Source organism: Amblyomma americanum, chromosome 3 (genome assembly GCF_052857255.1).
Source record: "Amblyomma americanum isolate KBUSLIRL-KWMA chromosome 3, ASM5285725v1, whole genome shotgun sequence".
Taxonomy (NCBI): domain Eukaryota; kingdom Metazoa; phylum Arthropoda; class Arachnida; order Ixodida; family Ixodidae; genus Amblyomma; species Amblyomma americanum.
In genome coordinates this window covers 201676582-201748670 of record NC_135499.1, presented here as the reverse complement: position 1 = coordinate 201748670, position 72089 = coordinate 201676582, and the positions used below count along the sequence as shown (strand labels likewise).

General features: G+C 47.5%; 1 protein-coding gene across 1 annotated transcript; it reads right to left on the bottom strand.

Annotated features, from left to right (window-relative positions):
* Window positions 1-43380: 43380 nt before the first annotated feature.
* On the bottom strand, window positions 43381-65633 carry LOC144124342 (putative glutamate receptor). The gene is made up of 7 exons (XM_077656976.1): window positions 65592-65633; window positions 57885-57985; window positions 56497-56587; window positions 55331-55644; window positions 50979-51228; window positions 46853-47034; window positions 43381-43603 (listed from the first exon to the last, which is right to left on the bottom strand). The coding sequence occupies exons 1-7, from the start codon at window positions 65631-65633 to the stop codon at window positions 43381-43383; spliced, it is 1203 nt and encodes a 400-aa protein (XP_077513102.1).
* Between the last annotated feature and the right edge of the window lie 6456 nt (window positions 65634-72089).

The window sequence follows — 72089 nt, the reverse complement described above, 5'->3', positions numbered from 1 at the left end:
TGCGACAGACGCCAATTGCCAAGCATCGCATTATAACGGATCAACACGTCCGACCTCTCCGTCAAAGCCCCTACCGTGTGTCTCCGCGAGAACGACAAGCCATCCGAGACCAAGTCGAAGAAATGCTTCGCGACGACGTCATCCAGCCTTCAAACAGCCCATGGGCGGCACCGGTTGTTCTAGTGAGAAAGAAAGACGGCGCACTTCGATTCTGCGTGGATTACCGCCGCTTGAACAACATAACAAAGAAGGACGTCTACCCCCTCCCCCGCATCGACGACACACTGGACCGCCTCTGCAACGCCAAATATTTCTCATCGATGGACCTCAAGAGCGGCTACTGGCAAATTGAGGTCGACGAAAGAGATCGCGAGAAGACAGCATTCATAACTCCGGATGGGCTGTTTGAGTTCAAGGTGATGCCATTTGGTCTCTGTTCCGCACCAGCGACGTTTCAGCGAGTAATGGATACAGTGCTGGCAGGCCTGAAGTGGCAGATTTGTCTGGTATATTTAGATGACGTCGTTGTCTTCGCCTCGAACTTTGAAGAGCACCTCAAAAGACTTCGAACAGTACTAGACGCAATCAAGTCGTCTGGCCTAACCTTGAAAGCAGAGAAATGCCACTTTGCCTACGAAGAGCTGCTGTTTCTAGGCCACATCGTTAGCAAGGAAGGAGTACGCCCAGACCCGCAGAAAACAGCCGCTATTGAACAGTTTCAACCGCCGGCCGATAAGAAAGCAGTGCGCAGATTTCTCGGATTATGCGCATATTACCGACGATTTGTGAAAAACTTTTCGCGCATCGCCGAGCCCCTGACCCAACTGACGAAGGCAGACGTGCCGTTTAAATGGGAAGCGCCGCAAGCAGAAGCCTTCAAGGAACTTCAGCGTCGTTTACAGTCCCCACCGATCCTTGCGCATTTTGATGAAAACGCCGATACTGAAGTTCATACCGACGCAAGCAGCGTGGGACTAGGCGCCGTTCTCGTTCAAAAAAGTGACGGGCTGGAGAAGGTCATCGCATACGCTAGCCGTTCCCTTTCCAAGGCCGAGGCTAACTATTCGACCACTGAGAAGGAGTGCCTTGCCATCATCTGGGCTACGTCGAAATTCCGCCCCTACCTCTACGGACGGCCGTTCAAGGTGGTCAGCGACCACCACGCGCTCTGCTGGCTTGCCAATTTGAAGGATCCCTCTGGCCGACTCGCTCGATGGAGTCTGCGTCTCCAGGAGTTTGACGTCACCGTCGTTTACAAGTCCGGACGCAAGCACACTGACGCCGATTGCCTCTCACGAGCCCCTGTAGATGCACCGCCGCTGGACGACGATGAGGACGCCTTCCTGGGACCCATCAGCGCAAGCTCTTTTGCTCAGCAGCAACGCTCGGACCCCAACCTAAAAGGCCTCATCGAGTACCTGGAAGGCAAGGTTTCTTCACCCCCCGCTTCATTCAAGCGAGGACTGTCTTCTTTCTGTGTGCAGAATGAAGTCCTTGTGAAGAAGAACTTTACAGCGAACAAAACAGCCTACCTCCTTGTTGTACCTACTTGTCTCCGCGAAGAAGTTCTACAGGCTTCACACGACGAGCCGACAGCTGGACATCTCGGGTTTACTCGCACCCTCCGCCGCATTCAAGACAAGTATTACTGGCCCCGACTGTCTGCCGATGTCGCACACTATGTGAAAACATGCCGAGATTGTCAGCGACGAAAGACTCCTCCCACACGACCAGCAGGATTTCTGAACCCCATTGAACCTCCCTCAAGACCCTTTCAGCAGATTGGCATGGACTTGCTTGGCCCTTTTCCAACGTCAACATCTGGAAATAAGTGGATCATCATAGCGACCGACTACCTGACCCGCTACGCCGAAGCGAAAGCCCTACCGAACGGAACAGCAGCAGAAGTGGCCAAATTTTTCGTGGAGTGCATTCTTCTTCGACACGGCGCCCCCGATGTGCTCATCACGGACAGAGGAACAGCATTTACGGCGGAACTCACGCAAGCCATCCTGCGCTACAGCCAAACCAGCCACCGGAGGACAACTGCATACCATCCGCAGACCAACGGACTGACCGAGCGCCTGAACAAAACCATCGCCGATATGCTCGCTATGTATGTCGATGCCGAACATAAAACCTGGGATGTCATCCTGCCTTACGTCGTCTTCGCCTACAACACCGCAGTGCAGGAGACCACCCAGATGACGCCTTTTAGGCTCGTCCATGGCAGGGAGGCCACGACCACGCTAGACGCCATGCTGCCCAACGTTACAGAAGAGAACGTCGACGTTGCCGCCTACCTTCAACGCGCAGAAGAAGCTCGAAGGCTTGCCCGATTACGGATCAAAGATCAGCAGCGGTCCGACGCCAGACGCTACAACCTACGAAGACGCAACGCGGAATACAAGCCAGGAGACCAAGTCTGGGTGTGGACGCGCATTCGCCGCCGTGGATTGAGTGAAAAGCTTTTGCGCCGCTATTTCGGCCCGTACAAGGTTCTTCGTCGGCTGGGTGAACTGGATTATGAAGTCATCCCTGACGCAATGACTGCATCCCAGCGACGCCGCGTACGACCAGAAGTTGTCCATGTAGTCCGTCTGAAGCCGTATTATGCGCGCTAAAGGCCGCTGCATTTCCATGCTCTATTTTCGCAAGATCTGTTTTTTTTCCTTACTAGTCGCATTATTTGTTTTAATGCATCGGGTCGATGCTTCTTTGAGAGGGGAGTAATGCCGCGAATATTTGCAGTGTTTATTCGTTTTTCAAATCTGCCGCGACACCACCTTATCACTTTGTTTGCGACGCAAGACGCGACTAGATTTATCTCGATTGATCGCAGCTAGGCAAAGCTGATTCTACGTTGTTCCGGAATGTTCTAGTAACTTTGCGCCCTTTATCTCGAATGTTCGCTATCAGCTTTAAATTGAGCACGGCCGACAGCGGCGGGCATTCTGTTCGACGACCACCGAGCACGCTTGTCGCTTCGCCGCCGCCGAGTGATTCAGTCCAATTTGGGTGCAAGTCAGCCCAATAAACAGTTCTTTTAGAAGACCCTTTCGTCCGTCCTCATCGCTGCTTCGACTGCCGTCACCACTACGTGACAATATCGGCATTAGTTTTGGCGCCATCCGCTCTCAGCGTTACACATCTGCATAAAAACTTACATCTTCAATTTGTGGAGCCAGGGTAAGTGGCCTTTTTTATCACCCGTTTTAATTGCCTTATTTGCTAGCTGTCCGAGTTGCTTAAGATGCGCTCGCGTAGTGAGTGGTGCAGACTTGCCGCAATTTGCTAGGATTTGCAAATTAATGTCGAAGTAAGGTGTGTAAGAAGCGCGCTTTGCGAGCAACGAATTACATTTTTGTAACGAAAAACTGCTAAATTGCCAAGAACTGTGCAGTATATACCCCTCTAATTATAACCCATTATTAGTATCACCTTGATTGTCACCGATAAAAAGGGAGTTTTAGTGTTTGCTTAACTTAGAAAGGAAGTTTTGGTTGTTGCTTAACTTAGTTTTGCTTAAGAAGCGAACAGCGGAAGAACCGACTTCGATGCCTTTTTATACCTAAAAAGAAAATATACCAAAGCTGTGCAGTTCATGGCGATGCATGGAGCAAGCTTATCCTCTTGCGGCGAAGGAAATCTATCTGCCTTCTATAAAGCTTCTGGGGCGTCAAAGCGCCAGGCGCTAAGCGTATTTTTCTCCACGCGGGCACATAAAGAACACGTGCCGCATACAGCTACACCAACCCGAAAGCCAGTCTGGCAAACGCCGTGCAGAATATTCGACTGAAGCAGCTGCGCTCGATTAAAATATATGACCATATTGCGATTAAAAGGAGGAAGAACTCATTTGTTCTCTTTCTGCTCGAGAAAGCATTGGGGAAACACTTTTCAGGTTTTCGCTTAACACTGGAGATGTATTGTATTCTATTTCAAAGGACGAATTGCTTCGTGGTTTATAATCCATCGGTCAGTGCGGCGGTTCGGAATAACCCTAGTTTAAATATTGACAATTTCCTGGGCGGGCTGATGCGTTATGTTTCTTCAAATATTGCTTCTTGAGCGTGGATGTCATCACACAGAAACTGGGCGTATATATCTGTTTTCGGATCGCAGACCTCTTAGTGACATATTTTTATGCCGTGCGTGACAAACGATTAATTCGTGCCCTGAAACAGTAGTTTCGCTCAATACCTTTGGATGTAAATATTATTTTGTTCTTCATAAAAAGAAGGTTCACATTCAAAAAAAGCTCGTGGCTGTGAAACATGTCGTTGATGTTTTTCAAGTGTTGCCTTTTAGTTCGTACTTTATACGTGAAATTTCAGAAGAAGCGTCTTGACGGTTCCTTGGACGCTAGGAGCATTAAGAGCCGTTGTCTGTCTTGTAGGAGGCAGAACTCCCGGAACACAGTTGCTGCAGTGAGAACACACGCGAAAAACGTCAAATACCACGTGAATTTATTTTGTGAAAAACTCCTTGTAAGCAGAGAAATAACTAACACAATAAGAACTATCAAACAAACAGAAAGTGAAGGCAGGGAGGATAACATACAGCACTAAATCAGTACCGGGAAAAAGTGCAAAGCACCGTGATGAAAACTTCGGCTGAGACCCCTTCAAGAAAAGAAAACTCTTTTTTAACTTCAATGTCACGTACTGGACAACTATATCAAAAGGAAGTTAAGTTTGCAGAACATAAGTTTTTAGATGTTTGTAGAAACTGGGGCTTATCATCAAACGAAAGTTTAAAAAAGAACTAACACAATAAGAATTACAGACTAAGAACTATTCACTATAGTTATTAAATCACTATAATAAGAACTACCAAACAAACAAAGTGAAGGCCGGGAGGATAACATACAACCTTAAATCTCTACCGAGAAAAAGTGCACAGCAACGCAATGAGAACTTCGGCTAAGACCCCTCGAAGAAAATTATACTTGTATTAAACTTTTATATCATGTACTGGTCCACTATATCAAACTAAGTTAAGTTCGCAGAACTTAAGTTTGTTGAAATTGTAACTTATCTTTGTATTAAAATTTAAGGAACCAAAGTCTACTGAGCTTCGACAAAGTAAAAGAAACTGGCTAGCTGACTGTCGTCACGGCCGTAAAACGCTTTAACTTCTCGAGAAAGTTCACATTAAGGAAAGAGCGCTTTAGAGACGTCACGGTGCAGACACCGCTCCTGTTTCGTTTGAGTGCCACGCCGCGTAGGCGCCGCAGTTTCTGTGAAGATCAGCACAGCAAAACTCAAACCACGGTCTAGGAGCCCTGCTTCGTGGAACTCTCCACAACGGGGAGAAATAATGGTCTGCTGGCAATGGCAGCCGCAGAAATGCAGGAGGAAAGACCAACGTTTGCGCATATAAATGAACCGAGCTGACTACCAGACACGTATATAAACAGTAAAGAGAGAAATATGCCAAGTGGGAAGAGGATAGAAAAAGATAAACGCCTTTTTTGCTTTTGCTGACTGTCTTAATACCTCGCGCACTTGCTGGTTTCACGAAGCCAGCAAAGTTGGCGAAGTCTGCCGCTCTCCGCACACTAACGATACAACGCCTGCATACACCGTCTCACAAGAATTCTTCCGTATGCCACGCTGGCAGAGCATGCACATCGCAACTCAGCAGAAAGTAAAATATTTCTTATACTATTTTTAGTTGCGGCGAAATCCTTTTCGCGTAGGAATGTTTTTGCGTTGCTTCACTTCTCAACTGGAGGATGCATTATAATGCATTTGCGTTCGTCTCCCAAAAATCAGACGCGCGTATGTGACGGCGACAAAAATAATGGAATGCACAAAAACTGTTATACGTGGCACCTGTAATTACAAATTCTATACATACAGCACGACTCAGCTCGAACATTTTGTATTAGCGTATATGGCACCCAAAGACTTGCAGGAAATTAACAGACTTGCGATGTTATACGTACTAAGAGATGAATCTTTGCAGAAAACGCTGTTTACATAGAGATATGAGAGCACCTTGCACAATCGTGCTGAAAACAACGAAGCGCTTACATTTTACAATGTCGCAACAACAGCTTCGCCTTGTCTTCTTTCTTAGAATCTCTAAATGCGCTTACGCGCTCACCTAAAGGTACAAGGCATCCTAAGAACAGCTCTTGGAGGCATTTATTCTTTTCTCATGGAACGCAAGTAAAATAGCGAAAATATGCAATAAATGGCAAATGAGAGCTAACAAGCAGCTCTAGGAGACTAACTATTGGATCCTAGACTGACGTCGCTATTTTCTTGCCCCAGGCCGCTGAGGTGTGAAACTGGAAGGCGCGGCGCAAAGACGCCGTGATTACAGGAGCTTCCCTTGTGGTCACACTCTGCAGTGCACGCGAAAAGTCTCTTAACATACAAGGAAGCAACCGACATGTTGACACGCCTCTCATCAAAGCTTTCTATCTATGAACCTTCAGATCCTCTCAAGTTTGTTTAGGTTACACTTTTGAGGGAAGACCGAAAGTTCGATTCGCTTCAAGAAGGACTGAAGCATAGCATTGTTTGGTGCGGTACATCGGCAAGCTGAGCGCACGTAGTGAGAGGTCAGTAACGGCGAGGCTGCAACGAAGACTGGCACAAGCTCAAATTTATGCTACATTGCAAGGCGCGGTTACCATTTCGCGCAAAGGACCAAGTCATATGTGAATATGCCATGGAGGCGAAAACCGGAATGTTGTAGAGATCTTCGTATTCCCACTGTTTCGTTTTCGTTTTTGTTAATGTTTGTCTTCTGTTGTGGTATTGCGATTATTTTTTTTGTTACCCTGGTTGCCACAGATGTGCCGCAAAGGGGCAGTTTTACCGCACAAGGCGGACTTGGAGCTTCGACGTATCAACAATCTGTCGAAGGGAGGTTGCCAAAGACCCTTTTTCCCAAGCGTTTCACCTATGAAAAGCCGAGCACCAAGACGGGAGAAAAGCTTCTAACCATTGAAAAACCTACGGGTACCCGTCGGCACCGGGGACAGAACCCGGCAGCTCTCGCATGTGAGGTTGACGTTCAGACCACTAGCGTGACTCTACGACTACGGCGGTCTTACAACTTTAAGAAGTACCTCAGGGTGGCCTCGTTTCTCCCATTACTTTAGTAGCATACATGGGCGAGCTGTGCCTCTTCTTTCCGCCTAACGCAATCAGCTCATTCTGAGTTGGTAACCCCCAGGTCCCTTTTTTTTTTTCTGATGCGTTTATCTCTTCTGCGCCATGTTACTTCGCAAGAAAGAACGCTCTGAGCGGAACAGCAGCGGCATTGGGGTCTATTCGGAAACAGCCAGGAACAATCAAGCGTTTGCGGACGGGCGATGTTACCTAATGTCGGCAGATTGTGTTCGCAATACTCATTTTTATTCTGCCTCCGTTGTTGCCACCTATCTGTGTTCTCAGCGCACTTACTCGGCGCACTTAATGCTAATTGATGAACAGAACTTAGGGTGAAGATAATTTTTTTATTTTTGTTTTCTTTTTCGTCATTGCAATTTGAGCTTCGTGCTCTTTTGAGAGCTACCCAAAGGTGCTACAGCAAGCAGTCCTGAAAATGTATTTTGTTATAGGAATAACCTTATAAGAATTATGCGAGCCGGGTTCGCATCCCACTAAATGAAAATGAAAATTGAATTCATTTTTGTTGCATATCCTGAAGTAAGAGACAAGACGCAAGGAGCCAAATTTGTTGTCATTCTTAACATTTTATTGGTGGAAAGAAGACGTAAAGGATTTTTGCAGCAATGTACCGGGTGTATCAAGTTATTCAATACAGATTTTCCTTTGAAAAGCCATAAGAGATACGCCGCTGCTGTTTGTGCGGGTGGATTCTATTGCATGGTAGACATTATTTACCTGGTAGAACAATGTAATTGAATGATTAATCAATTAAATTTACCTAATCCACTTTTTTATTTCACATTTTAGGGGGCAACGCTTTAATGCCAAACAGAAGGTCCTCAACATCGAAGGTAAACGTAGTTTTTTAAGTTTACTTAGTCGGCAATGTGATTCGAAATGTCGAACGTCAAAAATATGCTTTTGAAAGTATCGATGAGCCGGCTCTCCCGCGTTGCAAATTTATAAAGCTGCGTCGCTCGCATGTTTAATGCAGCAACTGCAGATGCCGTTAGCGTATTTCATGACGTAGAAGCAGTTAGTGATTTCCGCGGTATTACTACGCGCAGCAACGCCATTTTATAAATGTCAGATGAGGAAAAGCCAACTCAACTAGCTTGTGAACTGCGTGTTTTTGAGATTCGCTGCATCGACCCGCATTGCCGATTAAGAAATTTTATAAACTGGGCTTGCCTGCGATGTTACCTGCCTTGAATTTCGCAATATAATCTTGCCCCTTAAGTCAGAAATAAAAAGTAATTAGTTAAATTTAATTAAATAATCTTTTAATTGTAGACTTCTATCAGGTAAATCATGTCCGCCACTCTGTAGCGCACCTACGCGAACCGCAGTGACGAATCTTTCATCGTTTTTCAAAGAAAATTATGTATTTATTAATCTGAATCAGCCGGTACATTCTGTTATGCATTTTCTTCAAAGTATCATTCCTCTGTTAGTGAGGACCATGATAATTTCATAGGGTAAAAAATGGAAATTACTTTAAGCGTAACAAATTATACGCATGAAGGTACCCCAGCGCCTGCTTATACATAATCAGGAAGGTTAGCGAAGGGGCGATGCTCCGGAAACGAAGAACAACGTATGCAGAAAGTAGCAGAGGCAGCAGCAATTTAAAAAAAAAAAAAAATAACTAGCTACGTTGTGTCACTCAGGTAAGCTGTTTTTTATTTATTTATTTTACATACACCCTAAAAGCAGTGCACTTAAGTGGGATGCAAGTATCGTGCAAAAACAAAACTAAGCATATCGACTGAATACAAAATAGATCAGTACGCTAGTGTTCAAATGCACTCTAAAAAAGGAAATGCAAACGACGGCACTTTGGTGCTTTACTCAGTTAGACTACGCACAGTTGATTAGAGTTTTGAAAAGGTTAGTGATGGGTATAGAGGAGAGAAGTTGGCTCCGATGTCCGAAGTTTCCCAGGGAATTGGCTCCGAGAAGCTTGAAACTTCTATTATTCCTCTTTTATTACAACAGCGTTGCGCACGTTGTCACACAGAGTAGCTTATTGCAAAACAAGTTGTTAAAAAGTATTTAACAAAGGTGCGGAATTTTGCTCGAAGCGTGACATTAAGTAGGTAGTCACACAGTAGCTTATTGCAAAGCGAGTCTTAAAAAATATTTATAAAAGATGCTCCATTTTGCTCCGCTGCACAGGTGGTGGTAAAACTAGAATACAGTACTGTACGATGTCAGTGCACGTTAAAGCACCCCAGGTGGTCGAAATTTCCGGTGCGCTTCACTATGGTTTTTCTCATAGCCTGAGTCGCTTTGGGACGTTAAACCCCATAAACCAAACCAAAACTAGGACATAGCTTTCACGATTTTTGAGCTGGCAGTTGTATCGTATAGCCAGCGCAGATGAGACGCTCAGAATTATTCTGATCCTTTCCTAGTTAGCTAGCGCTTCGAATCCAATTTCTAATATATAAGAAGCGCATTCTACTTGAGATGTAACAAATGTTTTGAAAAAAAAAAAGTAGTTCAGCCGAAGGGGAGGTACAGTAGTTCCATCGCAAGTAACCAAGTATGTGATTAACAATTATTGTTCTTAGTAGGTGAATATCGACGAATTGAGGGGACGAAATGTCGGTTGGAAAAAAAGGCCCGGCGAAAACAAGTGATGTCGACGAGGTTAGAATACCCTATAGGTGCAATAGGCACGTATACCATTGGCGCGACGCCAGTTGTGCCTGGCTGAATGTGTCTCTAGCTTCAACGCTGCAACCGCCACCAAAAAAGAGGCGTGTTGAAACCAAACATGAAAACAGTGGCTCCTGTCGGCCCTCTGTAGCAAACGAACGATCATCGCAAATGTGCTGTGCTAGCACTTTTACTCTGCGTACTTTCCTGGCGCATGCACAAGGAAAGCAAGGGAAAGGTGATCGGCATCGGCATCGGCCATCTGCGTCTCGCAAACGCCCCATGAGGAACGAAGTTAACTAATATGAAAGACTGTGTGCGTATTGCTGCTGTCGTCACTCGACGAATAAAATATTTCGCGAGAGATCGTTAGCGCACAGCGCGCTGTTGAATTTGGAACGCAGCATCCCGCATAACTTTGCAACGAGGCGTGAGAATATGGAGGCAAAGCAGAAATTCAATCGGGGCGGTAATCACGTTTTCCTAGGTTAACTCGCAACGATGTTGTTTCTAGCAATATATAAAGCCGGCTGCTCTGCTTGACTTCTTTTAGAAAGAAGTCGAAATACTTGACTCACTAAGATGCACTAACTATAGCAGGCTGGTTAACTAATATTAAATACTTAAATTTTTAACTATTACGGTTAGGCTGCTTATATATTTAGAAGCGTGTAGCCCACCGTAAATAATATCCATATCAGTTTTTAGAATTTCGAAAACGCGGTCACTCTCGGTGCTCTGGCCCAACAAATTCTGGCTACTTCCACGAGTTACGCGAGCTGAAGAGGTTGCTTTGCCTGCAAGCTTCTGGAAAGCGGAAGTACTTTGGCGCGATGTAGCCAGAATTTGTTGGGCCACAGCGCCGAAGGTAACCGCGTATTTCGAAATTTTAAAAACTGATATGGATATTAATTGCGATGGACTACACGCCTCTTATAATTAAGTAGCCTAACAGTAATAGTTAAAGAGTTAACTATTCAGTATTAGTTAACCATCCTGCTAGTTAGCACATCTTAGCTGTATTCTGATGTACTACCCCGCAGATAATGCTATGCCGAAAAAAAGCGCTCTTCTAACTCAAAATTTTATTTTTAAACATTGTGTAAAGTCTTAGGTGGAACATCCTGTATACATCCCCGTCTGGCAGGCGTCAAAGTCGGGCCAATTTGTCCCGACATTCGTCAAAAATTTGTGGGTCCACCGTTTGCAATGTTCTGGGTGGTGTCATACCATTCAGCGTTTCGTGCAGCATAAACTAACCCAGTTAAGTTAGAGTCTAGCTCGCGGCAGGGATGCGAACCGGCGACATTTGTTAGGTGTGTTAACGCTCGATGTTCAATCGCTGCCTCAGCATCGGCTTATTTCTTTATTTTTTTAATGAGAGGAGAGCCGGACAGCGCATGTTTAAGAATTTTATGTAAACAAAATGACTTAAAGTACCGCACATTTTGAGAAGAAGTAAATAGGGGGATAATGCAGGATTTTATTCACAGTTTTTTCAGCCGTTCAGTCATAATTTGGCGCAGCACAATTGCTGGCAGGGTTCATAAGTAACTGCATCCGTCGTTCTTTCCATTTAATGTCGTTTTAACTGCTGTCTCTTCAAATTGATAAGACTGCCTCTTTATTTTTTTTTTCCGAATTAACTTGGTCGCGGTTTTTGTGATGTCGCTGCTCACGTTTCTACATTACCCTGTTTTCTCAGCGAGTGTCCTGAAAACTGATCAAAGGCATAAATGCGCATTAACAAAACCCCAAGTAACAGCTTTATACGCAACCGCTCTCGTCTCTGTCACACTCTGCTGACTCTATAAACGCCTAGCTTAGTCAGCAGACATAGCTGTTGGAGCGCTGGTGCTTCGCCAAAGAAAAAAAAAAGAAAAGGGATCCGTACAGCGACATCAAGCTTCGCCAAACATGCGTGCCAGTCACCAAGTGCACAACAACAACAGCAACGACATGCGTGAGAAACGCCAGTGAAGGCAATAAAGGCTACACTTTAATTACAATCCACTAAGAAAACAGTAACGGACGCCAGGTGCCATCCGAATTTTGATGAGCACTGCCCACGTTCCTTGCATTCTCAAAGTGCTGGCCGCAGCTGCGGCCATCGGAAACGCTTTCTAATATGAAACTACTTTCTTATGCGAGCTAAAGAAGAAAAGGGGAAAGGAGGAGTGATAGGAAACCAAAAAAGTAAAAATGAAGTAGCTATTCTAGCACCCCTAGCTCGTTCGCGCTTCAGTCATGCGTAAACACCTTCATTTTCTTTCTGCTTGTCGTATGCGGTGCTCAAAAGCAAAATGCGCACTCCTCGAGTGCGGGTGCGGAGGAATGCCCTTCAGTGATAGGCACTGGAGCACGCTTGCGTCTTCGTAGCAGGCTGTTTTCAGCGCTGATCAGTTTCAACGAAGAACTACCGCTTGTCGTCGCAGAAACATGCGTCTTATAGAGTTATTTTCTTATCAGCGAGAGCCACAAAGAATTCAGACCAATCCTGGGCAAGACCGTACATAAGATGCGCTGCATATCTGCTTGGATTTGTGTGAAGTCGAATTCCGTGAAGCGTAGCTCTCATAGAGGACCTCTGAAGAACAATGCTCATGAGGAATCTTTATCTCTAATTCACTTCTACTTTGCTTTAAAAAAAACACATAGCTAAAGCCGAAATGCTCTCTTGAGACGCACATTGCACAGGCATGTAACCTGCATTCAACGTGAACTCTGTGGTGGTTGCGGTAGAGCCAAAACATTTATTTTTCGAAAGGATGACCCTGAGACCAGTCGTCGTGGGCGGATTCCTGTCCAGGACTCCAATAGCTTCGGCTATCCTGCGGTACCGAGTGATCAGCTGTTGCTGATTGCTCAGACTAGAGCTGGACAGAGTAGCTTCCTATGAGCCGGTAATACCTAGGGACTATTAGAAACATAATGAAACATGCGTCCTAATTATTGGCAAGAAGTTCCAGCAAATAAAAGTATGCGCAGATATTTAAATCCGAATTTACTACGTTGTAGCTGTCTAGCAAAAGCAGATATCGGAACGTTGTTCATTGCAACTGATAGCGCTTAAAGAACAACGTATACGACGCACATATTTGCTAAAAATCAAATGTTTTTTTGCTGTGATATTTCACACAGCAACCGAAAATCCTACTATTGTCCCCAAAAATCTCTATTTGTGCGCTATTCCTGGATAGGAGGCCGTGGATTATCAGTTGTTTATTTTTGAGAAGAAAGAATGGATGTATTTCGGCTTTTATTTTTATTTGAAAATCCAATCCGATGTTTCTTGGAGTTTTGCATAATGGAAACACTCAAAGCGGGTATTGTCGGTGAAAAAAAAATATATAAAGCCTACAAAAGATTTTATAGCAGGAAAGAGCGACAATTTTCTTCACCGTATTGGTTTTATAGAGGGTTTAACGTCCCGAAGCGACTCAAGCTATGAGGGATACACCGTAGTGTAGAGAGCCGCCGCGGTGGCTGAGTGGTTACGGCGCTCGGCTGCCGGCCTGAAAGACGCGGGTTCGATCCCGGCCGCGGCGGTCGAATTTCGATGGAGGCGAAATTCTAGAGGCCCGTGTACTGTGCGATGTCAGTGCACGTTAAAGAACCCCAGGTGGTCGAAATTTCCGGAGCCCTTCACTCCGGCGTCTCTCATAGCCTGAGTCGCTTTGGGACGTTAAACCCCCATAAACCTAAACCAAACCGTAGTGTAGTGCTTCGAATAATATCGACTGCCTGGGGTTCTTTAACCTGCACTGACATCGCACAATACGGGGGTCTCTAGCATTTCGCCTCACACGAAATGCCACTGCCGTCGCCGGGATCGAACCAGCGTCTTTCGGCTCAGCAGCCGAGCACTCTGAGCCACCACGACGGCTATTCACCTCATTTATGCGCACGCTAATTAATGGTAAAGACGCAGTTTGTTCCAGTAAATACTCCCATCAGCGATGACTTGCCACTTCATTGCGTTGGAAACCCACAACCTTGAAAATTTTCTCGGCAAACAGTAGTACGTGAGTCGGGAACGCTGAATTGTCCAGCCATGCGAGGGATAGCAATGGCTAGTCGCATGTGTGTATAGCTTTTAAAACAATTTTTTTTAGTTTTTAAACTAACTTTTAGAGTGAAACTACTTTAGACTGCATTACTCCTTTGTGGGTATGTTCAAGACGAATGAACAAAGTTTAACTATCTGGATGCAGATCCAGGAGCCTTCGAAAAGTCGCACGTTGTCGTGGGCGTCTCGCTAGATCATAAACAACTTATCTGAGCCCCTTGTGCTATACGCTGAAAAAGATGCGACGCGCCTCATCCTTAGGCGAGGGCCCAGTTGCTTTTTACGCTTTCTTGCTTGTCCCCCGGGTCAAGGCTGAGTTCGACTCATTTAGCAAAGCGCCATATCTGGTAGAACTTTTTCCTAGTCTAGTTCGTCCATTCTGACATAAGTTAAGTAGTGCGAATGACGGTGCCCGAAGACAAGACGAAGAAGGGACCGGAAAGAGCGCTGAACTGCTCCATGGAGACGACACATGTCGATTCTTTTCAGACTCAAGCCTTTTCACAGTCTTGGACAGCGGGCTAGATGACTCGTGCACAAGCGCTACTTTCACAAGTCTTTCTGAAGACTCGGGAAGTGGGACAAGCGCTTCGAGCTTTTTGCTGTTCTTTTTGGCGGCGTCACTGCTGCGAAGAAGTGAACAATGATATGGATCCTGTGTCCGGACAATCCGGATTGCTATATTGCCTGGACACAGGGTCCATATCATCGTTCACTTGATTGCATGAAATCAGCCAACTTTTTTTTATTTATTTAAGCATCTTACTCATCTCTCACTTCATAGTTTTTATGCCCAGAGCCAATAAACATCGCTTCAAAAAAAAAAAAACTGATTGCCGCTATTTCACTAACATTGGCGATAGCCGCATCGACGATAGCTTCTATAAAAAAAAGTACCGCAGCGATGGACAAGTGGTTCAGCATCCACCTCTCAAGAGGAAGATGCGGGGTTCGATTCCCAGTGCCGCCGGAATCCCACCGGTGATACGAAAGGTAGAAGCTTTCCCCTGGCCTGGTGCTCGGTTTATCTAGGGTGAAGTGCTTAGAAAAATGGGTCTTTGATCCCACCTTAAGTAGTCGAAAACACCTTATGCCATGGCGCTCATTGACCATAGATGCCCTTGCACCATAAAAATCCATAATCATGATCATCATCATAAAAAGGAAACCGCAACGAGAGGCTCACTGTGGATAGTAATTTTCTTTCTTCGTAATCAAACAATAACAAGAAATGTTGATTTTAGACCCGACTCATTGGCAGCTTGTAGTGACAGCTGTGGTTCACCACTCCGCATCGATGCGGCTAATCCTTCTGGCCGTGAGCTCGGCCGAATTCGAGATTTTAGGCGAAGCAAGGCAGGGCTCTTTGCGACGCAGCTAGTTGCTCCTAAACGACACTCCTAACTTTTCTGAGTGCATCTTCTGCATTTATTCTTTTTGCAAGGAAGGTGGGAGGGAAATTTTCTGGCTATCCTGAACATGCCCAAAAGCCCTCATTTTTTGGGTTTAACTGAGTCCATACATTGTTTACCCGCGGATGTTTATCTGTGTTTTCAGGTTGAAACCGTGAAGTACTCCGCTTGATTAAATTGTAGCGTTTCTGCATTAATCCTTGCTTCTCGTTTGAATGAATGAAAGCCACATTGCAGCAGCTGCCAAGTACTACCTGTTACGCGCGCTTGTGCTTTATTTTTCCGCATTTGACTGTGTATTTCAAGCAGAAATGAGTCGTGAGACACGCTGGCTGGAATAACCAGCTAAGGCTACGTGTTAACATAACAGTTTCTGCGAACGCAGCTCCATGCTTTATTCTTTCGGGAAAGCAAAATAAACAAGCACGTAAGTGAATAGCATCAACTCGTGTCCCGTACATGGGTTTTACAACCCAGGCTAGTGTCAGCTCAACATGATTGCCATGTTTACTTCAAAATTGGTCCAGCCGCCACGGTGGCTCAGTGGTTATGGCGCTCTGCTGCTGACCCGAAAGACGTGGGTTCGATCCCGGCCGCGGCGGTTGAGTTTCGATGGAGGCGAAATTCTAGAGGCCCGTGTGCTGTGCGATGTCAGTGCACGTTAAAGAACCCCAGGTGGTCGAAATTTCCAGAGCCCTTCACTACGGCCTCCCTCATAGCCTGAGTCGCTTTGGGACGTTACACCCACATAAACCAAACCGATCAAAATTGCTCCATCTGTCGTATAGGTCGACACCCTAACTTCACACACTGGAAAGGGATAAAACAGAGGTCATAATGTCGTATAGATCGCCTAAAGAAAGCTCTGAGCCGCTAACATGCGATTAAAGCTAAGTGGCACAGTGTATCGCATGTTGCTGATGCAGCGGTGCCGGGCGTAACCCGTTGCCGATGACAGGGTTGCGTTTCCACCCAGAGCTAAATACAAGTACTAGGACGCGCGGGCAAGGCACGAGGAGTAATCGCCTTCAACATAAACGCATGCAGCGTTATCAATGTCATATATTAGCGGCTGCAGTTTATCGAGTCAGTTTGTAATGTATTTAGCCTAGAAATTCCCCGCCTTAGCATTCTTCAAACACGCGTGAAGGTTCTGTTTAAGCCCTATTTTAGACCGCAAATGTCCCAAAAAAAGAAAAAATTTCCTGAAGGAGCGTAATTGGCTTTTTTTCTAATTTATCCGGGAGACCTTCACAAACGGTGTCCCTCATAACCTATGTGTTGCTTCGAAAGTGCTAAATGTTACCGCTTCACCATTGTGGCAACGCAATACTGTTTATCAAGTATCACGACTCCTTTCTTTTCTTTTACGTACTACTGCTGAAGCCGCATGGCAGCATCTACCTCTTCACCCACGTGTTAGTTAACGGATGAATAATGCTGCTTTTTTTTCTACATGGTTTTAGACGGTCACGACTGCGGTGAGGGTGAGGCATCTACGCGTTGAGCACTGTATTATAAGCGCTGTATCCACTTATAATGCTTACCTGTTCTTTTAATGCAGCGCGGAGTGATTTACTTTAAATGTGCTTGTCTGCAACTGTATACCGCAGCTATACTTTCTTTTTGCTGGTGGCTGCCACGATCTTACAGCTCATGCATATCAGAGTGCGTGTATGTTGTCTTGCCAGGCTATTACCGAAATGAATCCTACCTAGCTTAGCAGATTGCCTGCCCTCATTACGCGGCGTTTTCTCTCCTGGACTTGCGACTTCCTGGAAACATGGAAAGGCTCTTCGCTGTATTATCTGTTTCGGGCACAGGCGTCCTAGTTACTTGGGTCTGTTCTCCATCAGCGCAGTGGCAAGTCACACCACGCGCGTGAACACTTTGTCTCGGGACGACCCCGTGCGAAAGCTGTATGCGCGATAACTGCGAGGAATTCGCGTAGAATTAAACAATATCAGTGATTTAAAATAGGCTGGTTGGTCGTTCATTATTATATGGGAGCACATAACTTGAGAACAGACAAAACGGACGATACAACACGAGACACCAAGCGCACCCGACTGTGGCGTTGACCAAAAAATAAAAAAAAATTGGCAGTGGTTTAGCACTGGTTAAACCTGGAGTGACGCGATAGCTACGGCTGGCCGAATGGAACTTGCTCAGTGGAAATGCAAAGTCAGTCTTTCGCCGCTCCGTTTCACTGGGCGTTCCTCCTCCATCTTCGTCCCACTTGACACGGCGCATGCGCACAGCTGTGGCAGCTCGATTTCGCCGGCGCAACTGCTCCGCACCATGTGGCTGGTCACGTGACCAACCCCGTGACGAAACACGTGATGGGTGGTGGTGCAGCTACAACGTGGCGGCGCTGCCACGCTGAAGGATCGAAATGCTACCGTAATGTAGCTATCGCTACAAAACTGTTTTTGGCAGCTTAAGATGGTTAAGCATGACTTGTGCGAAAAGGCCGAGCCACTTACGGGCGGTATCATGCTTGCTTGGTTTTTTGGGGCTTTTTGCTGTTTTTTTGCTTTCTGTCTGTGTTTTTTGCAATGTTTAGGTGTGTATAAATATGAGCCTCTTCGAAAAAAAAACGCAGTTGATAGTCTGCGCTCGATGCCTCGTGTTGTATCGTTCATTCTGAAGTTAAGCGCTGTCGTATGATAATTAAACAACCGTGCTATATTTTCAAGTTTCTTCCAAAGCTACCACTTTTATTTTGCTCGATCCGGTGGCTCCAGAGAACTGACAAAATAGTGGACTCGTTCATGTGGCTACGAATCATAAGGGATGACATATCATTTCACATGACGTCACTGGTTCAGAGCGGCCGGTGCGATCCTACAGTCCAAGCTGGTCTCTGCTGTTCAATTCGAAGCGGCAGACGAACGCCGATTTGAGAATAAAAAGCGATCACACTCGCCACTCACTGCTGAATGAAAGGTTCGAGAGGTGAAGCGTGTGCGGTGGCTGATATGTGTTCCGGATCCTTCTCCGCTTCAGCCTTTTTTCGACTAGCGTATAGTTCGCCATCCTTGCTTCTAGTGAGATAAGGCCAGCCGCATTTCCTGACTAAAAAGATTAGCATCTCCAGTAGTCGGATGTAGAACCAGGCATGAAATCACTGGGAAGTACTGCAGTGGCCGTAATTCGTTGCGTTCTTACTGCAGAGTCCCTGCATTCTCATTCGCTGCGAGAACCGAGAGTTGTCTTCTCTGCAAGCGCGAAACTGTGGGCCACAAATTCTAACTTTGACGCTGGTGGCTTCATTGCTCCCAGCTCCACGCTTTCAGCCAAGCGGCGCTTTAAACACAAACTTGAGCCCTTCAACTCCCAGACCCAAGCTGCACTCGTCGTGGGATGTTGTACCAATATCGCCAATGAGGAGTCGCATTTGACAAGCCGGATGCTGCTTTGCTTTCAATGCCCAAGAAAACATAGGCTCGTCCATCGGGTTCGGTCTCAATTCTGACACTAAAAGGCAGACGTCCCTGGAAAAAGCGCGTTTTGTCCTTTGGTGCACGTAAGCTTGGCAACGGTGATCTTAAAAGGGAAACACGTGTAAATAATGCCGGTGGCTGTCATGTTTCTCGGAAACGGGGTGTTCTTTGTAGCAGTTCTACACTGATGGTTATGAAGCATTGAATTTGTGAACCCGACGTAGTTTTTCAGTCCTAGACGGACTTCAACGACGATGACGTTCTTGGCAGAGCTCGTGCATTATGTAGGAAAAAATTTTGCAGCATAAATTAAACGCAAACACAAGAGCAGAAGCGGACGGTTTTTCTTCCTGCTCTTGTGTGTGCGTTTAATTTTAGCTGCAAATTTTTTCTACACCATGGGTAGATGATGAAGATGAATTTTTATGGCGCAAGGGCAGCTTTGGCCAAAGAGCGCCATGGCACAACGTAGTTTTTTATTTCACAAGGTGGGGTCATAGATCACGCCATCACTGCATCACTGGTGGCATCACGTGCACTGACATCGCACAGCACATGGGCGCCTTATTTCCCAAGCATTTCACTCTAAAGAAGCCGAGCACCAGGCAGGGGAAAGCTTGTACCCATTGTATCACTGGTGTGTACCCCGCGGCACTGGGAGTCGAACCACGCACCTCCCGCATGCAAGGCGGATGCTCAAACCACTAGGTCACCGCTGCGGTACTACACCGTGGATAGCGACCAACAGGCCCGAACCACTGTGCTACTGCTTTTTGAAACCTTGTTTGCGCTGGTACGGCACAATAACTAGACCCCCGATGTTTTTTTTTCGTTGCGTCCTTTAAAATAAAAACTGACAATTCAGAACCTTTGATCACCTAACTTTTGCATGCATTCCGGGAAAGCTTCATTAATTTTTTTTTTTCGGAGCGAAAAGCTCCACTTCTCGCGTGCAAAGCTGAAGGTCAAATGACGCTTGGATTTGACCTCTAACTGGAGGCTCGCCGCAGGTGTGGCTATGACGTCCATACCGCGTGACTTGTCGCAGCTGTTACTGCTCGTCCCGCCACTGCGCCGACCGCCACTCCGACCGCTCGCTCTCACCAATTGTGTCACGTGACTAATCACGTAATTAGCTCTTGCTCAATAAAGGGCAGCGCTCGCCGCCTATGCGGTACCGCCACTGCTACAAAGCTAAACCGTGTCTAAGCTTTCGCTGCGTATAACCTGGAAGTCAATTTTTGGTTTAAAATTTTTGTCTTGATAACAATCAGGAACCAATAAACCAGTATACCTAGCGAAAATTGTAATAGCAGGAGTAATAGCCGATATGCTTATCGACAATTAATAGGCAGGTAGCCTAATCAGAAGTTAATCCAATAAAAAGTCTGACTGGCTATTAGGATCTTAGAAGCTGGGCAGTAGCATTTGGAAGGTCAACACCGCGACAGAGGTCTCCCTTTGGAGCACGCGTACACTAACGTCCTTAGGGAACTCGCGACATCATAAGGCTTGCAGAACATACAATCATCTACACTTGCAGTGTTTAAATAGCAGCCTTCATTCAACCTCTGAACATTATAGCCATTTTATTGGTGTTGTTTTCTTCGTGCTCGCAGCAGTCTGAATAAATATTACGATCAAAAATTCGTTATGCGCTGTGCAAAACTGAGCAGGTTTTGCCTGCGACGTTCTGCGGTATCAAAAAACTTGGCGCCATTTTTATTCAAAATTGCGCCTGTTGCGTTCTCTTAGACTAAATAAAACCCATATCAGAATAATGTTGACCTATACAGGAATGTATTACACCAAAACATGCTTGAATTGAAATTTTCGCTAAAACTAGTCAGAACGGCATGAGAAAAATAGTTAGAAATCTGAGAATTCTTTACGTTTCCTTATAGAATAAGAGTGGGGTTAAAGGGTTAAACGCTTATTTCCGAAATGTCTGTCGGCACTGTGCACGCAAATCGCGTACCCAGCACAAACAGAATAAAGAATGTACCTCGTAGAAAATGTGTGTGAGGAATGACCTGAGTAAACGCAAGTAGCCTCTCTCTGACAGCCATGAGAAATAATCTCCTCTCAACAACAGCCCTACGCTTCTGGTCTTGCCACTCCACATAATCACGTAACCTTTTTGCATAGCTCCAGAGCATGCGGTTTCCCGTGGCTGCACTTCAACCTCTTCGCGCTCAGCGCGAGGACTCTGATGGACAGACCTCAGGACGTTGGTTTTGCCGATAGAGCGGAGGTGCAGCAACGCATCTTCCAGCACTACAATGCGTCAAATCGAATGAGGATCACTGAGGCAATCTTGCACTGCATTATGTCTCTTAACTTCATTCCGAAATTAATGTTCTTTCTTTGATATCTTATTCCGTGCACGTATTCCTCTTCCCCAGTGCAGGGTAGCCAACCAGAACCCCTTTCTGGTTAACATCCCTGCCTTTCCCTCCTCCTCATTATCTATCTATCTATTTAGTTTTCCAGTGGTTTATTGAGTCGGTGTCGACGCCCGCACTCTTCCACACATTTGCGAAACTCTTGTTTCTTGCAACGTCAGCAGCTGTAAAACTTTTACTCCGCTCACGAATGCGCTTCTTTCTTTATGCGCTGCATTTCAGGTGCTGCATTCTCAACGGAGATGACGAAAATTTGTTTGGTTGACGAAAATTTGTTTGGTTTGCGGCTGACAAATATGCAGACGTGACACCCATGTGTACTCCGTCTTTGAAAAACGCCTCCGAGAACACCGTTGCCCAATCCGTGCGCTCCATCTTAGTGCAGAGGCATGCTTATATGTTTTTCCTAATGTTAGGGAAACGATGGACTGCTTTCAAGATTTGCCTTCTCAGCTAACATGTTCGTATGGGGTGCATCGTTTCATACAACAGTAAAAAAATGCCACACAGATACACACATAGGCACGCGCGCTCGCACGCACGCACGGACGAGCGCCCTGACGCCCGAACGGACACACGCCTAGATGGGTATGGACACTTCTTAATACCGAGACAGCTTTGCCTTTGGATTTTTTTTCTGTGGTAAGCGCAACGACGTCGGCATCCCCGTCCTACTTCGCAATCAGAGAGCATTACGGTGCTGTCCTGTGGGAATCTTGTCCTTGTGCTATCCCCGTACACTAATCCCGGACGACATTGCGCTATTGCTAGACCGTGTCGACGAAATGCCGAAGTGAATGATGAGGAATTTTCATGGCACAAGGGCAACTGTGGCCAAAAAGCGCCATGGCACAAGGTTCTTTTCCTCTACTGAAGGTGGGGTAAAAATCCATTTCTCAAGCATTTCACCCTAAATAAGCCGAGCACCATTCCAGGGGAAACCTTGTCCCCATTGTATCCCTGGTGGGTACCCGGCGGCACTGGGGATCGAACACCGCACCTCCTCCTTGCGAGGCAGGTGCACAAACCTCTAGGCCACCGCTGCGGTAAAACGCTAAATTAAATTCTACTCTCCTCCAGCATGCGTTCTATTCTTGCTATATCAGCCACTAGCAACACCAGCGGCAATGACCATCCGTATCGTAAAACTATTTGTGTGTTCACCTCCTTTGTACTATTTAGCTTATATCCCAGTTAATATGCTCATTAATAGGTCCTTGTGTAGCGCTCTCAGTAGGTATGTTACGTTGACATTTAGGCCCTCCATCGTTAGAAAGTCCCATAGCAATTCCCTGTTTATACTTCATGCGTATACCTTTTCTGTCAAGAAATGCCAATCATAGGCGTCTATCTTGCATCATAGCTATCACAATACATTGGGTTATTACAAGCAGATTGGCTTGCAAACATCTTCCCTGTCTAAAACCATTCTTTAGGTGTCCCGGAACTGTATTTTTCTCTATACGCTTGTAGTTACAAAACTGAAGATTGATGGGCCAGTTGTTCCGGCGCTGTGTCGGTCACTTCCTGTTCGTCTGTCCCGTTTTTCGCGCCGTTTCCTTGCTATAAGCTTGTTGCTCTTTTTGGGTAGCCTACATTTCAATCCTATATATAACCGACGTTATCGCGGTCAGTCTGTTGAATACCCTTGTTGCACGGACAGCATTAACAGCGCTTAATGTGACCACATGCAATTACGCGAAACCGCGGTTAATGTAACCATGATTACGGGAAACCGCGGTTCCCCCAAGCCGGACCAACTCGCGGTCACGCCGATAACCACAACTATCGCGAATCGAGCTTTGCGAGCTCTGTTTGCGTCGCTAACTGAAAAAAGAAATGGCAGTGGCCTAACTTGGCGAACCCTGGAATTCAGCGAGAAGCAAGGACGCTTGCTAAGCGTCTGAGGCTCGTCCATGGCAGCTCCGCTACTCGCTCGCGACAGCCCTTCTATAACCACATGACGACGTGGCTATGACGTGGTATCACATGGTCTTACGACACCCCCATCGGATGTAATCACGCGGCTTCACATCACCCCATCGGATGTTTTTAAGGTCAAAGATCAACCCAAAAGTCACCCAGTGTCAAAGGTCAAGTAAAGGTCATGGGTCAAGATCAGGGGTCAAGGGGTCGACTCCATAACAATACCACATATGGCCATACACAGCTAACTGGGTTGTCTGAAGGTCATTCAAGGTCATTCTGTGGCTTACGCGACGACTACTTTACATAGCGTAGTGAAGCTTTTCGCTTCAAAAGGATGGCGTCTGTGGACGGAGGCTGCCCTTCACAGTTCGAGTGCGACAAGCATTGTAGCTGTCCCACTTCAAGAGCGTACGTTTTTCACAAGAAATCATCTTTCAATATCAACACATTAAGACAAGCAATGCCTAGAGTGCCGTCTGACGACGCTTTTGTAGAGCCTTCGAGTACTGTGCAACGGCGCAGCAAAAGCGTACTGCAGCACCGTCCCCTACACGGTGCTCAAACTACGCATTCTAGTGCCGTAATGTCAAGAAAGGTGCGTTCAGTGCCACATCATGAAAGTGGGCGACAAGTTCGCAACGCTCGTAGCACAGGATGCCACGCTTACCGCAGTAGTGCCCCCTGTAAGCCTAGCAATGCGCTACTCCCTGGTCGTCGCTAAGCTTAGGTGAATCTGCATCGAAGCCCCAAGGGAAAGCTCTTTGAAACTGGCCAGCGCTTTAGCACAATGTCTACTCGTGTCACTGCCTTACTGCCAACCGCATTGTCTCATAATAAAATAAAGGTATGATGGATATCCGCGACGTCTTAAGGGACTGCCACTCTATTATGACACAATACCGATGCCAGCCCGACTGCTACACCGACGATCGGCCAGTGGTCAGCAGACCGCATGTGTGGCACATAAAGCTGCCGCACTAGGCTTATGCCGACAGTGACACCAACACGACCGACGACCAGAAGCTTTGCAGACTGGGGTGGTACGAGGCTGGCGACGCAGGCGACGCCAGGGTGCCGACCGTCGGCGACCGGGTCTTCGCGAGATCGGCCGCGCAGCTATAAACTTCACCAGGCATGAAATCGATTCTAAATTATTTCTTTATAGCAAGGGTGCGAAATAAAAAGAAAACTCGATTCTGTATAACTTGGAAACGGAGGATTCATTTCAGCACTGATAAAAAGAAAAGTTTCATAGTGGCAAGATACCGCATAATCTGCTGCCTACACGTGATCGCGAACCACAAATATCAGCAGAAAACAACTCGGGGCCGTCCCATGAATGCGAAATGTCTGCGGTAGAATTTTCCACTCAAACGAGTGGTACTGGATATATGAAAACCTGGTATGCGAACCATGAAATAGCCATCGGCGAGATCTGAAGAAAAGTTTCATTCGGAAAGATGTGCGAAGAATACTGGAAGGCCGAAAGTTTTGACAAGTAGTGTTTGTAGCGTGCTCCGAAGCAGCGATTATAACGCGTTACTTTGGCGCATATCCGAAGTGCAAATAACAGTGCAAACAGAAGCGTTAAAGAAGTGACGAAGAAGCGCCAGTGCATGAAATTACAGAAAAAAAGGAAAGCAGCGCCTGCGTCGCACTGTATCGCTCCGTGATCGAGCCAGCCTAGAGCTCTCGGCTGGTCACGTCAGCGCAGTGTGACATAGACGCGGCGTTGGCAGGCCAAATCGGCGCTGTGTCGGGCTAGTGTGACAGCCCCTTAAGCAGCAAAGCTAGCGCTCGAGCAGACCGCATGAGCCGCTTCGCACCGGCGGCAGCTGCTATAGCAGAAACTTGCTTGTGTCACAGTTTTCATTTCTGCCTGCAACACGGTACGAGTCTGCTGTCCTCCATAAGGATTCATTTTTGACAGTCATTTACCTCAGGGCTTATTGTTTACGATCACAACAAATCTTAGCACGTTTTTCTGGCTCTGGCATCCACCGTCGAGAACGCGCTGGCTTGGCGCGGACGGCTTGCGGGAGGCGTGGCGGTGGAAGCAGTGCTGTCACCGGACTAAGATATTTGCAGATCCAGCTTCTCTCACCCGATCACCGCGTCACTTCGTTTGTTGCACTCAAGGCGAAGTTGGCCGCCGTAGCCGGGAGCTGTGGAGAGCTTTATCGCGGCCTGCTGCTCCGCTTCTTTGGGTTTAAACGCTTGCGAAATTGGTATCTCACCCCACCGTGAAAATTGGTATTTCACCCACCGCTATTTCACCCCACCTACGTCAAATGAAACGCAAGCACTAGCGTATGAAGAGGAAATACGGGCGTTGCCTGTATTAACACTTCCAAAGAGCGCTCTTTATGCCTCCGGTGAGAAAATCAACCGCTCTAGTATACTGTGTCCCTAATGCAATATGGTCCAGTTTTACAGCCCGCGTTTCAATTCTCTTGTTCGCGATTCATTCGACGCTGATAATAGGCACCGGATTTGAGTCAGGTGCTTTAACATTCCAAGGCCTCGCGCACCACCCCGAAGTTACGCAAAGCCACGGTTTGCTATTACTTGCACTCTGAAGGGACAAAGCCTGCGATCACAAAACATGTTATTCCTTTGTGACGTCCTGGTGAAATGCGTAATGCGAAGCGCTGCATACAGGGCGTGTCCAATGCAGGTCGCTCCGGCTTGCATATGCGCACATCCTCTCGCGCGCGGCTTCTCCGCAGCTTGACCATTGTCGATCGAAAGCGAGGGAATTCGATGCTCCACCATTGTATAGCGTGAGCTAACAGGACGAACACGGGAAACTTGGAGAAGATGAAAGAAGCGCAAGTTTCCCCAAATTTCCTGGGTTCGTCCTGTTAGCGCACGCTATTCAATTGAAATGTATCAACTAGCCCGCCAGAAAGTGATACTCCACCATTTTTTGCCACCGAGTTCAGGTTTGCGAAGTTATACCAGTGGTTATTAATTTAAAAAAATAGATTACTAGTCATCGATTACTGAAAAAAAAAATAATTGGATTACCGAGATCATTGCACGTACAAAAAGTAATCAGTGTATTGAAAAATACGAAGAGGATGTATTTATTACAAGTAATCGATTACTTGTAACGCGTTACGTATACAAGTCTAGTTCGCGTCCGCACCGGGCAGGTTCGGGCGTGTTGTCGACGCTCGTTGCGCTCGCTGGGTGTCGGGACGACATTGCGCTGCGCCGGTTAGTGAGGCACCTGGCTTCCAGCTGCAGCAACTCTCCTTGCAATACCGCCTGGCGCAATTCCCCTCTTTTAACGCGAGAGCGTTAGAGCCCCCATGTCGGAGAAAATTGTCCGGCGTCGGCGGCGTCGACCGTCTGGAGCCTCGCAGCATGAGCGTCAACCTAGGTGGACCACATAGGTCACGTGACCTTGTGGCGTCATTCCAACCTACTCTCCCTGACCGGTGGCAGCACCTGCCACCACACACAGGGCGATGACGCGTCGTTTAGCCGCAGCACCCCTGAGCCAGGAGTGGTATAAAGACTTTCAGCGAGTGGATAAGGATTTTGAGCGTTAATGTAAAGTAGTTTAAGAGGACCACTTCCGCATATATGGGCATTAACACATTAACGCTATCACGTCATACCCTTAAAGCAGAGCTTAAGTGTCAGCTTCCATTATTTTTTGTTATCAAAACGTACAATATTTATTAATATTTTACCCCGCATAATATCCCTTGCCCCCATCCCCCTTAAATTTACTTAGACTCCTGTGGAAAAAAAAGTGAATTCAAATTGCGCGTAAACACGGTACGAAATGCTACAAGTGCAGGTTTGTAACTGCAGTGAGGCAGAGTTAGACTGTGTGGCGGGCCTTCGTCGACGCATAATTACGTGTCACTGGAAGTCGGGAGGCTCCAGACGTTCGGACATAATGAGCAGGTTTAGCCGCAGCGTTAGATATGAGCTCCAGCGTACTACATGGAGGAGTAGGTATATCCCTGAGTGATGGATTGCCACACATGCGCAAACAAATATTGTATCAGGTCACTGAAATAACAGCCGCGCGGGTAGTATACCGGGGTGATTTTTTTTCAACGTTCGCAGATTTTTATTTTAAGAACTGAGAGATACGTTGGTGCGGTCTGTGCAGGTAGACTGTGCAGCAAGGCCGACGGTGTGCACTTGGTATAAGTCAATGTTTAGACGACTAATTTATTCAAATTAACTAATAAACTTTGCCTTTTAAATCTTATGGGGCGTGATTATATTGCGAAATTGAAGGCCCGTTAACATCGAAGGTGGGCCCCGTTTTTATATTCTCTTAATCGCCAATGTGGTTCGAGATATCGAACGTCAGAAATCCGCTTGAAAGCTCGTTAGGTTGGCTTTCCCGCATTGAATATTAACAAAATGGTGTCTCTGCGCATGCGATCTTGTTACCTAGTTGAAGTCAACTTGAATTCAGCGCTAAAAATGGAGGCTGAAGGAAACTGCAACTGTTTTGCAGTAAAAATCAATTTTGTGGCTCTTTCTGGCTACGTTGATGTGTGTCCGGCGCCAGAGGATTTATTCATTGCCTAGAAAAATGGATTTAAAAATTTCCCGCCATTCGATTCAAACTCATCGCATCCATGCCAGAAAATAATCTGCGAGCAACGTTTGCAAGTAATTGGTGGTGTTACCTTGCGTCAGGGATCCCACGCAAAGATCTACTTTGAAAATCTACCTTGTAAGCATATTGTGCTTACGAGAACGGCAGCGGGTGGCGGCACCTGGATTTCATTTTGTAGCGCCAGCTACACTGGCCGAGGTTGAGCAGTTTCGCGTGGCTCCTGGAGAGCCGTTCTGCGCATGCGCGAAGAGCAGTGACGTCACAGGGCACACAGCTGGCGCGCCGCCGCCACCGCGCGCGCCTCGCCGGTCTGCGCATTCTCTGGAAACCGCACCACGTGACCAACCGCGTGACGAACCACGCGACCAGCCGCGGCGCCGCACCGCCGGCAGCTGCTCCGCACCTCGTGACCGACCACGTGGCCAACCACGTGGGTCAACCCCCGCACACTCACTGAAAAATAAAAACCCTGTGTCGAGGCTGGGAATCGAACCAAGGCCTTTGGCGTTTGCGGCGGAGACGCTCAAGGTTTAACCGAGAATAAAAAGGCGCATGTAGTGAATGCGCGCCTTTAATATATTAACCCTTCCGAACCAGATGTCGCCGCGCTTACGCTACGTATATCCTGGCCTAACAGGGCTAGGCATCATCAATGTTCTTTTACGTTTTCTAGCTTACGAAAACAGTCTTTTCAGTGAAATAATCGTCTTTATCATCGAAGCGTGGTGATCTGTTCATACAGAACAATATAAATTTGTCCTTAGTGTATCCTTAATTCCTTGGCACCAAGGTCAGTGATAAGAATTCCGGAGTTACTCTAGTACGCTTATCCGAGGCTTACTGATATTCACGGAAGTAAAGAGTCATTTTACCCGCGAGGCAGGGTGGTATCTAGCACGTGTTAGGTACACTGGCTTGGTGAGGGTGGTTAGGTGTGTAAATATTCCAAGCGAAGCCGTGATCAGCATACCTAATGCTGCATCTTAGTGAATGAATTTTGCGCTATGAAATAGCGACGTTGTCATTTGTCGCTCAGTCACACTGTAACCATATCATCATCTCAGCCCTAAGCATAACATTGCGAGTACTTGCTCGGCAAAGGTGGTGCCTGAAAAAACTTCCAGCGTCGAACTTCACATAGGTGACAACAATTCCGAAATAAAAATGCAGCAGGTTCGTACGAAAATCAAAACAAATGCGGTAGTTCGCGCCCAGAAACGTTATCGCACGTTATGCGCCCTGAGGCACAGGCCATTTGCTTCAGTCTCCTGGAGTATGATGGGAGGAAAGAACTGTAGAGCTGGCTAAGAAAGTCATGATTGTACAAAACAGAATGCTGGAACCAGTCTCAAAAGCCGATAGAGAAATCGTCACAGAGCTCCGCCTGGACGTCGCCATGTTGCTCGCTGGACTGCTTTGCGCAACTTCCACAGGCAGAGAAGAAGTGCATGGTAGCGTAAGGTGTGCAAAACAAATCAAATTAATAATAATAATTGGCTTTTTGGGGAAAGGAAATGGCGCAGTATCTGTCTCATATATCGTTGGACACCTGAACCGCGCCGTAAGGGAAGGAATAAACGAGGGAGTGAAAGAAGAAAGGAAGAGAGGTGCCGTAGTGGAGGGCTCCGGAATAATTTCGACCACCTGGAGATCTTTAACGTGCACTGACATCGCACAGCACACGGGCGCCTTAGCGTTCTGCCTCCATAAAAACGCAGCCGCCGCGGTCGGGTTCGAACCCGGGAACTCCGGTTCAGTAGCCGAGCGCCGTAACCACTTAGCCGCCGCGGCGGGTCACAAATCAAATTCAAATTCAAATTGTTTTTTAGGAAAGGAAATGACGCAATAACTGTCTCACTTATCTCGGTGGACACCCGAACCACGCCTTAAGGGAAGAGATAAAGGAAGGACTAATAGAAGAAAGGAAGAAAGAGGTGACGTAGTGGTGGAGGTCTCAGGATAATTTCGACCAACTGGAGATCTGTAACGTGCACTGAAATCTAACGTGCATGTCTAACGTGCACTGACGCCTTTAGTGCCTCGCTTCCATCAAAATGCGGCCGTCGGGGAGCAGTATGGCGGTACCGATGTTGGAACGACCTGGCCTTCACATATTTTAGAACAACACTTACGGCCAGCAATGGCTGGCAGTGACGGGATATTCAATAGTTCAGCCCAAGTGGAGAGTAACAGGCGCATTGTACATGTTTTAACGAACCCAGATTCCATGGGCCCTTCTGACCATGAGTCAGTGATGTTGCAATATGCTAGTGACAACATCACCTCCTACGTACACGGCAACAGTTGAACCGCAGTGCGAATCTGACTTTTCTGTGTGACGAGCAGCATGATTGCATACTGCTCCATTCAGGTTAAGAATTCTATCTGTAGTAAAAACACCTTGCTGCTGCATCTTAGCTATCAAAATGTTGCTCTCGCACCTTCTTTAAGTGCGAAAGCAAGACTTCACGGTGTCAAACCCAACCAAGAATCTTGTGGCTTCGCTGACCTTGAGGGTGCAGAAATAAAATAAATATTGCCTTGACTGGGTATCGAACCCGCTGCGGTGCGAACAGATCAGCTTCGTTGGGCATTGCGCGAAAGCACTGTGGTATCGCCTCAGCAGATCACACCTAAGAGCAACACACTCTCACGCTGTGCACTGCACATTGTTGTCTTCATCCACTTCCATCTTCGGCGCGAACAGATCAGATAAGGTTAACCTCGATCAGAACTTAATCTGATAGCTTAGCAGCGTCGCCAGGCGCGCCGACGACCCAGCAAAGGAAAACCATGCGCCAACCAGGCTAAACACGTGCTTCCGCATATCTACTCGGTTGAACTGTGTTAAAACCCTACCACTTTTTCACAGTCGGCACACTGTTAGGTCCTGCAGTGCCTTCAAACAAGCGCACTAACTAATCAACGCGTGAAGCGGGGTGGACTAAGAGTTAGTGTACGAGCTTAGGAGCTTAGCAGTACGCGGAATTCGTTGAGAGCATCCATTCTATCTAAAGTTCTTGGCTTAGTTTCGGGGTCTGAAGCGTTCTTTCACAGACTCGCTCGAACAGAATCGATTTAGTCCAAAACGAGTTTGTGAAATGGAAGGCTTCAAGTTTCAGGTCGCGCAGCTATTATTTACATGTTTACAATATACTTCCTCTATTCCAGTAAGTACTGCGTATGAGAATTTAATGAACTGGCGAGTGAGCAAGCCGAAGGTAGACGCATTTTCGAGCATGTAGGGCGTTCGTTTAAACCGCCATGGCAACAGGCACCGAGTTACGACTCAGTTCAAGGCAGTATAGCAGCATTCAGGGAAGTATAAATATTAATCTGAAAAGCGGATGTTTATTTACAATCGGTAAACACATCTTTCTTTCTGTGTTCGCATGAAAATAAATTAATGCAAAAGATGCTGCCATAGTTTGGGAACTACCATTGTGTGAATGAAAAAACGGCTTTAACTAAAGTGTACTGACTCACATTATACTCATTCGTCTTAAAGTGCCGCCTTGCTCATTTTGCTTAAAGGTACTGCGAACGTGTTTTCTCGTCCCCTGGCCCACTACGTCAGTGGCGGTTCCTGGGCGAGAAATACATGTCTGCCGCCCTTATGGGCGTATTCTTTTATGTCCTTTTTTGTGGGAGCAGAGTGGGGAGATGCGGCGTGTGAAGCCTCGCCTTTTATTTGTAAATTGCTTTGGCATGCTTGATACATATTAATGTGTTTTTGTAGCGATAGCTACAATACGGTAGCATTTCGAGCCTTCAGTGTGGCGGCGGCGTGGCGGTGCCGTGGCGGCGTCGCCACGCTGTCACGTGGTGCAGAGCAGCTGCCGGCGGCGCGGCTGATCACGTGGTTCGTCACATGGCTTATCATGTGACCAAGTTCCCCTCGGCCAGCTGTAGCTATCGCGTCGCTCCAGATTTAACCAGAGCTAAACCACCGACAATTTTTTTTACGTGTGCTTATACCACCCCGGCAACAGCTCTGGTTACACAACTTATTTGTTTTTGGCTTTATTTTTGTTTGCTTTTGAACCATGGTGTTTTCAGGCTTCGGCACGTAGTTTTTTCCGAGAGCTGTCGGCATTGCCATAACTTTCAGACAAGGACCGCTGCAATTTCAGTTCTAATGAAAACGCGATTTTAAATATTAGAAGTCTAGATGAAAAGCAAAGCCAACAGAAACGTTCTGTGTTGGGAGACGCCGGCTGCACCCTGCACCGTGGGGCAAGGTCAAGGCAGGACGCTGTGGTTCTGCTTTCTGTTTAATTCTTTTGTCCATCAACTAATTTTTGTTGTTGTTTGCTGGCCAGAAAGCTTAACTACAACTCAGTTCCACACACCACTGCATACATATAAATCGCCTGCTTCAGCGAGGTTCTTAGACAGTCCGCAAACAGGGGGGGGGGCGGGTTTAGAAGACGAGACAGAAGAGCACTTCAGCTGCTTTCGGGCGAGACGACGCCGATGCTGCCAGAACAACAACTGGCGTCGGCTGCAGACACAGGAGGGCGCGAGTGCATTCTGCCCGGCTTGAAGGGAGGGGGGGGGGGGGGGAACACAGGGTGCGGGAAACTGACAGGGAGAAAGGGATGCCGTCGCGTGCGGTCGCCAGCGCGAGGACGGCACGGCAGTAAACCGCTGAGATGGAGGTCATAAATTGTGTTGCCGTGACGAGGCGCTGGCAACGGAGGCTAGAGGCCGATCGACCTCAGCCTACGTGGCTGCATGCGACCTCGGACCACTAGGTATGCAACCGGGCTAGCACTTGCCTTCAACGCCAAATGAAGCAGGAGATCATGGGAAGAAGTTTGGAACCACTCACTAAGAGCATTTCTAGCGTTCTGTTTACGCAGACTGCAGGCTTCAGGACAATTTATTAGAAGAGCCGCCGTGAGGCTGCGTCGCAATCCTGGCAAGGAATCTTGTATACACTCCCGGGGTATCTAGTGCTTTCAAGCTTGTCTTTCACTCGCACAAGTTGCTGTCAGAGCTTTTTTGTAGGCACGTGGCAGATTTTAACGTCATAGTCACTGAAGATTCTTGCTAGTGTTTCGTTCACACCAACCGCGTAAGGAATGGCGGCTCGCTTCCGGTCTGTTTTCTTCGGTGCTGTGGGTGGATTTGAAGATCGGCGCGCTGCTGCAAGTTAAGAATTTGCCTTGGGTAGTCATTTCTAGAGAGCTCTTCTTTTATCCTTTTTTCTTCTTTCTTTCGCGCCTGTGGGAGCCTACATCGACGAAACTGGGGACGACAGGAGACGGCTCAGGGAGTATAAAAATGACGTTGCCAAGGGGCGCACCGAGGAAAACGCCTTGGCAGATCACCAGAAGTGCACCAGTCCCATCATCGCCTGGTACGCAGCCAGTATCATTTCCACCGAGAAATCATTATCTTCCGGCCTACTCCTAGAGTCATTCCATATCCAATCAACTCCGCACACACTTAATAGGACACGTGGACCTATCTATGCCTGCAGCATACGCATGCTCGTTACTGCGACCTTCACTCGTATAAACACGGCCGTTCCGTTTTTCGTTTTCATATGTGAACAAGGGACCCGTAATGGTCCCCAAACGTCATTTGTTTTTACCTTCTTGTTCTTCCTTTTCTTGGCGAGTGCTAGGTTATTCATAATGGTAAATAAATTACATCTTCTTCAAAATTTGTAATGCATTGATTACATCTATGAACGCATGGGCTGACGAATTCTCAGTAATTCAAGTAATTTTTTAATAATCGATTACAAGAACTCATTTGTTTTTGATTTCAAGAGCAAGCAATAACCACAAGTATAACTTCGAGAATCTGAATTCGGTGGAAAACACTAGCGCAGCGCGGGGTATTTCTTCGCGATCGAGGGAAAATGGTCAGGCTAGAGAAAAAACGCGCGCTCGAGGATGTCGGAAATACAAGCCCCATAGAAGAAGAAGTAGGAAACAGCGCAGCGACGGCGGACAAGAACGAAGAAAGAAGAAGGACAAGCGCTGACTAACAACTGAGGTTTATTGAAGAAAAAAAAAACACAGGTATTAATACTCTCCAAAAAACAACCAGGACGCATGCTTCTCCGCAAACACTTCTAATCATGGGAATCAAGATACTATAGATGCCCTATAGGCATGCCTGCCTTTGACTAGCCCCGCGTACCGCTGTTCGCATCTCTTCACGATGGCACAACAGAACCACCCGCCGCGGTCGCTCTATGGTTAGGGCGCTCGACTACTGATCCGGAGTTACCGGGTTCGAACCCGACCGCGGCGGCTGCGTTTTTATGGAGGAAAAACGCTAAGGCGCCCGTGTGCTGTGCGATGTCAGTGCACGTTAAAGATCCCCAGGTGGTCGAACTAATTCCGGAGCCCTCCACTACGGCACCTCTCTCTTCCTTTCTTCTTTCACTCCCTCCTTTATCCCTTCCCTTACGGCGCGGTTCAGGTGTCCAACGATATATGAGACAGATACTGCGCCATTTCCTCCCCCCCCCCCCAAAAAAAAAACAATTATAATAGCCCGTTCAGCGAGCGTGAGCTTTGCCCCCAGAGAGCGAGAAAAAAGAAGCGGGGCGCTTTCAGCATTCTTGGCCGATCCCCCAGTGTGGGTATGTGCCATCTTTTGATAGGCTAACAACAACAACAACTGTACGAGCTATAAGATCTTCGTACGTCGTTATAACTCCGTCCTTCTCTCCAGCGCGCACCGAGAGTGTCTTCAGTGTCGTTGCTCGTGTTTGCACAAGGAAACGTGAGAAAAAATGCCGAAGAAGATTGAAGAAAACAACTGCTGTCATTGAGCACTGACTTCTATTTTCATAAAATATGATGTCGTGATAAGAGAAAGCATCGCGCTTTCCACGACTCTGAAAGGTTGGTCCAGCCTACGTGTGTAATTCAAATGTCACTGTGTCTCAATACAAAATATGTCGACGTATTACGCAAGGTTCCAGGTCGCTTAGACATTCCCATCACGTTCCGGAAGTGAGACCATCGGATCTGTATAAAATACGGTGACGTAATTGAGTTGGCTTTCTTCCATTTTTTCTGATGCCGTCGTATTCGTACCTTCGCTTCGAGCAACCGGAACCTCATATTTAAAATACGGAAGGCCTGGCTTTGGCTCGTACTGAGGTCACAATAGTAGAGTGCATTCGATGCTTTCGAAGTATGAATAATTCACTCATTCTAAAATCTCTTAACCCGAAGTCCTAGAGAAAAAGAAGGCGGCTTGCTTCTTCCACAAGTTCACGCAGCTCTTCTGCCATTTCGGATTCCAGTTTTAAGTTTTTGTTTCTAAATCTTTGTGCTGACGTGTGTATGGCGTGCCGGTTGAACTGTAATTTATATTTGGGGCGACGCCTGCCGTCTACGTTTGTCGGTGCCATTCACCGGAGAAAACTGTGCTGCCGACTTGGCCGCAATCGCACTCGCGGGACGGACGTGCGTCGCGATGCTGCGCGACGTCCAATTACTTTCCATTCCGCGTCCTAGTTTCTCCGCAGACACGTTGTTAAAGTGTACGGTGTGACGAGTGAATTTGCTTTCACTGCACGCTGGACGGATAGGTTATTTAAAAGGTGAAATACAGAAGGCGTGCGTCCCAAATCATGCTTCATAGCTTGTGATGCGAATCATGTCCAACATCTTGGGGGAAAAATTAATGTTAAAAAACTCTAAGGTACCGCTATATAAATATTGGAGGCAATGGTCCAGTCTTCTGATATGTAGCAAAATTTAAGACTGCCACAGAAAACCAATGGGGAACGCTTTTGACGATAGCAAAAACTTTAATATAAAAGAAATGCGATCCTGCCGACGGGAGACCCGCGGTTATATTGATTGATGTAGTGAAATCTTACAATATATGAAAAAATTACGCTCATAAACTATTTACCATACAAAACTTGTTTTGCACAGGATTGTTGGGTGTGTTATATTAATAATTTCAACGCTTTCTTACCCGGCCTAATATGGCGCTGACGTTTGAGAGTCATTATATTTAACAATAAAAAATGTAACTATTAATCAGACTAACGGAGTGTATTCCAAGAGGATCCAAGCCTAGCAGGGGGCAGCAGAAAGTTAAGTGGGCGGATGAGATTAATAAGTTTGCGGGGATAGGCTGTCCCCAGCTGGCACAGAACAGGGCTAACTGAAAAGATATGGGAGAGGGCTTATCCCTGCAGTGGGCTTAGTCAGGCTGATGATGATAATGATGACGATATGCGAGACTTAAGTACTGGAAAAACTTTTGTTAAATGTGCATTCAGCCTCTGAAGTTGAGTATAAATGTTTATTGCATTTCATTGTGAGGTACTGGGCGCAATAAAATAAATATTAAGGGTATGAAGCGGTGAAACTATCCTGCCTTCTCAGTGTGACCACTTTTATGCTTGTCTCGCAGAAAGTGTTTAATTGTGCCTCGCTGCACGTTTAGACATCACTGAATATTTTAACTGGGAAGAGTCAATAATTTTTTCAAATTAGCTATAATATGACTCGTGATGCCGTGCTATAAAATTACAAGTCCCCTCATTGCTAAAATATGTCGCTGCTGAAGAATTTAAAAATGCTACTGAAAACACCCACGCCTGTTTTCGGAGTACGTGCTGATTCACTGGTGGCTGTTTGGTAGCCGACAGATTAACAAGCGTTGCTTTTGCGAGCCAGTTTCTGCGATCATATCGTCATGCTTCGAACTATTCTGGATCCTTTGAATGCACACCTATAGAATGACTACTTAAACATTAATGAAAAATTCTGAAACGAGGTTAAAAGTAGCGCAGGCCGCGATGGATATAGGTTGCAGATTGTATTAGACAACAGACACGGTGAAAATATATACAAGCTCAAATTAAGATGATTTCACATTAGTATCCAGTTGGGCACTTTGTGTGAACGCAGGTGTTTTCTGAAATAGGCTACACATGAGAACTTTGTCGCTTAGCAACCGAACCGAAAGAGCAGAAAACACCTCTCTATATGCGAATAGTCCCATGCGGGCGACCAACAAGTCAGTTATCGATCACACTCGAGTTAGCTTTCTGCTACATACAGCGGCATTCTCTGCCCACGTTGAATACAAAGCTTCGGTCACTTCACTAATCAACTCGAGTACAGACTTATTCGGATGAGCTTTTCAAAGGTTGTCAGTTATCCTGACACCTTCTCGTGCTATTTCTCTGTTTCATTCGTGGGTTTCTTCACTGCGCATACATTTTTTTTTTACTAAAAGATTACTTTAGTTCCCGGGATCGAACCCGACCGCGGCGGCTTCGTTTTTATGGAGGAAAAACGTTAAGGCTCCCGTGTGCTGTGCAATGTCAGTGCACGTTAAAGATCCCCAGGTGGTCGAAATTATTCCGGAGCCCTCCACTACGGCACCTCTTTCTTTCCTTCTTCTTTCACCCCCTCCTTTATCCCTTCCCTTACAGCGCGGTTCAGGTGTCCAACGATATATGAGACAGATACTGCGCCATTTCCTTTCCCCAAAAACCAATTATTTTTAGGCTGTGCCTGCGAGCACTGATTTCATGATTCTAACTGACCTATTGTGGGGACTGTGTTGGTTGTATTCTTGCGGCTGGCGTTCAAGGGGACAAGCATGACTTCTTTTTTTTTATTGCGCAAATATGCCCTTCGGCATAAGAGAGTTATACGTACTATCCGGGACAAAAGTGGTATGCGCCACGCAGCGGGAGCCGGAGCAACGAAAAACTGCATCGCAACGCCATCTACGAACGGCATCTGGGATCGAGACAGCCAGTGGGAGCCCCCTATTATCTGCAGGCATGTCGCTTGACTCGTTTCAGTGTTTCGTACTTCAGCTCGCCAAAATGCCGACCAGCGCCGCCACATTAGCAATCTGGTGGCCCTTTTCTCATTTTGTGTCTTCTTTTTTTCCACGCGCGTTGGAGATATGGCTTGAGAGCTGGCGCGCACGGCGCCGCTCGGCATTTCGGAGAGCTCAGCGCACGAAACATTGAAACGAGTCAAGCGACATGCCTGCAGATAATAAAGGGCTCCCATTGGCTGTCTCGATCCCAGATGCCGCCAGTAGATGGCGTTACGAAGATGGACTTTAGTTTTTCGTTTCTCCGGCTCCCGCTGCGTGGAGAACACCACTTTTGCCCCGATAGCACATGTGGGGAGCATGACTTCCCATTCCAGTTTGGGTACACTGCGATTTGTGGAATTTGTTGCGTCTTTGCTAGAGTAGCCTCACTTCTCTCTGTCATTTTAGAGAGCGTTGTTTATAAATAAACGCTTGCAAGCCATGACATCTTTAGCACATGGAGGGCGCTGGTGTTGATTCATATTCAACGGATAACGACGTCTCTGCTGCGCCTGGGAAAAAGTTCGCAGCGCCAGTTAAGGCAAGCTACGATCCCGAAGAACCAAAGAGCAGGCGACGAGGCGGGCCACGTGATATACTCCCGACGCTCTGTGATCCGCTTGCACCGGCGCGCTTCTTACGGCGCGCTCACACTTCGGCATTTGGCGGCGAGAGCAAGCAGAATCCACCGGCGCGAGAGAGATTCCGCTTAAATACACAGCGGACAGCTAGATCAGTCTGGGATCGTTTTCTGCTGCGGCGAGGATTAAGTAGCATTCCCGCGGGGACAAACGTGGCGGCGCGCTTCGCAGAAGAATCCCTTCGCATGGAGGAAAGAAAGATTCCCGGCCTTCGCTTCGGACTCAATTCGTCGCTGTTACTGCTCTTTATATTGCGTTCACTAGCCATAAATGGGACACGCATGTTTCTCTCAGTCTCACCTCGTCTATAAGAAAACGCATGAGAGATAAATTTGCTTTACTTTTTATTTATAGTGACGATTCTGTCGCTTCTAGGCTTAAGAAGGGCGTAGGTTTGTTGAAAATAATGGTTCTTGTCCTAACAGCCAGATGGCATAACAGGCTGAGCTTATCGTTGCGTTTGCACACGCTGAAATAAAAGTGGGAAATGTGAGAAATGGTGCAACATCCCGCAAAATACCTGCGTTTAGCATGCAAACAAAAAGTGGGAATGTGGGAAATGGTGTAACGTCCCACAAAATACCTGCGTCGGGCGTACATTAGCGTGCATATGCTTATGATACGTAGACAGCATAGTGGTGGTTCAACAGCGCAAACACAAGCAGGCCAAATAAGATACGAGGCGCAATCCAGCGTTGGATTGCGTGTCTCGTCTCTCATTTGGTCTGTGTGTGTTTGCGCTGTTGAACCACCACTATGCATCTACACCAACTAGCCCAATCTGCAGTTCTACGTATACAGCGTCAATCTATGTTCTTTTTCTAACTATATCTACGAGCGCCGCGAGCGGCGACGTTTGCGGCCAGAAAGTGCGAACGAGGCAGCATTCCGGCGGTGGCGGCGGCGGCGGATTGCCCTCGATTTGACCGCAGAATGCGCAAGTGGTGAACGAGCTATAAGGCTCGACTAAAGCTGAAAAGTAAAACGTAGCGTCGTCCGACCACGTGAACACATTGGCAGTGGACTCAATACTAGTTTCGCTGGTGTCGCAGAATGATGACAGTGGTGATTCGACTGCCGGAAAAGACCAGTGTTAGTTGCCAGACTTCATATGTGTGAACAGGCTATAAAGTCCGGGGTCCGCCGCCAGAAAAAAAAAATGATTGTGGATTAGCCCAGCTAATCCAGGATATGCAAATCGAAAGCTGTCGGCGTTCATTGGCGTTGGCGTTGACAACGTTCTAGACGCCGATGATTTTAAGGAAAGGGAGGGCGCATCACTGGCTCCCTGGGCCAATGGACGCTTCAGGCGCTCTTTGATGTACGTTGGTGAGAGATATGTGATGTGGGCTGCATGCGTTAGCGCTGACAACGTTGTGGCAGACACGCGGCACTGCAGCAATGGGCCGCAGCGTTCTTTGGGTGAGCAACCTCTTGCGATCAACCATTAATATAACTGCCACCTGCCAGGGTGTCAGGATGGGCGCGCTGCCTATGCAGTGTCGGGAACGCGCTCAACGTTACAGACGCCAAGCCGTGTCTGCTCGGCTAGACCACGTGGTCAGGCAGCGGAGCGCCTGTGGAGCCCCGCAACAGCGACGGCGAAGACTCGGCTCAATGGCGCGGCGAAGTCATGTGATGCGTTGCTATGGCAGCGGCGCAGCAAGGACGTTGAAGGTCAAACTGCAGCCCACAGCGAAATCGGCGCCGCTAGGCCAGTAAAGCTTTCGCTTTAAAATGTCCTCGCATTTCTCGCGTGATTCGGTCCGCGGACCAAGCGCGGACATCGTAGGCCGGAGCTACACCCCACATGACCACTATTCCGCGGGCCAAAATAGGTCCGTGGTCCGTCGTCTGGATACACCACCTCTTTCCATTCTCTTGTCTGCGGAATAGTTTATTGAGGGCCTCGATTCTGGCAGTCTTGATGCCAAAGGTAGCATAAGAGGGTTCTCGCACAGCTTCCGCCCTCACCGTTCGACCACGTTCCTAAGTAGCACTCGCGATAATACTACGTCCGCCTCTATGGACGAGGACGGCACTATTGAACACTCTCAAGGTTCGGTTACACTACACATAAATACCCCCTAAAGCAGAAGATTGGACAGCCGTCACCGTAGCTCTGTTGGTAGAGTTCCGAACGCGAAATTCGGAGGTCGTGGGTTCAGATACAACCGGCGACATGTGGTTGATTTTTTTCTGCGTTTATTAATCTGCTATTGATGAAAACTACAAATTAAAAAGGCACCCCCTACGCTCCTTGGTTTCGATGGCTGTTGGCTTCGGTCATGTATGTCATAACGAGCACCTGTTTCCATTTCCTGATATTACGTGTGTTATTCTGTCTCAGCTACTGACCAGTGACGGATGTGCTAGAGGCCACGAGGTTAACCTTTCCGGAAAACGACGGGATGAAAAGCTTGAGTGTTGGTACCACGCCTTGTACAACGCGTACTCCACCTCTAGCGATGAACATCCTTTAGGTGTTTCTGCATGAAAAATAAGTGGCAGCAGTTATGAGTCGTAGGACGCAAATATTAATGCGCGGGAACGCGCGTTATGACATTCAGGCTCCTGGAAAGGGGAGAAAAGTGGTCAGGAACAGATGAAAGCTCACTGCAAGGAAAAAAAAGTTCATTTCAGATTTTTTTTTTCTTTTGAGATGAGGGAACTGCTTACTTCTGTAGCGTTTGAAACTGCTCTTCCGGGGTAATAAAAGGTAGCTGTTTGCTTAGTTTTGCTTGTTCTTCGTGTTTTTGTTTATTGTGATATTTAAAGAAAATAAAAATAATTGAAATGCTTACCGCGCTACCGCAGAGCGAAAATTGACGCGTGCAAGTGGCGACATCTTTTATTTGCCATACTGACTTTGTCACGACAAAAATCGATACCGTTTCCACCCGTTCCCGGCAGATGGAAGCTTGTGTGCGCCATCTGGCTAACATCGGTGCCGTGTAAGATTGAGCCCTGTGCATACGCAGGGTGTTTCACCTAAGACTTTATACGATATTTAAAAATATGCATTTTGAGTTAGAAGAGCGCTTTTTCCGCATAGCAGTGTCAGAGGTGTAGTACATCAAATACAGCTACGGCGCGTTAACTAGCAGGTTGGTTAACTAATATTCAGTAGTTAGCTTTTAACGGTTACTGTCAGGCTGCTTAATTATTGAGAGGCGTGTAGCCCACTGTAAGTAATATACATATCAGTTTTTTTTTTAATTTTTAAAGCGCGGCAACCTTCAGCGCTGTGGCCCAACAGATTTTGGCTGTTTCGTCCAGTTACGCGAACTGGAGACGTTGCTTTACCTGCATGCTTCTCAAAACGAAATTTATTTTGGCGCGATTTAGGCAAAGAAGTTCCCACTTTTGTAGGGGGCATGATAAGCTTGCGGCCTTTACACAGTCCTCACTAATGTCTATCGCTTGCTGTAGGGTAAGTTTGATGTCTGCGTCGCCACTGAATGTGCTCGAGAGAGTGATGTCAACTCCATAGAATGTGTGGTGTAGGTTGGGGATGCAATTCGGTTTCTGTGGTAATGATAGCAGTGCCGAACTGAAAACTAAGGCTTAGAACGCAGAGCTCTGCGGCATTCTAGCGTTCCCCAGAGGTGTGGGAGGAGAAGTGACAGTATCAATTTAATTAGCTTAGCGGTGCGATCGGTCAGAAAGTCTTTAATGTAGTTGTACGTGCATTCTCCAGGATTGCTAGGTGCGTGATGTTAACAAATGGCATAGTCAGATCGAGACCGAGCATTGCCCTCACTTTTGTTTCAGGCTGTGCAGGCAAACTTGATGAGACAGTTGAAGCATGACGTCCTGTGCCGAGAGGTAAGATGAAAATACTAGCATGGTGTGCGGGAATATTTGATGATCGTTCATTAATGTGTTCAATATGTTGAGAATTGCAACAAAGTTTTGTAGCGATAGCTACATTACGGTAGCATTTAGAGCCTTCAACGTGGCGGCGCCGCCCACCCTGTGACTGCACCACCACGCTGTCACGTGGTTGGTCATGTGGTGTGGAGCAGCTGCCGGCGGCGCGGCGCCGTGCGTGATGCGGAGCAGCTGCTGCTGCCGGCGGCGCGGCGCGCCAGCGAAACCGAGCTGCCACAGCTGTGCGCATGCGCCGTGTCAAGTCGGACGAAGATGAAGAAGGAACGCCCAGCGAAACGAAGCGACGAAAGACTGACTTTGCAATTCAACTGAGCAAGTTCCACTCGGCCAGCTGTAGCTATCGCGTCACTCCAGGTTTAACCGGAGCTAAACCACCGCCAATCTTTTTTCTTTATGCGATAGCATTACGAGTACTGTGAAAGCGAAAGCTGCCCGTCGTCGTCAGCGGCGGCGGGGGCGGCATCTGTGTGAAGCATCCGCTGCCAAGCGTGGGTGGTGGCAGGTAGCGTTTAGGGGGTTGCCCTCTCCACTTCCCACTTGCCAGCTGCCTTCTCTGTGCTCCCCCTCCACTTGGGGGAGAGAGAAGGAGACGCTGGACTAGAATGACCCGGCAAAAATGAAAAAGAAAAATCCCCGCAATAATTAATAAGAAGCGATTACAAATAGAAATAAATAAGAATATAATCAGAATTAGAATAGATTGGTGAGTTTAAGACAATAGAATCTGAATTGGATTAGATGAAAGAAAATGAAAGAAAACTGCTGTTGCATTTCCTTCGCACCGACCAAATTGATAGCCCCTATTTTTTGTACTTATATTTATTTCCTTCAGTGAAATACATAATGTCGCTTGCCAGCAGGGCATGTTTTGTTTATGGAGCACGTAATGCCCTCAAGAATTTTGTCGCATTTATCATATTGTCAGTTCACAATATCAAGCAGTTTAGGGTGTCATCTATTATGAGTACAATTCTCTCAAAATACACGACGACTTTCTGTCATGTATAAACGGAGGCAGTGTGCCGTAAATAATTGTTGCCACTAAATAGTAACGTCAGATTCCAACAGTGGACACCGCTCCCGTCTTGCAAGAGCCGCGAATTTAAACAATCTCCACCTATTATACGTGGAATAAGCACAAGCGATTTTTTAGTACACTGGTTGTCCCTACAGGAACTCCACTGTGGTGGCATTCTCGCTGTGCAAGCTATAGAGGTTCGGTGCAGCTCCAAAGAGAAGCTCCTACGATCGTGTCCGAGGCTTTCCGGTGTTTCGTGAGTAACTGACTACGAGTCTTTGCGCTATTCGGTGTCACGAGAGTGCCGTAGTCGCACACTACTGCGGATCTCTCTATTGCCCGGTGCGATGCCAGCGGCATTCTGCCAGCAGAGCGGCCGCCGACAGCAGCAGGCCGGCGAGCCACGCCAGGAAGAAGCCTTGCAGCGACTCGAGCTGCGATGCTTCGACGGCTCCGCGCTGTCTCTGCGCCGCCTGGCGCCGACACGGCGGCACCTCGAGGCGGCTGTCCCGGTAGAACTTGGCGATGAATCCTCGCTCCATCAGCACCTCAATCCTGCGCATGCGCGGATCAGTGTCCAGGGATTATTTGTCGCGGCAGCTGCCGCAGAGCACGCAGAAGCGACCGCCGCTAGCTCGGAGGCACGCACGCGGAGGATCCCACATAGCTACACGTTTGTTTGCTTTGTCATCTTGTTTGATTGCGCTGTTTATATTCCTGGTTTCCTGTGAATAAACCTTCAGTTGTGAGTTAGCGCTGGTCCTGTTGTTTTCTTCACAATTGTCCCCGTCTTTTGCGCTATTTTCCCTTAAGTATGTGTCACCAACTCGCCCGTCTTGCCATTGCGTTGAACGCACAGGGAGAACTAGACTGCCCGACTACCCGAGACTGCCCGAGAACTAGACTGCCGTTCACTTAAATAGTTGAGAGAAAACTGACGCCGACCAATATTTTATTTTTTACCAACTTTTCGGGACCAACTCGGTCCCTTCTTCAGGGGTGACTAATTCCCCTGCCACTCGGCAAATTTAATGTAATTCCCGTCGAATGACATTAGCACCTAATGCCATTAATAGGCTGCTACACGGGAATATTTAATGTCATTAGGTGATAATGACATTCGCCATCGAATGAGTTTGGGGAACTCATTCGCATTCGATCTCGAACCGAATGTGTACTCTGGACACCAGATGCGCAGCAGAAACAGGCGACGCAAAAAAATAGCATGCGCACTGCCAAAGTTAGAAATTGTATTTATTTAGTTCTGCTAAAGAAATATTGATTTTGGTGCGAACCTCTTGACACTAGAAGCTGTCGTGGATAGCTGTTACTCTCGGTCCCAGCAGCAGCCAACGGCAGCGGCCGACCGTGAAGCAGGGCTTTTCCCGCCACCGCCGATCATTTCGGGTTGCGTGTTGCTTGTTCGTTGGCGTTCCATGTTCGTCTAGCTCGCAAGTACTTAAAGTTGAACTGAGCACTTCACCTTTCGGAAGTCATTTCCACGCTCCACGCGCGGAGCGCGCCTCTGCGCGCCGCCGCGTCAGCCATTGTGTTTACGTTTATCGGATTCGTGGTTGACTTTGTACTTGGCTTGGCTTTTTATGGCTAAAGTGCTGTAAAATTACCGGAAATAGTATTTTAAGCTTATATTATTGTGGAGAAATGTTCTCACCAGCTTTTGAAATACGACATAACAATTTCAAACATCTTTTATGCGCGCTGATGTCTTTCAATTGTACTATTTTTTTTTCACTGATCGTTACTGCCATCATTTTCGAATGACATTATTTTTTGCCGTGTAGCACCGAAAGAGACAGAATGGCATTCGATGCATCGAATGACATTTGGTTGGAATGGCATTAAATTTGCCGTGTGGCAGGGGTATAAGGTGCGTACCAGCAGCGGCGGGGAGCTGTCTTCGCTCTCCCTTTGTTAGCACGTGGCGCAGTCCACTAACGTACGCGGAGGGGAGCGTTCCTGGAGTCCCATTCATCGCCGCCTTTGTGAGCCGGTCGTGCCATGACTCCACATGTCGCCTCTTGAACAGGTTTGGCTGCACGGCCAAGACGCTCACCTCCTCGAAGGCTATCCGGTGGTCGGCGCGTTTGCAGTGTTCGGCGAGGGGGTTGGCTTCTGAAATAATTAGCCGGACGCCATTCTTATGATGCCCTCTTCGTTGGTGGAGGTTCTTAGTTTCGCAGATGCATGAAGCTGGGCATTTGGGGCATGGGATTTTGTAAACGAAGCCCGGTTCTTTTTCTCTGGGGACGCGATCTTTCGGCCGTGGTAAGAAATGGCTTATTGTCGAAACGGGTTTGTGAGAATAATAATAATTGGTTTTGTGGGAAAGGAAATGGCACAGTATCTGTCTCATATATCGTTGGACACCTGAACCGCGCCGTAAGGGAAGGGATAAAGGAGGGAGTGCAGATTCCGTGTTTTCCGAAAATGTGTGCGAGTGCTTCGCTGGTTCCCCTGACGTATGGAAGCACAACACGAGCGCGGTTTGTTGTTACACTGCTGGCTGGTCCCCTTTTCCTCCGAGCCTGACGGCGACCACCACGTTGAATAAGGCCACGTGTGTAGCCATTCCTGCGTTTCCTTTCTAGTTATTATGGCTAAGTGTCATTTCTTCTGTGCGTGCCAGGCAATTATGTATAAGCAGACAGCCTTGTCAGCCCTCTTTCTTGATGGTACTTAACAGCAAATCAAATAAGGGCGACCGAACGAGAACGCATAACAACAGGTACTAATAAATGTATACACAACATATCGTGGCTTTCAGTGCAACGTTTTTGAGTCTCACATTTCCAAACACGCCTTTACTCGGGAAGGACGCGGCAAAAACAGGATGCTTCAAGGAGAACACAACATGCGCGCATTCAGCGTCCTGTTTTACCGCTCTCTTCCTGTGAAAACTACGGACCAACTAGCCCAAGTAGGCATTCTTCTAAAATTCCTTTGCTGTCCAAATCGCTTGTTGAAGGCGCCTATTAGTGGCTTTTCAATCACGCAAAGCGACAAAACACATGCCGATATTCCTACCGAGAGATGTGTGCTTAATGTAGGAAGCCGAAAATTATAACGGCAAGGCAGCAAGACAAGTTGGCGGCGCTGAAAATTAAAATCAAGTGCGCGATTATTTAATACTCGCGCTATCTCATGTATTGGGCTGAATGCAATGCCAAAAGGTGCACAACTGCCCATTGCCTCGTACATGGCACAAAATCTGTCCGAGATTTGATCCTCATTTAGACAAGCCAAGTTGGCAACACACGTGTAATAATAGCCGCAATGTTCAGTGAACATATGGTGGGTGAGATTCCCTTTCTCGCAAGGTGCGCTGCGAATGTAAGCCATCAAATTCAGAGTAACGAGAAATAAACTCTAAGCTTTAATTGAGCGCCCTCTGTCCCCTTGTCCTAATGGTCGGTGGAGAGTGAAAAACACATTTCGTTCCCGCTCTTCCTTTCCTTTTTCTTCCCTGTGTTCCCCTCCCCACGTGCATAGGTAGTCTACGGGGCATTACCTGGTTAACTTCCCTGCCTTTCCGTTCTTCTGTTACTCTCTCTCTTGTTTCTCAGCGATTGGATTTGAGTTAGTTCGTATTATGCGCCTCTCATCTATGTTCATTGTTTTACCAAAACTGTCCATGTTTTACTTGGTGCAACGGCCGCCAGCTGCATGGGGCAACTCGAGGCATATGAGTTACACGTTCGTGATAAGTTTGCTGCCGACTGCACTAGCGGCAGGTTTGTCCGGTAAGCCGCTTGCATTCACTCGACTACAGCCAACATCGCTCACATCTCTCCGACAGCCTTCTGCAGAGCTGGGTCCAGTTCCTTCCTCATGAACATCGACAAGGGCAGCTGGGTGATCGGTCTTGGGGCGTAGTAGAACTCCGCGTCCAGTGGCGCCAGCTGCTCGCACCGGCCGCTCATCATGGCCGCCACGGGGCTCTCGGCGAAGATCATGGCGGCTTCTCCCTGCAGTCATGGCAGCACCGTGTGTGTTTCAGCGTTTGCCGAGAGAGAGTCCCGAGGACGAAAGACATGGAACGCTGAACAGAGTGGGCGTGGAATTTAGTGCTGGTGATTTGGATGCATCTTCCTGCCCCATTTTGGTGTCCACGCGAAAAACCACTCGCTCTTAGTAAACACGCTCAGCTGTGCCGTTTTCATTGAATTACTTCATCGAAGATGAGAGGAGAGGGGGGGGGGGGGGGTAGGGCGCTGCTTATGCATTCTTTTTCCTTTTCTTACACAGCCATCGGCAGTGGCTCTGGCCCCCTACCTCCGAACTTCAGTTGAGGTGCCTTTGACACTCGGCTACCAACTGTTTGATTCTACATAGATTCGTGGGAACCATTTATGTGAGTGCTCCATTTGGGAGCTTTCAGAAAGGTATTGGGGGAAGGGGGAGAGATGTTGTTCATTTATCTGCAGGCGACCTATGCCGTCTAGCCGGGGTAGGATCTAATAACCACTCGCGCTATAAAGTAACCGCGACAGTGAAACGCGCAGACGGCAGCCGTGCTAGCTTACCGCAGCTTATGTCGCGACTGCGTGTTTCGGAAGACAGGTTAAGTACTAACGTGGATAAAAAAACAAAAAAAACAAAAAGCACGGGACATTCGAACACGGACCATGCCGACCCGGCTGCCTGCTACCGGGACATCGGTTGTGCATGCTAAGGAGGAGGTTCGTCTTGCAATGCCCGCATAACATCCGCTGTTATGCTGATTGCATGTGTTGTTTACATGGAAGTTTAAATAGTTGCTGAAATAGCGAGATACGCGAACTTTTTCACTAATTCATAACAGCCCGTAATCTTGGAGTTGTCGCGTCAAAAACACGTAACAGAAACAAGTGGCTAAGGCAGCCTGGCGGCCTACGGAACCTTTGGAAACGCCGCTCATACCCAGCAATTCCGGATAAAAGCTTTTTGAGCAGGAAACCGTTTACGAAAACAATTTTATTCATATAATGTAAGGTTTCACTATAAAGATCAATATATCCGCAGATCACCCGACGGCAGTCTTGTATCCTTTTTTTCTATTCACGTTTTTGCTATCGTCAAAAGCGTTCCCCATTGGTTTTCTATGGCAGTCTTAACTGTTCGATGCGATCGCTGGAAACAGTTTAAAAGAAAGATTTTGCTACATATCAGAATAGTGAACCATTACCTTCAATATTTCTATAACAATATCTTACAACTTTCCAATTTTCAAAATATTTGCCTGAGAATGCTGGACATGATATGCAGCGTCATTACAGGGACAGTGACGATGGCTATGAGTGCAATTCGGCGCTTGGGAAAGGTCCTGCGTGTTAGACTTCACATTAAAATCTGTCTAATTCCGTGCTTGATTACGGACGATGTGATGCATGTAGCCAAGATAGATAGATAGATAGATAAAGAGGAGGAGGGAAAGGCAGGGATGTTAACCAGAAAGGGGTTCCGGTTGGCTACCCTGCACTGGGGGAAGAGGGATTAGGGGACTAATCCCACACACACACGCACCCCACCTTGAGTAGTCGAAAACACCTTGTGCCATGGCGCTCTTTAGCCATAGATGCCCTTGCTCCGTAAAAATCCATAATCATCATCATCAGCATTGGTCCTGGCCAGACTCGTACGGAACGCTCAATTTATTCAGAAATCAGATTCTCTGGACCGAAGGTGTCACATTTCTTCTACCTGGAGGAGGTGGCCGAAGCAAGCTAGTAGCGCCCCCATACGCGACATCGCGGAGGCGATAAGAACAGCGCTCACTGACGGCCCCTTATTCCGGCTGAGAAATCTCAGAGGACAAAAATAAAGCTGAGAGAAGAGTACTGTGACCACGTGGTTCCCGACAAGGTAAATGTCGTCAGCTATCGTAATACATTTCTAGTTCTATCCCATGGTTACCGCCTTAAGCTGAGATTTGCACTTAAGGCCGATGGCTTTAAGAATAAGTAATTTATGTCGGTATGCACTTGAAATACTCTGCTTAAGACGCTGCATTTCAATCCATTCATTGATACGAAAAAGCAGCAAAGGTTCACGGTTTTGCTAGGCATTCATAGACACAAGCATAGCAGCTGAGAAGGACCTAAGTTATATGAAACGAGAGATTTCACCTTCAAAATGCGTCGAAGTGTCGCCAGGCTGAACATGCGCTCTTTGTCCATATCTCCGTGATGACGCCTTATCCTTTCGAAGATAATCTTCAACACATCTGTCGGTGTGTCCTGCGCACAATCCACGTGATAGCATGCAGAGGTAGTAGCCAGCATGGTATGCGGAAATTTTCTGGAATATTCAGCATGCGGAGTTATTGAATATTATGGAAGCAATATGTACCATTTGCAGTACAAATGACAAGTTTGGACAATTTGGTAAAGATCTGGAATTAAAGTTGTTTATTACTGCGTGCATGATAACGATGTGTATCATTTCTTAAGCAGAACATGTATCGACGACGCAGTTTGGTTTATTTATTATTCCCAGAAAGTGATGAAGTTCAGTGGCTGCCTTCGCGAATAAACGAAATGTCGGTTTAAGTCTCTAAAAGCTAATAAAAGAAAAAAGGAATCTAAAAGCACGCTCTCATGTGTCAGCGAAATGAACGAGGTAGGTGCTTAAGCATGTCTAGACGAAACACTGAATAGAACTAAAAAGCATGGTATAAAATGTCACACATTACGGCACAAATTAACGGTTGGGGCAGAATGTTTTCAGTTTGAAAGAAAAGAGACGAATGACTGCCCAAAGCCGTGTGGAATCCTAGAAACGTTCACTAACGTCCGGCTGTAACCACGCGGGCAAGTAAAAAATTATCTACACCCTTCGTTCTAGTTTTTATTTGCGCAAAGGTAGGTTTACAAGTTGTAGTAGATCATTATCTACATAGTCTCCACCCTTTTCGGTGCACTTGGTTCATCGGGCCACACGCTTTCGTATGCCTTCCAAGAAGAAGGTTTTTCGTTGGTCGTGAAGCCATTTGTGCACCGACTCCCGTAGGTCTAAGATAGCGGAAGAGCGACGACCTCGCAAAACATCTTTCAGTGGCCTAAACAGACGAAAGCCGGGAAGAGCGAGACCTAGACTCTAGGGAAGGTGTTTCAATGCCGAAAAAGTCACTGATGAATCTCAGCCCATTTCAGACCTTCCAAGCAGGTAAATCCAATCCCGGTTCGTTTTTTCTCCTATAGGTACAGACTGCTAGTGGAATAGACCTGTTTACGCGGTAATAGCTGGAAGGCAAATGAAACAATATAGATAAAATTACGCACCCTTGACCACAGTCGTACCAACTCGACCCATGCATGCGTCGACAAGACAAGTACTAGACAGAATTACAGTCTGGTACGTTTTTCTATGTCATTCAGACAAGTGAGCTTGTCCTCTTTATGAATCCCGCTTGGTCCAAGGGGAACTGCGCTTATACAGGTTTTTTCATCTAATACTTCACGCAAGTTTTTAAAATCCGTTCTTTGTGTTAGAAGAGTGCTTTTTTTCGGCATAGTGTTTTCAGCGGTGTAGTGCATTAAAATACAGCTAAGAGGAGCTAACTAGTTGGGCTGTTTATCTGATATTGAATAGTTAACTTTTAACTATTATTGTTAGGCTCCTCGATTACTCAAAGGCGTGTAGCACACCGCAAGTAATATCCATATCAGTTTTTTTAGAATTTCGAATCGCAGTTACCCTCGGCGCTGTAGCACAAGAAATTCTGTCTATTTCGACGAGTTACGGGCACTGGAGAGGTTCCTTCGCCTGCAAGCTTCTCGAAAGCACATGTATTTTGGCACGATGTCGCCAAAATCTCCTTTGAAAGTTTCAATTATTTTGTCTTTTCCGTTACCGAATGACAAGCAGAAAGTTTCGAACATACAGTACACAATACTGGTTGAAAAAAAAGAACAGTACTACGTCGTAGTACCTGAAAAAAGGAGATGAACGAAGACTTTCTGAGAACGATGGGTGTGACACGTTCGTTTCTGGCAAGGTCCTCAATGCTGCGTATGCCGGTGAACTCGGTCCTCACCACCAGAGCCGCCTTCATTTCTCCGAGGTAGAAGATCCGCAGCACGATGGTCGCCAGGAGCCAGGCGGCAATCAGGCACAGCGCGGGTGTAGAGGCAGGGAAGGGCTCGAAAGCTGCACACAGCCAGAGCTCGTTGACCGCGGCCCTGACAGTGGGACGGGAGAGTCTGGGCGGGGCTGAATGTGCTTTGGGAAATGGCGCCAGGGGAAAGGAAACCGCTTATAAAACGGTGCATGGCGTGCACTGCTGACAACAGGTCGTCTAGCGGGAAAAAAAAAAGAAATGAAGGTCCATTTGCGTAATTAGGCCAAATGCGAATTAGATGCGCTAGTAGTTCGGTTTACACTTCTGTTTCGGTGTTCAGATCCAGTATTCACGGATGGCAGGTGTTCGGACAACGATGATGGGTCAATGTTCATATATGCGTAATTGGTCACTCTTTCCATTCGTAGATTCTGGGAGTCTTCCTACCACTCCTGGCGCTGTGGCGCACCGGTCAAGCGATGCGCCACTGCACTTCTGTGGCAGATGCTACCATCGGTGGGACTTGGGTTACGACCCAGGTTGCTCCTCCCGAGCAGCCTCTCACGATTGAGCTGCTGCCTGTCACAGTGGGCAGGCTGCTCAGCTGCACACCTGGTTATGTTGCCCACCACTCGGAAGCCTGCCACAATACAGGCTTGTGTCACACACACACACACACACACACACACGCACACACACACACACACACACACACACACACACACACACACACACACACACACACACACACACACACACACACACACACACACACACACACACACACACACACACACACACACACACACACACACACACACACACACACACACACACACACACACACACACACACACACACACACACACACACACACACACACACACACACACACACACACACACACACACACACACACACACACACACACACACACACACACACACACACACACACACACACACACACACACACACACACACACACACACACACACACACACACACACACACACACACACACACACACACACACACACACACACACACACACACACACACACACACACACACACACACACACACACACACACACACACACACACACACACACACACACACACACACACACACACACACACACACACACACACACACACACACACACACACACACACGCGCGCGCGCTCGCGCGCAACGGCTAAATGCGGGGAATGGCTACTGTGAATGCTAGCGCACTAAAAAAGCTAGACAGTATGAAAACACTAGTCGTTGAAATACACAGGAGGGCCGCGATTGGCGTTGCGCTCCAGTTGTCTTAATTTTCGCCCTTCATTTCTCCAAGGAACATTTCCCTGCTTAGCCCCCTGCTCGCGTAGTAAAAGAAACTGCTGTATTTTGAGCCCTACAGTTGCGTTTCGCCTCTCCAACTTTACGCAAGCGCAACCCACGAGCCCTCCGTGGGCTTATTCAATGAACAGTGTAGCTGCAGCTGCGCACCATGCGGTCGTCTCATGCGTGCACTGGAGAGCTTCTTCCAAATGTTCGCGCTCAGTAGGCCCAAGAGGGTGCGTGCTAAATGTCGGTGACGACCACCTATTAACTCTGTAGGTGCGCCTACATTCATTCATATGCGTCGACATCCGGAACCCACGCCTACCTCGGTTGGTCACCTGGGTTGGACGTATCCACGCCCTTCGCCGTGCATGGTGTACATACTAGGCAACTTAATCGACTTGACACACTCATTCATGCTCACACAGTGCAAAAAAAAAAAACGGAGACAAGAAACAGAGAAACGTACATTACACGACGCTGGCGTCATGTATGATTCTCTCGTTTTTTTTGCGCTAGGTGGACGTGAACGAGTGCGAACTCTTCCAGTTTTCTGTTTTCCTATGCACACTCACTTCCTTTCCCAGTTCTCTTTCCCAACATATATCCCCTTTCCATAAGTTCGAACGCCGCCACCGCGGTGGCTCAGTGGTTATGGCGCTCAGCTGCTGACACGAGAGACGCGGGTTCGATCCCGGCTGCGGCGGTCGAATTTCGATGGAGGAGAAATTCTAGAGGCCCGTGTGCTGTGCGATGCCAGTGCACGTTAAAGAACCCCAGGTGGTCGAAATTTCCGGAGCCCTCCACTACGGCGTTCCTCATAGCCTGAGTCGCTTTGGGACGTAAAACCCCATAAACCAAACCAGTTCGAACGCCAGCAGCTTCTGCCATCAGAATCTTTTTGTTTGTGCCAGAATAAAGCACGAACTGATCAAAGCCCGCCGCCGATTGTATTCGCTGATTATGCAAAACATTCTTGCGAAAAGAGTGATCGCGACTAGCGATTAGGCAGCTACATTTCCTCTGTGTGCAGGATCACTTCGAGGTGATCTTGTGGTGGTTTAATTTGTGGTGGTAATTTTTGTGGTGGTAAAATTTCTATTAAGTTCTGTTCAGTATAGAAAGTCCTCAAAACACGTTTAGTCGAACTGGCACAACTCTTGAGTAGGAAGAAACACCACTTGCTGAATGGTCTGCAGCAGCAGTTTTCCAAGGTCTTTTTGTATCGACTTCTTTCAAGGTATTTCGCTCTCATCTTGTCATTCCAACTGCACTGCAGAAGCTTCACGTCTACGGCAGCAGGGCGGGATGCTCGACACGGGCCGCCCAATCACTATGCTTCATGTTTTGTTCCCGTATCTTGCAGTGAGTGCTAGAGGTATATGAAACTATTTCTTGGGGAAACGACATAAAATAACCATTGATCTCGTATTATCTCGCAACCGAAATCTCTCGAGTTCATCTGTCGATCAGTCAGTATGTTATCCTGCTGAGCATATAGACCAAGACAGTGTTTACAAGCATAAAGGGGCTCGTGGAAGCCGCAGGTAGCCGTAGGTATCGTCTGCGCCTACTGCTGCTATGGTGTTCGGTTCGCTTATAATGACGTTTGAGAACTACTTTCCAAGCGGAGCTGTCCAGGCTTTCTAGTTTGAAAGACTGTATTCGCGAGCACACGTAGCGCACGCAGTCGCTCATCGGACTACGTGAAAAGCTTGTCCCACTGGGAGAAACTGGCAGCTGATCGAGCATCAAAATGGTGTGGGAGGTATATCCAGTGCGACAACACACTTGTACCGTGATGTTTTAAAAAGATCTTCGAGATAACTTGGCATAGTTTTTCATGTTATTCTTAAAAATACTCGCCAGCTGGTAATGAATGACCGTCTTCATTGGCGCGCAGCGAAATGAGAAAATCATTTAATAAATTTTTGTGCGCGTGTGAATTCTATAGCCGCGCTGCCGCTCGGTGTCCCCACCCGAGAATAATTCCGATACACACATGTTTTGCTGTTTTTAAAATAGATGAACTTTGAAATTATGTTCCATATTTTCAAATTTTGTTCCAGGATGTATTCGGCTTTTGTTAACGAAGAGGTGACTTCTTAGGTGCAATGTAAAATTAGAAAACCACTGTGAAAACTTTTGTTTAAATACGTTCCTATGGGCCCCTACCCAAAGCAGCCAGCCCCCCACCTCCAGCGACAGCAATGCCATCGAACTGTGCTTGCGTCTCAGATTGGTGTTCGTCTATAGTTCGTAAGGACCCTATAGGGGGAGGGGGGGGAGTCTGCGCCACCTAGATCATGCCGGTGGCACTAGTCGGACTCCATTACTGTTCTGAAAGCCACTCAAATTAAGTTCGGCACTTATAACGGTAGCGCCTTAAGTTCCGCGAGTAACGCCTCGGAACGCTCACACCATACAGGGTAGTATGGGCTATACGACTGCGCCACCTAGATCATGCCGGTGGCACTAGTCGGACTCCATTACTGTGCTGAAAGCCACTCAAGTTAAGTTCGGCACTTTTAACGGTAGCGCCTCAAATTCCGCGAGGAACGCCTCGGAACGCTCACACCATACAGGGTAGTGTGGGCTAGTGTTCCTGTATATACAGGAACACTAGTGTGGGCTATACGACTGCGCCACCTAGATCATGCCGGTGGCACTAGTCGGACTCCATTACTGTTCTGAAAGCCACTCAAGTTAAGTTCGGCACTTTTAACGGTAGCGCCTCAAATTCCGCGAGGAACGCCTCGGAACGCTCACACCATACAGGGTAGTGTGGGCTATACGACTGAATGTATCCTGGAACAGCGGTGAGTTCCTACGTGCCCTGGTACTTTCAAACAGCGAGTGCGTCATACCTTGCGAAAGGAGCGGTCTCACGAGCGTGCCGACAGCGCGACACCAGCGGTGACTTCGCAGCGGTGACCGCCTGGCTGCAGCTCGGTGGTTGCCCCCCGGTCGCAGTCTTCGGCAGGATGCAAGCTAAGAGTAATGCTAGGCTGAGCAGGGTCGCGGCAATGGCAAGCCACACTGCTTCCGAGAAGGCACTCACGAAGCCAAAACACGTTGGTGGTGAAGCGCAGTGGCCTGGCGGCGAAGATGATCATGTTCTCGTAAGCCCACGGGAACGACGGATTGGCCACTTTCACTCGCGAGCTGGTAATGGCTAACGGGCCCGGTGATAGGTCCGCCTCCTGGGCAACAACAAAAAAATGTGAAGGTGGCCTGAATGCCGAACTCTCACGCCCCTAAGCCGTGTAACCTACTTATGACGCCAAACGATAATTAGCATAAATAACTGGACGCCCCACTCCAGTTGTAACCAACAGAGTACTGTGCGCGTGTGTGATTTAATTCCTCTAAAATGAACTAATCACTCGCACAACCTGGACACATTTCTTATTGTGTAAATAGTTTGTACATATTACTTCTCCCCCCTATCCTCTCTTCCTGTCCCCTCACCTCTTTCATTTCATTTCTCCATTCTGCCTGCTATCCTTTATTTCCGCTGCCCCAGCTCAGGTGCTTCAGTATCGATGGCAGATGCCGGGGCTAGCAAAAATATTTTCCTTCTTTCTTACTATTATTTTTAATAAAACCACTACCACCACCATAAAAGCAAAGCTCTGACCACGCCTTCGCTCACTTGGAATGCATGCTGACAATTTCAGTACATTTTTTAAAAGAGTTCGGTAGGCATGTCTCAAATTAGCGACGTCTTTTCTTGAAAACCGTACTTCAACTTTCTTAGTAGAGTCACCACAAGTTCCGCTTGCATTGTGGGGACTTCTGAAAGGAGACGCTAAGAGTTCCTGAATATAAGGGTACGGACATTCGCCAGAAATATTCGCGTCAACGACCGAATTCACTGCGACCTTTTTCGCTGCAGGGAAGGACGCCAAGCCTTCTCGCTCATCAAAAAAAAAGATTATTAATTCAAAATCACAAGGCAGACGTAAGTACTGAACCAAATAAATAGCTTTAATTTTTTACCTACGAAACACTTGGCGTGTCCTTGAAATTTGCTCAAAGAAATATTCACTCACGTTGCGAATGAGCATTCCCATCTTTCCGGTCCAGTTGCCGTCTGGTAGGCGTACGCCGTAGGTGCCGTCATGTGGCAACGTGAAGGTAGCCCTGTATATTAAAAACCTTGTCACAAGATCGCTGTGAAGCTGTAATGTAATGCAACACATTCATTAAGTGGACACTGAGGACGAAACTATAGTTGTCCTGGATCGATAAGCTATCGCGTCGAAAACGGAGCTTTCATAAGCTAAAAAAAGACAAGAAACGAAATGCAGGTGGCGCCTTCACCGGCCACTCTTGCAAGTAAACCGAGTGCGTCTATACCGGGCCGTAGAATCCATATTTACTGAGAACAATAAATGCGTGGAGTTGCCCTCAGAGTCCGTTTAAGATTCATGGCTCATTTGACATTGCCGAAGTGTCCGCTTGTAAAGTGCAACTGAAGGCACGACCACACTGAAGTTAGCATCTACGTCCACTTCAGCTTAGAAATTTTTATAGCGAGAGCCCTACTCCTCGAGATACAACTTCCGATTTCGATGAGAATGAGACAATGACCTTCAATGCCTCACAAGAAAAAACCGAACTTCACTGCGTAGTGATATGGCCCAAGTTCTGGTAGTATGACCAAGTGATCAACTATGACCATTGGGGTACCTGTCCTTGCCCTTTGGCCTTGAGCCTTTACATTTGATTTGGGACAGTGGACATCACATCGACAATGACCTTCAGTGCCTCACAAGGTCAAACCGAACTTAACTGCGTGGTTGTATGGACCAAGCTATGGTAGTATGACCACGTGATCATAACTATGACCATTTGGTACCTGACCTTGACCTTTGACCTTGAACTTTACATTTGATTTCAGGCAATGGGGACTATGCTTAATAGAGCTTTCGCTCGTATAACTAGGTTCAAGCCACGTTGAGCCCCAGCCATTTTCAATCGCAATCGAAATAAGCGTTTGGTGCCATTTGTGCATTACACGGAGAGGCACCGCTTTTTTTTTTCGTGGCGGCAATTTGTAGAAAAAAGTTGCAAAAAAAAGAGCAGTAAATAAGCTTGGTGCTACAAAAAACTTCGTTGGGAGTTCACTGCCGTGAAGCACTTTTTACTATCCAGCTTTAAGAACTGCTGAACAAGTCTAAGTTATTAACTTCCAGTCTGTCGTTTACTTTTTCGTGTTTCATCTCTGTCTTAAAGGATGTTGTGCGCTCCAATTTACAATAAAGAACATGCATCAAGTCAAATATTTTAAAATTTATACAAAAGGAAAGAAATTAATTGCGTTATACCAAGCTCTAGATAACATTACAAACGAGACAAAGATCAAGATGTTGGTAACAATTGTGGGTAACAAACAGACCAACTTGAAGGTAACATTAATAAAGGCGGACAAACTCACTGTAGTTTCAGTGCCTCGATGATGAGCATCAAGACATTTCCGACGACGCCAGTGAGCACAATGTGGCCGTCCTGTTGTATCACGTCCAGGTACGGAGGGAACTGCGAATGGTTTCGTTAAGCAAGTGTATTTCAACCAGTCACATATGACCGCCAAGCGCTGCCAAAAAAAAAAAATAGCGGTCTAATCCGTGCTACGCCTAGATTATTCCACTGATGAAATGCATGCGTGCTGACCCATCATCTGTTGCCATAAACAATGTACTGTTTTTCAGGAAACTTACTTCTAACCACGCATGTGCTCTCTGCTGTCAGGCAGGACAGCGAATAACGGCATGTGGCAACTGAAAATGCGTAGTTCTTGCTGATTACATCGACGTTCCGTGCAGAGATGTAATCAAGGCAAGATGCACTTCTGGAAGTGGCTTGAAGTGGGTTGTTCACAACAGTGACCCCGAGTAGTTCGCCCATGAACACTGGCAACCACTGTGATTTCTTAGCGTCGGCGTTAAAGTCGCTGCAGATGAGGGGAGCGTCCGGTGCCCGCACAATTCATGTGCTTACATTCGCGTAGTTCATTCGCTTCCGAATGCGATCGCGTTCTCAGCGACCGGCAGCAGTACTCGTGAAAGGTTCCGCCATGTCGATGCCATTATGTGAGGTCATAGCGTGTTACCAACGAAGTTGGCAGTTGACGAATGCGATATCCAAAAAAAACGAAAGCATTTTTTTTAAGCATGAGCTCCGGGTTAGCTTAGTACAGAATTTTGAGCCCCCGGTGCACACGCGCCCATTGGTCAACAAATTTTCGGCCACCTCTTGGACAAGTAGCGCTATCTGGCGCCACCGTCGCGATTCTTGTATGAACGGCTGCCTACGGCGCGGCGGCGGCAACCCTTGGCTACAGTCAACTAGATATTGGGTAGTGTGCTCACTGCGCCGCGTCTCCATAGGCCGAGGGGAAGCCGCCGGTGTCGACATTTTTTAGTTTCCCTCTTGTCTGCTAGGTGCCGCCGCCGTTCCGAACCTGGAGCTTTCATAAGCTAGAAAAGGCCAAGAAACGAAATGCAGGTGGCGCCTTCACCGGCAACTCTTGCAAGTAAACCTAGTCTCTTTTGTTGTTCATGTTGTACCTGCAAGGGTTAGAGACCAAGCTATAGAGGAGCGGACTAGGCTTCAAACTTTACTTTTTCAAGCAAGGAGAATGGATTAAACAGACATTACCGGGACTAATGTACTCGGATGATATAGTGCTAATGGCTGACAACAAGGAAGATTTGCTGAAGTTGATAGACATTTGCGGTGCAGAGGGAGATAGATTAGGTTTCAAGTTTAGCAAGGAAAAATCTTTAGTCATGATATTTAATGATGAGGCCAGTGAGCATAGAACAGAGGAGTTCGCGCTAGAAGTTGTGAATGAGTACAAGTATCCTGGGGCGTGGATAAATAACGGTGCTGAGTATCTGACACAGCATAAAAAATATGTAATGAATAAAGCTAGCGGGAATGCAGCTGTTTTGAAAAATAGGGCACTGCAGAATTACAATAGGTATGGAGTGGTAAGAGGAATCTGGAGAGGGGTGATGGTTCCTAGTCTGACTTTCGGCAATGCTGTCTTGTGCATGAGGCCAGATGTTCAAGCAAGGTTAAAAATCAAACAACGCGGCGTAGGGAGACTAGCTTAGTCACATCCCGTATGTGACTAACGCGTGCATTTAGGTACTCCTGTGGTCTGGGAATCACGTCAGCTGTTTTTTTCTCAACCGGTTCCCGCTCTGAGCTTTCTCTAATCTCTTTTCCAGCCTGAAGTGTCGCGCCCAAAATAACTGCATGTGCTCGTCCGGGGCGTTCAATAAAGTCCTCTCCCCCACACTTTGTTCGCCAGAGTGTGCCCGTTCTCCGCAGAGCGGCGGACGTTAACGCGGAAACAGACCCGACGCCATGCGGCACCATACGTCTCTGATGCGAAGACTATCAGTCTTCGCATCAGTCTTCGCATCAATGCGAAATGCTTGCTGTCGCCGCCAGTCCCCACCTCCCCTCAACCTGCTATATCCCTCTACTCCGCCCACCCACTCGGTTCTGTTTAACTCGCTCTGCCTTTCGGACCCGTCTCAGAGGCAATGCGAAAGGCATGCATACGTAGAAAACACCGCATCCATTGCAGGCGAACACTGCCGACCGTTCCGGGCAACGATCGAGGTTTGTTTTCACGTAGCTGCTGCTGCATTCCATCTCACTTAATGCGTGCAGTGTTGTGGAAGCTAATTAATTCTGCCGTCAGTCAATCAGGCGCATAATCCGAAACTCTGTATGCACAGATCCGAGCAATATAAAAGGGAACCCTTACTTCGCCATCAAGAATGAAGTTTATTTTTACTTTTGCATAGAACTCAAAAACCAAATAATGTGATGATGTGCCTAAAGAGAAACTACGGCGAAACGTGAATATCAGCGACGACATTGACCTGGACGAACGCCACCCCGATATAAAAGAGAGACGGGTGCAAAAATGTTCCCACATTATAACAGCGCCGAATGCATCGGGCGCCCAAGTCGGACGGTGATATGGCGAGGCGGCATAAGCACTTCGTCTAGAAATCGGTGCGGCGTTTCGCGAGCCGGCAGGCTTCTCCCTGGATCTCGCGATTCAGTCGCCGGCCGCTGCTATCGCGATCTGCGGAACTCGCAGAAAACATCGGGCCATCTCGCTGTTGCAGCGAGTGGCGAGGGCAGTCAAGGGCAGATGAGCGCAGATTGCGTGGTGCCAAGAAAATGGCAGATAAATGCACTCCTTTGCTGGTCGCAAAGAGATGGACAGAGAAAATAAATGCGTCGACAACAAAGCAAAATATATTTTTGGCCGAAATGACTTCCCTCACGTTTATTTTATTGAGTGCTACGAGTCCGGGCACGATGAGGTTCGATGCATTTAAATGTGCCGTCATCTCAGTACTATGCTGGACTTGCAGCACTCCACTCCAAGCAGGCTATACGTGTACGTACTTAGACGGCATCTGGACAGAGCACAGGCGTGACCAGAATGCGATCGTTGCTATAGATCGTCAGTCCCGGCTATCAAACCTCTACCTGGCAGGGTGTACAGAAAGAAGCGACGAGACAGAAGCCGTACTGTGTCATGGAGGCGAAGGTTACGCAGCATTTTGTAGGACAGGGTCTAGTCGGGCGGAAACTGGCCTGTGCAACACCATGGAGCGCTCGACCCTCATTACTCTAAATCCGAGGAACTGCCTGTTTTGTTTCATTTTTTTTCACTTAAAGGTGCTTCACTGTGGGCAGCAGAGGTGGGCATTTGACCTCAAAAATCTAGACCTCACCTCAACCTCAAAAAGAATTGGCCGACCTCACAGTTGAGGTCAAGGTCTCCTTAGACGCCCTCACGAAACTTTTCCTGAGTACACTGCCGACCTCACTCAACCTCACCTCAACCTCAAATTGTGAGGTTGAAGTCGGCTGCTCGACCTCAGAAAACAACCGAAAAACAAAACAAAAAGCGATTAAGAAGTTTTTCAGTTAAAAACATTTCTGAAAATCCTGTGAGACAGGAAAGCCAAAATTACTATGGTATTATTTAATAAGGTGCGTACGGACACTACTGATGTGCACGCAATAGGAGATGCTTTTTATCTTGGATGAACCCTAAGAGAGTATACGGCCTGCGGGAAGGGGTGTCCCATACGCGGTTACCACCAGTTTGTTGGTGAGTACTTTGTATGTGTCAATATTTTGCAGCCTGCTTCGTGGATATTTGTTCGTGTTAAAATCCTCTTGCTCATTCACGCACGAACCGGCAATTGACAAACACAGCCTTTTTACACCATCTCCCAGAAATTGGGAAGAGGGGGGAGGTATTCTCGATATTCTTTTCAGACTTGAGAATAGTTACCGAATATAAAGAAACTGGTCGTCGATGTACTTTCCAATGAGACGGTTATGCAGAAGCATATCAGAATATTTCGATTTTCTATCTCTAACCGGCATAGCGAGAAAGCTCTTTCCAGTCCTCTGTGTGTTGCCTTCGAAAACACTTAATAAGCTGCGGCTGTAGTACACCAACAGAGGCACGTTGTATTTATGGTTGTGTAGAAGCAAGCGCCTTCTTTTATTAATGCGAAAGCATTAGATGGCTCACTTTCAAGGTCATATCCGCAAAAAAGTGTCCGCAAGAAACGGCACCATGAGCCGACGAGTCACGCGAAGAGGTGACCCACGACACATAATTAATTAATGATAATTTATATAAGTAGGTAACCCTAAGACTAATTAGTATAATTAGTGATTACATCACGTGAGTGTGACGCTATACCAGGTCACGTAAAAGCGATGTAATGTTCCATCAAACCTAGTCACTTGATGACGCTTTAATATAACATCACACCCACTCACGTGACAACGATGTAATTTTTCGTCATACCAGGTCCCCCCCCCCCTCCACCCCCATTTCAAGATCCATATGGATCCCACATTACTACACAAGCGCGCATGACGCATTACAAGGAGTGCCCGCAACCCGGTCCACATTAATGACATTCGGATTGTCCAGCAGGTAAACGCGCCAGTTCGCATGTATGACATACTGCAAAGATCATGCAACGACACATGCCTTTGGCTCTCGAGATGACGGCGATGATGATGATGCTAACAGTCTATCCTTATGAGCCTGGGGAAGTCTGATATACCACTACCAAATTAAAAGTTGCCAGAATATTGGTTAAATATTGTACATTACCCAGCAACCGAAGACAATTATTATGCGAGAAGACAGGAATACCTGCAGCTAACAATTAGCGTGATGATGTTGATGTTCCTGGGAGGTCAAGACCCTTCCCCGTTTCCACCACTTCTCTCCGGGTGGCGATGGTAATGGCTTCGAAATAGTGGGAATTCTTGATGACTCAGTGAACCCGCGGCATTTTGAAAGATAGGGCTAGAACAACGTGCCAACTTTTTAAATCACAAGGGTAAAAATAACTGGCCTAGAGTGGGCAGCATTAACTGCTCTCTGTCAAGAGCACCATGGCTCTCCGCTCAAATTTCCCCGCAGGGAAATCATTTCCCGAGCATCTCCCCCCCCCCCCCCCCCTCATACACAGGGGGAAAAAAACCTCCTAAGTACTCATATGCCTTAACAGAATTCTGGGTACCATTTCGTCAACCAGTCTGAGACAAGCTGCTTTAAGTCAATCACTTGTTTTCCTTCAAAACTGAACTAATCGATTATACGCCAGCATCCTCGACGTTTTTTACCCACGAGCCCCGCGCGAGCATTCTGCGAAGCCGTTTAAGGTGAACGATGGGTCTCTGCAAAATAGTTGAAGGAAAGATAACGTGTAGTGCCTCGTCGCCTGCGAAGCAGGCCGCCAACCTTACTGATCCCATACGAGCGAACAACACTGTGCCCCATTAAACGTCATATTAGAAGGCTTGGAACAGCGACTCAGCAGCACAGCGCCAGCACGTAATCAGTTCTATTCACTCATCTTCATTAAAAAAAGAGAGGGAAAGGAATCAGCTACTATATACCACCATACATTCATTATAGTTTTGCATTTTTTCGCCGCTCTAACACCGATATGCTGGCACTGTAACACCGCTATGCTGGCACGTTCGCTTCGTGTTGCGGTGTTTCGGCATAATAAGTGAATTTCCGAGAAGGAACAAGGAACCGAGACCAAAGAAAGGTTATTTGGAAGGATATAAAAGTGAAATTATGTTTGCAAAGTAAGCGTAGCAGGGGGCGGCAGAAGGTTAGGTGGGCGGATGAGATTAAGAAGTTTGCAGGCAAAGCGTGGATGCAGCTGGCAAAGGACAGGGTTAATTGGAGAGACATGGGAGAGGCCTTTGCCCTGCAATGGGTGTAGTAAGGCTGATGATGATGATGATGTTTGCATCTGCTTGCATTACGGAACTGTAATATACAGAAGTAGTGTGAGATTCGAAAGGGGAAGTCACCGATCAAAAGCTTCGACGATGTTATACAGGCTTTTCTGGCTTCGTGCTTTTTTAATCAAATCAACAGGTGTCCTTGTTAGGAACCGCCTGAATCGCATTCTCTCGCCTGTGCCGACAGCTCCAGTTTCTGTTAAGCCAGCATGTAATATACAGCAGGATCCCCTTTATTCGACTGCAAGGTAAGAGCCGTGACGTCAGCGCCGACAACGAGCATGAACACGAAGCAGTCTTGCTTGGGGTCATCCGCGCTGCGACGAATTTATTGCGTGCTTGTTGGACTGAACTTATTTGTTTCCGGCATCAAACAAATCTACCGCGGGTCAACGTGAGTTACGTGCTTTGCGCGCTCCCGGGAGCTTGAGCCGACCGGCAGGGAGCCGTGTTCTACGCCGCCACGGCGCCGCCGCCGTTGTGCGACGCCGGCGGCTTCACTCCAGCCCTACAAGTGAGCACACTACCCCTATTCTAGTTCTCTGTACCTCAACGACGGCGCGCGCGCGAAGGAAACTTTTCCACACTAACAATCTTGTGCCTTCGCAATGTCTTTATTGTTGGTAGCAATTAATAAAAACCGATCGCAGTCAGCACTGCCTCACTTGACGATATTTGGAATAATACAACAATAACACGCGAGAATTTCTTGAAGTCCTCTGAACCTCACTCGACCACCTATGGGTGTCCTGCTGTCTTCGTGGACGGAACCGTGACGGATAATCGGGGTTGAAAATGTCGCCGCTAAATGCATTCTTGCAGCACAACTTTGTCTGCAGACTCGATCACTCAAATATTTACGTTGCTCAAGTTCATCACTTCAAGCAGGTTTTTTTTAAAATTCACTGCTCCTCTTAGGCCTTGAATTTATTCGCTACAGCTATACATGAAAAGCACAGTGATTCCCTTCGTTTGGAGCTGCGGATGCCATGGCCGCGAAGCAGAGGAAGAATGCGACGCTGCGTATATGTTGGAACTAATGACGCGCTGTTTTTTCCCCTGCAGTCGCTACAATGCGCATGTGACTACACTGTAAATCGGCGATATTATTCAAATTGCAATTCGGCATTACGTCCTGAAGCAGCACGCAGGCTGAGAGGGAATACTTCGGCTTAATTTCGACCTCCTGCGGTTCTTTAACGTGTAACTTGGCCTAACACAGCACACGGCTGCTTTTCTATTTCACATACATCAAAATTTATGATGAGGAGTGTCAGGAAAATTCGATAGCACTCAGATAAATTCGTTATAAATTGCTACAATTAAAGCACGCCGTTTCTTTAGGTGCATTAATTTGTGGGCGGTTGCGTGCGTGCCTGTGTTTGTGCCTGCCTGTGGTAGATCTTTACGTCCTGAAACCGCACATGAGCTGGGAGAGACAGCGCAGGGGATAGCTCTCAAGTAATCTCGACCTGCTGGAGTTCCTTAACAAGTGCTGACATTGCACAGCACACGAGCATTTTCGCATTTCTTTTATGGTTAAGTGCGTTTACCGTTGCAAAAATCAAACCCCTGAACGCGTTTCCAGCTTCCGAATGTCATAGCCAATTAGCCGCCGCGACGGGTGGTGCGCGCTCCACTGTGAGCGCGTGCTTTCATAAATGTGTGTGCGTGTGCGTATGTAGCAATACTCATAGCATGCTTCCTAGCTAGAGGCAGACATTTCAATGAGAACAGACACAGTGAGGTTCTAGGCTATTTTAGCATGCAGCTAAGTGCCATGGTGAGATGAAAACAAACTCACCTTCAGGTAGACTACGCGCAGCATCGTTGTGTTGAATGTCATTGTCTGGAGGGCACCGATCTTCAGCTGACTTCACCTGCCCACCTGGTAAAGCCCTTTAGCTGCCTGCCTGCGCGCTAGAGGCTTGTTGGTTGCCATCGATCATGCCCATCAGTATTAAAGCGGACATACGGAACAATTTTAAACATTCTATCTTCGATTCAGGTTCGAAGATTGGACGAAAGTTACAATATAACCTTGCGCTTAAAAGTATACGTGGGTATTACCATAATGCCGCGGAAAAAATCAAGGACGACGAATCAACAGCCGTAGAAAGATCATTCAGCACAAACGAAGCGAAACATGCTTGAGAAGTTCCCACCTCTTTTGTGTTTTATACTTTAGGCACTGTGGTAATGCTATCGTATGCCTAATGCTTAAACGATATGGCAGCTCAGAAAAGACATGAACATTTTAGGACCGCCTGAACAAAACCTGCACGCAAAATAAAAAAGAAGGTCGGTCTCGAGTATATTAATCGAGCACACAGTTATACATGTCCTTCTTTCAAAGACACATTAGATATTCTGATTTTTAATGAGGAGTCGAATATATTTCAGGGAATAAGTGAACTTCTAGAGTCTGAACGTCCATGCTGACGAAAAAATAAGGAAAGAATAAAAGGTCCCATCACTTCCACATTGTTGGCTGTTTGTTTCGGCGATGTATTTTCATCGTCGTACAAAGATGGAAAGAAAATAAAAATAATGTTGTTTGTTGTGTACGGTGGGCTGACACGCAGTAGCCATTTATTTATGACAACATACCTTGAATTTTACGGCATAATTTATATTCTAAACTAAAGCAGTAGCGGAATGAAAAATATCAAGGCAAGGGAGCTCACGTCTAATGCGGACTCAGGAACAAACGCAGAACTTATTCCATATTTTTTAAGTTGCTGAACTTACTCCAGATGAATAAAAAGATTAGAAAACGATCGCGCTAGGCCATGTACCAATTCTCAACACGGCTTGCATGGACTGAACAATTCTGCTTGTGCAGAAGTTGAATGAAACCACAAAACGGCAGCGCATCGATAAGGCAGAAAGAATGTTCATGTGGCTTGTACAGAGCAGCGGGTGGCATATTTTAGGCGAGTCACCTTTCCCATTATTTTCTATATTTACGCAGTGACTTTGCTGAGCAGAGAAAACACGTAGAACTTTCTGCGAAACCTGCGAAGCGAGTAGAAAAATGTGTAGACAGAACAAATGGGCTTATACTTACCAGTAAGGTGCCTATAAAAACTCGGTGGCATATAGTTATCAAAACGTGGAGCACTGTCTCGAGAACACAGCCCTAGCCAGGCTTGGAGCTTTGTGCAACATTTACGAAGAAATGTTGCCTCGATACCTCTCGTTGGTTATTATAGGTTGCTACATTCGTAAATGGACTTGTGCGAAGTGAGTTCGAATGGAATTCTTTTTCTGTACTGCTTCCGCACATCTGTTCGAGGTCCCCGAGAGACCGAAAACCTGCACAGAAGGACCAAGGACTCCTGTTGGCTTTCTTGTCCTGTGCTTTGTGCTGTTTCTTAAAGGGGCCATGACAGCCTATTTTCACGCATATCCTGTTTATCACATTTAATTCTGAACCTGTTAAATTAAAATTTCCCCAAGTTTCAGTTGATTCTGTGCGGTAAATAATTTTAATACGAATTTTTTTCAGTTTCTTCTGCGAACTGCTTGCTGGTCTGGCAACCTCTGATCGCTGACGTCAGAGGGGCATACCCGCCCCGCGTCGTCTGCTGCGCGCTGTTGAGATGCTTGCATGCACACCGTAGACGGCGGTCACTCGAAAAGTTTTCTTTCTTTTCAGCTTATCGCAATAAAATGCATTCTCAGTGTTTTCTTTTCGGAAGCCATCAGCTTAGTACGCGACCTGAATGATCCTTAAGAAAGCGGACTTGCTCGTGGCACCCCTTTCCTGATTGTTGAGGAAACAGAAATCGATGGACCCCTGCTTTATTATTTACGCTCATAAACGCGTTACTTTTATGTTATGGGTGTGGTTTCTTTTGAGCAGTCAAGTGCTCCCGTTTGTGAAAAGCGGCACGTGCCGTGCATGCCTTCGCCGATGTGCGACGGGAAAGCCGCGGCGTTTGGTAGCTGGCTACCAATTTATTGTCCGCTGTTCATCACCTCGATAATTAATCTCAAATTTTCACAAGGTGGCACTAAAGTAACCTTGAGGCACGAAAGGAGCAGAGAAAAGTGCCGAATGAGACGACTTCCCCGCTGCATGTGTGCATTTGTAAGTCGAACATACATCCCCTTCGGCTCGTAGAACCCTTTTGCAGGAACGAAGCCGCTTGTAAAACCCAACGCAACTCGAATGGTTTCACTGCCCGCACCGATAAATAATCCCCGCCGTCTAAATTAGTGCTTGAAAATAATTGTACATCATTTAGCGTTTACTGTGCGTGAGCATTGTGCCTAGGAATGCGACGATCACAACTGCAGCCCCGCGCTGGGGTTGTTAACATAGCTGTGCGCGAACAGTACTGCTCGTTTGCTTGGCATAAAACGCAAGGTGGGCTCTCCTTATCTTAAATATTACGTAGTATTGCTCACAAATTGTAGTTTTACTCATTTACACATTATGATAACACTGCAATAAGTGCCGCTGATGCTAAATCGCCTGCTTGGGAAACGCTTCGCGTAGGACCAGCGCTTCCCGCTAATTGTGTCTGCTTCCTCTTATGTGATCAGTATTTGATTTTAAAGCGGTTTAGCCAAAAATACGTTCGGACATTACTTGAATTAATGAAAACAACCAGATTTGTTGTCCACACTCGAAGCCGATGGCTGCTGCCGGCTGCCTTCAGCACATGCTGTGCAGACCGGGTCACATATCGACACTTCCCTCTTATTGTACTCGGGCCCTGCGATGTAGGCAGTCGTCGCTTTCGGGCACTGTGGCCAAAACTACGCTCGACAGCTATTTTCAGGCGCTAAAACTTGCAAATTCGCCCTCCGCAATCGCCGAAATCACCCACACGAATCCTTAGTACTCGCTAGGCCTCCTCACGAAAGGGGCTGGCGGTCTACCGTCGGCCGAAATTCAAGCATCTGGCAGGAGTTCCCCTCAGATTAGTAAGAAAGAGTAAAGGTATGAAATGCAGCCGCTCGTTTCGCTTGTTTCGATAAGGATAAGGTACACAAGCGCAGTTTTTCTGGCCGTCTATTCACCGGGCGTGAAGCTTTCGCTCGGCCGCACAAGCCCAGGCGACAGCGGCGAGCGACGAGCGGCACCGTCGTGCGGCGTTTTCTGCCCGTGTCGCTCAATTGCCTCGCCGATAGGTTCTAAGCGTAGGCACCGAATGAAAGCACATCTTCGGTGGTGCACGCACATCGCTATTGTCGCCGTGGTACAAAAAGTGGTACATCAGGCACAAAAAGTTTTAAAATTCTTAAGTTTATAGAATGTCATACCAACTAGTCCCCCACCACACTCTGCCAGTTCCCACTAAGTTCACTCTTTACACTACTGCGATACGGGGTCGTTGGTCGTGCTGGCGTCGTCGTCGGTCTAGCTTGACAGACCAGTGCGTCAGCGATGGCATTTGCATACCGACCAGCCAACCGACCGCCGTCCTATCGGCGTAGTATAACGGGACCCTATACCTATATCGAAGAATAGCTGCGTTACTATTATTAACACTTTGGCGGCCCCAGTCACTCATATATGGGGGACGACTGCTACTTCGATCGCCCGCGGAAGTACAGGAGACAAGAGACCTCGCTGTGCACATTGCAGCAGCGAGAGCAGACGACGTTGCTCTGTGTGTGCCCTGGTGACGTCACGAAAGCATTCAATATGGCGGTCGCTTCCCCGTTCTCAGTTTTGATCGCATTTTTTGGAATATAGAGCGCGTCCAGGGCAGCCATATTTTGGAAACTGAATCAAAAGTTCTTGTGTTAGTTACTGAAACACAAAACTGCAATATGAAGAACGACCATGCCATGGCCCCTTTAAAAAGAACCCACACCAACTAGCCAGAATGTCTACTCTTGATCAAGGGCACACGGGTTGCCTTGTCTAGAGAAGAGCCCGATCGCAATCCCCGGAAACAGTGAGTGCGATCAGAAATCGCGCATTTCTTCTCGCGCGCATACTTAGGCTACTCTGTTGTTTTTGTGCCAGGCGTGAGGCCGATTGTGCATTGCCCTTTCTTTCTTCCCCAGAAAGTGGGCGCAACTGAGCGAAAGGTGCGCAACCGCCAGAATAACGGCGACGCCAACAAGCCAACCGCTGCTCCCCGCGCCGCCGCTGCGGCTGATTAGTGAGGCGCGGACGGAGCTCGATTAGGGCAGCCCTATCCGGCCGTCGCTAATCCCATCTGGACGACCACGCTTCCGAGTGCACTTCCGTGTCCCCGCCGCATGAGGTCGCGGCCCACGGCGGGTCCCGCGTCCCTCCCGGAGCTCGAGCGCCAAACGCGCCCACGCTCGAAGCTGGCAGCGGCCGCGTTTCGTCGTCGTCTCTCGTCTCGTAGTCCTGCTGCGCACCCGCGCTGTCGAGCCACTGCTTTTTTTTTTCTATCGCTCTCGGCACTTCCTCTCGCTCGCTGTTTTTGTTTATTTTCTTTTCCATGCGGCAAGTACTGCGGGGCAAGCTTATCGCCGCCACGTCTCGGTCACCGGATGTCCCAGTTTCCGCTTGTCGCGAAATTGTCCGGCGTCTGTGTTTGTGCGGCCGCCGCCGATGGTGACGACGTCAGTTCCCAGTCGCAAATCCGGATCGGACGCGACTTGGCGCGCGTTGCACTCGAATCAGCGCCGCGAGCAGGGTCGTTTTCGCCAAGCCACCTTGGCACATCGGCCGCAAGGGCGAAGCCTTGTGATTATGTTCTCCATCGCGCCCCCAGTGGCCGCTGTGCCTCCTCAGAATTTTCCTTTGTCGACACAAACAGCTCTCCACCATCGAGGCATCGGAAGTCCGCGAGTTGGCTGGCTGGCATAGCGCGCTGGTGCTCGCAGATAATATAAGGGGGCTTCGTGAATTAATAAAAAAGATGTTGCCTCACCGGCAACACTCACGAATAAGATGCTTAAAGCTAATTGTAATAAGAAATGGTTCTGTCCGAGAGAGAGAGAGAGAGAGAGAGAGAGAGAGAGAGAGATTTATTTCCCGACTTGGTCCGGGTCGCCGTCTGAGCCCAGGCGTTGGCGATATGGGCAACGAACGGTGGCCACAGTATTGGGCGGAGGGCAACAGTAGGAGCGGCCCAGCTCTCCCAAGGACAGGGCACCCGGGCGGGTACGTATCTGCGTGGTAGGTAGCGTGGTATCTGCGTGGCGCGTGGGCAGGTCGAGTATATTGTCAGGGTAGGCGTCACATAGATGACAGCGTGAGCGGCCAGAGCGGTTGAGTATGTGGTGTTGCACAGGTAACATGGTAGAGAATTTGTGCTTGTCTGCTAAAAGTGGACGTGCGGACAGTAACATGTGCAGAAGAGGGAGCAAGGAAGCAATCGGAGTGTCGCAGTTCTTTCAGACTTTCTCTTTTGTGTTTTCGGTTCATAGTCAGCCCATTCATAGGTTTGTAGTCATCCTGTTGTAGACAGTAGCCACATGCAGTGGCTAGGCCGTCTGCGTGGCTTGGCTTGGCTGCGGGCGGCGCGCCCGCGTGAAGCCCCATCTCGATGGACACATCCTACGCGTACCGGCGGAGCGCTTACGCGCACGGGCGTACGCTGTATCCTGTCTACGCATGCGCAAAGCGCGACGCGTGAGCAGTGCGCATGTCAGATATCTGCGCCCGAGCGCGCGGGCTCGTGTACGCGTCGGAGGCGGGGTCCGGTTTACAACAATAGGAGAACCGCGGGGCTCTCGGGGACTCTCTTCTTCATGGCTTGAAGCTTTTTCAGGTTCCTGGAACTTTTCTTCGCGGTTTAAGTTGTCCTTTCAGCGCCCCCCAATTCCCCTTTCTTCGCGCTTGAAATTCCTTCGGTCGGCTCGAGAGGGGGAACGCGCCAGCACAGGGAGCGTGGAGGTTGATGCCTTTTTTCGACGCCCGTCGCGGCGCGGCGCTGGGCGCGTAGACGCTCCGCCGTACGCCTTGGATATGTGCATCAAGTTGGGGCTTGAGGCTCGCGATGGCTGGCGCGCGTCTCGTGCTCGTGCCGCTGATATAGAACTGTCCGGTTGGCGTCTCAACGCTCTCGTTTTCCTCAACCCAACATGGTGTCAGAAGTAACGGAATTCCCACAGTAAGCCAGAACCGGGGCTGCTTCCTCTCGCTCGGATACGCATCAACGGTGGCACACGTCACAGCAGCGTCTACGGCCTGGACTACGTGGCCAGTACATGCCGTCCTTCCTCATTCAACCGCCCTAAGCCTTCTGCTTCACGACTCCTGCCGACTGGCCGAAATGGAGGAAGCGGTTCGAGCGTTTCTACACGGCTTCCTGTCTCTGCGACAAATCAGGGTCACATCAGGTCGACACGCTCCTTT

What these genes read in the sequence shown, in the direction of transcription:
- LOC144124342 (XM_077656976.1), bottom strand. Translation starts at nt 65,633, where the DNA reads ATGACATTCAACACAACGATGCTGCGCGTAGTCTACCTGAAG. An exon ending in TGCGCGTAGTCTACCTGAAG is followed by an intron (nt 57,986 to 65,591) that starts GTGAGTTTGTTT and finishes AACCATTCGCAG; the next exon opens with TTCCCTCCGTACCTGGACGT. An exon ending in TGGGAATGCTCATTCGCAAC is followed by an intron (nt 55,645 to 56,496) that starts GTGAGTGAATAT and finishes GTTGTTGCCCAG; the next exon opens with GAGGCGGACCTATCACCGGG.